This window comes from Ursus arctos, unplaced genomic scaffold (assembly GCF_023065955.2).
Source record: "Ursus arctos isolate Adak ecotype North America unplaced genomic scaffold, UrsArc2.0 scaffold_15, whole genome shotgun sequence".
In the NCBI taxonomy this organism is placed as follows: Eukaryota; Metazoa; Chordata; class Mammalia; order Carnivora; family Ursidae; genus Ursus; species Ursus arctos.
This window is the reverse complement of record NW_026622819.1, coordinates 23,687,226-23,759,314: the sequence shown is the minus strand read 5'-3', so window position 1 is coordinate 23,759,314 and position 72,089 is coordinate 23,687,226. Positions and strand designations below refer to the sequence as shown.

General features: G+C 37.1%; 1 long non-coding RNA gene across 1 annotated transcript; it reads right to left on the bottom strand.

Moving 5' to 3' along the window:
* Positions 1 to 43,797: 43,797 nt before the first annotated feature.
* LOC130543737 (uncharacterized) lies at positions 43,798 to 58,126 on the bottom strand. The gene is made up of 4 exons (XR_008959295.1): positions 58,075 to 58,126; positions 57,836 to 57,925; positions 46,238 to 46,476; positions 43,798 to 45,997 (listed from the first exon to the last, which is right to left on the bottom strand). It is a non-coding gene; the product is annotated as an uncharacterized LOC130543737 (long non-coding RNA).
* Positions 58,127 to 72,089: the final 13,963 nt, after the last annotated feature.

Here is a 72,089-nt window from a genome sequence, read left to right as displayed (position 1 = left end):
ATTCATCCATTTAGGTTTTAAATTAACAGAAGCAGGGGTTCCTAGGTGGTTCATTCAGTTAAGCATCTGACTTTGGCTCAGGTCATGATCTCAGGGTCCTGGGATCGAGCCCCACGTCTGGCCTTTTGCTGAATGGGGAGTCTGCTTGTTCCTCTACCTTTGCCCCTCACCCTGCTCCTGCTCTCTCTCTCAAATAAATAAATAAAATCTTAAAAAAAAAAATTAACAGAAACATATTATTGTAACCCTGCAAGAGTAGAAAAATTGTGTTACAACAAAAAGCCCAAGGTAGTGAAAAGGCTGTTCAGCTTAGGATGTTGCTCCCATTTATTTTCTAAAACTCTGAAGACAATGCATGGGGAACTTTCTAATAAAATCTCCAGAACTACTTTATTGCTATATTTAATGGCACTGATGTTCATTCATTCAATCAATCAGTAAACTTAAATACAGTGCCTGGTATGTGCATACTGCATTAGACAGTTGGGAGTGGTGTAAAAATGAGTAAGATATGGTGCCTGCTGTCAAGGAGTTTATAGCATAATAGAACTGTAGAACCCAGTCCAGTGTTGGGGATTCAGTAAATACTCATCCAACAAAATTTGTGCAATAAAAGAGAGCCTCCCAAAATATTGTGAACAAACTGCATGGAAGATTTGGGTAAGGGTTTAAAGAGTTGATCTTGAAGGATGAGTGTAAGCTTGCCAAGATTTTAAGGAAATTGTGCGTTTTAGAAACAAGAACAGACTTGCCATGATACAAACTTACACAATGTTTGTGTACTTGGAGAAGGAATGGAGATGAATTTATGATGTTGAACTTAGACTGTGAGTGGGAACAATCATAGATGATGCTGGTAAATACGGTAAATCTAGATTGTGTGGATCATGTTTGGCTCTATTTAAAGGAGCTTAGGAACTATTCTTTGGAATGTGGAAATCGAGAGTGGGCTTTAAAAATGAGAATGATAGAAGCAGATTTGTGAACTTCAGAATCAGTATGGATATGGGTTAGAGGGGGAAGATTGGTGTCAGGAGGAAAGAGAATTTTTTCAGGATATTAGGAGGAATATACTAAAGCAGTGACACGGTAAAGTTGGGGAGAAAAACAGACAGTTTTGAGTGGCATAACTTGGTGGCTGATTATATATGTGTGGGAGAGGGGACTTGAATACATGCCTATAGTTTTTCTACACATGCATTCTTGAGCTTAACTACATAAAATAAATTGGATTAGATGGAAACTGTTTTATAATTCAACCTCATGTTTGCTGTTGTTAAAAAATGAATTTGACAGGGCACTTTCAACTAAGGACTGATGAGTCATAAATCATCAAGCAATAACCTTAGGACCTTGGTGAATTTCTCACGATTCTTTAGCACCTACCAGAATTCCAGGCTAACATCAAAAGCTTCTTAAGCTTAAAGAAGAAGCAATGCTTTGTATGCTGTAAACATTACGTAAGTGCAAGAGTACCTCACACAGTAATTGTATTGAAATCACATTTTTTCTTCTATGTAGGGTAGTTAGCCTCTCCCTCCATAATTTAGCACATAGTAGGGGTTCAAAAAATATTTGTTGAATTTGTGCATATTGATGATATCTTTGACAATCAATAGCAGAAGCTCCTTTAAATGATCTCTTATTAACTAATCTACTGGTTAAATAACACTTAATTCCTTCTTAAAGCATGCTGACTGTTGCCTAAAGCACTCTGAGTGCCTTGGCTAAGACTACTCTCTAGTCCACTTGCTTACATGGAATCCTTGTGAAAAACTAGTTGGGCTTGGTCCTAAACCTGATAAGGTCATTTGAACTGGTTGTAGTGGGTTTGAAAATTAATTACATTGTATTAATAAAATACAAATATAAAATGTAGGGGAGATGATTTCTTTGAAAATCATGTCAAATGCTTTTGAAAGACTCAGTGGATGTGAGTTGCTAAAAATTACTATCCCAACAGATGTGAATAAAACATATGTAAAATAAATAGTAAAATCTAGAAGATTTACTTCAAAATCTGTACTTTGTTAGTGTTTTTATGTTTTTGGTCTGCTTTAAAGAAAACTAAACCAGAAATCATAAATAATGCATTATGGATGAATTTGTTGATGACAGACAACAGGGGAATCGAACATTAGTCTTATACACACCAAAAATTGTCTTGGCCTTACATTAAAATAATAGTGAAAAAAATGTACCTTTTTGGATTAAATAAAATGTTTGTGGAAAAATATGCATTATTTAGAAAATTTCTGATTTAACTTCTATTTTTGAACAATACATCAGCTGATCGTTTCAATGTCTTGGACAAGAGATCCATTGAGAGCAACACATATTAAGGAAGTGTACATTAGCAATTAAACAGAGGCATGGACATTCCTTAATAACTGTTCAAGCACACCACTGGGTTTTAGCCTTTACCATCCTGGCCCTGGATAGAGACATTAGGTTTCTCGTAAGATTGTTTAATTGCATGTTTACAGCTCTGTTCACATAATGAACCATTCCTATCAGAGAAAGGAAACATTAGGGAGACATTTTGTGTATATCTCAGAATAATATCAAACAGCAGTAATTTGGAAACATAGTTATCACCTAAGTTCACACCATTGTTTAGTAATGTTATGCCTTGGTGAACAGCTACATTCCACTGAATACTAGAATATTTCTCATTTTGTTTTGAGAAGTGGTCAGAACCAGAAATACGTATTTTTGTTGGACTGATTTGACCTTTAAATGGGAGGTTGCTTGCTAGGAAAAGACTCCTTAGACATGTAGGAATCTTCTCTGGAGTATGAGCTTGTGGAAAATTCTTTTCACAGATGTGGCAGACAGACCCTGGAAATGCCATGTATAATCCCCTCCCCTTGAGTATGGGCAGGACCTGTGACTTGCTTCTAACCAACAGAATATGACAAAAGTGAGGAGATGTTACTCCTTTAACTGGGTTTATATATCTGTCTTCTGTCTCTGTCTATCCATCTTTCTATCCACATACACGTAGCTGTGTCTTGTTGGCATGCACTGGAGAGACTACTGATGATCTTGAAGAAAGAAGCTGGAACTGCCTATGGAGAGGGTCTGCTATAGACTGAATGTTCCTCTTCAAATCTGTATGTTGAAATCCTAACCCCCAGGATGATGGTATTCAGAGGTAGAGCCTTTAGGAGTTGATTAGATAGTATTAGTGCCCTTATAAAAGAGACCTCAGGGAGATCCACTTGTCTCTTCCACCAGGTGAGGCATAGGAAAAAGATGGTGGTTATTTATGAACCAGGAAGCTGGCTCTCAGCAGACAGTGAATCTACTGGCACCTTGATCTCAGACTTCCCAACCTCCAGAACTGTAATACATTGTTTATAAGCCAGCCAGTGTGATATTTTGTTACAGCAGCCCAAACAGACTGAAACAGAGTCACATAGCAGTAAAACATGATCTCTAAAAGCTGAAGGATGCAAATTATGTTACTTTGAAGTTTCCTAGGTTCTGTCCTTCCAAAATATTTTTTAAATGTATTATCCAGATTTTCTCTCTATTCTATTATCAATAAAAAGATATTTCTAAGTGTCTTCTGTTTCTTAGTTGTCTGGTAGGTTTTTTACCCTCATTTCTTACTATTGATACACACACACACACACACACACACACATACATACATACGTACATACATACATATTTCTTTAAGGAATAAAAAAAGGAATCAAATTTTTAGGCAAATAAAAATGTGTGTTCTCACTGGATTTATTATACTGAGAGAGAAAGCTTTGTAGATGTTTTAGAAAAACAGATGACATCACTATCATGAGTGACCATGTTCTGTTGGTTCCTTTAGAAATAGAAAATATATCCAGTACCCTTCTGCTCACAGTACTCTCTCCCTCCATTATCTTTTGCGCCTTTCATTTTTTTCCTCATTCCCAGTCTACCATATTCCATTTCATCACCCAGAGTTGGCAGATCCATCCTATACAAGTTATATAAAGGATATTTTCTTATAAGATACAGTCTACAAAGTTAAAGTTGTCCTTGATTGCTCATACCAGTGTCTGTGTTTTCCATCTTTTCAGAAAGTTTCAGAATCTTTGGAGATGGAGGAAAGCAAAGGAAGACCACTTTTGTTTGAGGATTCTATTCATTACAATATTACAGTCAATTTTGAGTCTTTCTATAGAGTTACCACTGATCTTGGGAAAATCTTCAGATGGAATAGATAACTATCTTGCCCTTAATGCCTGTAATGCTTCCCAAATATACAACCTGAGTTTGTGGCATCATGTTATGCTTTTACTTTTGCTCTGGAAAAACAACCCAATACTGGTTATTAATTTGATTCTGAATGAATCATACTCTTATGTATGTGGATTTGCCCACATGGCCTTCTTTAATGTTAATGAGAGTGTAAAAGATTGTGTGTATTGAGCTGGAAGGTTTTCACTTTCCAGCTGCCTTGGAAAGAGCCAAGGAGAGCCCTATGTTATTGTCATGCCAACCAAAAGTAGAATGTTTTTTACTTAATGATGAGAAATAATTTCCAGCTCTACCTACCTGGAGGGGAGTGAAAAATGGCTGATTCACTTTTAATCATCAAGTTCTTTGTTTGTCAGTAATGCAACAGATCCTTTAAACAACCACAATAACAGAAAACTAGGACAATGTTTTGATTTCTGTGTTGAGAACCCATGAAAAATTATCTCTTGGATCAAACAAAAGCAGTGAACAAGGAGATTTAAAACAAGATACAGTGGGAGATACAGTGGGAGGTTCTTCTGTCTGTAAATAAAGAGCAAGTGTCATAGAAGACATACATTAATCAAGCAATTAACCTTTAAATAGTGTTATTTATTTTGGAGAGCAATTTTGCCACCCCAAGAATTATGGAGAGATTAAAAAAATATGTTAACCCTTTAATGGTTTAAAGAGTTCTTGTCATCTAAATGGGTGACAGATTGCTGTGTAACTAGAGCCAAGGAACTGATGTGCAGGAATAGGCTGTCAGTCAAGCAGGTGTCATCTTTGCAAAAGTCCAGAACATGTCTTTTTTATTATTGAAGAACATTGTCATGTTGGCAGATTCATGGACAGAGTCTGAAATAAAAAATATTCATGCAAGTAGAAGTATCTCATTCCCCAGATCTGCTTAATGCTTTTCCTTCCGAGGCTGAAAGCCTTCTAGGTCATTTCTGGTCATTAGACTCAATTAAAAATTAGAAACATAAAATTGATCTTCACCCACCTCTAAATGCATCCACATTAGGTGGTACATGGATGTTAAACTTGTTAATAATTCAAGACTTGCATAGACATATTTCTTTGAAACTTAACAGTTTGGAGAAAAAGAACATATCCAGGTTACCCCAGAGGAGAAAACAAATTACCTTTTGCCTTTCTGACATCTTATTCTCCTTCAATGCACCTGGCCAATCTCCACCTGGCAGTGCTCTCAATCACCCAGATGGAAAGGGAGTTTAGGTGGCCCCTCTAAAAACTGATGAGGTTCAGCCTCACCACTGTCTAATAGAATGTGCTCTATAGTGGAACAGTCTACATTATATGCATCTGTCTTTCAGGGACCAATAGGCTGCATATATTCTTGTTTTGCCCCATAAAGCAAAGAAATATTTTCCTGACTGTTTCCACATTTACTTACCCATGATATTATCAGTAGATTGCTTTTATCATTATGTCTAGTTTCACGAATAATACTTTAGTGTTGTAGCTTGCTTAATACAGCAGTTAAATAAGATTTTTTTTAATCTTCTAATATATGTGGACCAGAAATAACACTTCTTTTAATGATGTGAGTGTTTATTTTACTTCCAAGATGTTCAGTGTTTTAAAATCAAGATAATATGGGAGAGTAATATGATGGATGCTGCTGTGTATGTGCACAAAATGGTAAACTAAATCCGTTAGCTCATTTTTTCTGCATAAAATCCTTGCAATTGATTATTAAAACTTGTTTAGAACTGTTGATTGAAATTCATCAAGAGGGGGAATAGAATATTTGAAGCTGTGAAAATATCTTGAGATCTATTTCTGCCCACTGACCAGAGAGCGGAATAATGCACAATTTGAAGCGATTCAGTTACTAAACAGAAGTCTCTAGAGAATAACTGTAAGAGCTTTCATTCACATCACAGTCCTTGTGCATGTTAAGAAGGAAGGACCACAAAGTTAAGAGTCTATTTCTATTTGAATAATTTCAATACATTACCAGAGCTAATTTTCTGTAATGTCCCTAAGACGGTAAGCAGAAACTTTATACTCCCTAGTCTCTTGTGATCAAAAACTTCCAAATCAGACTTGCAAATCACCTTCTCATCACATCACTGGAGCTGCCAGATAAGAAAGGGAACAACCAGAGTGCATTCATTAGTGTCATTGTACTCTAATTGAAGAAGTGACTTCTTTTGTATCTTAAGATGGAAAATCAGTAAGCTTGTGACTGGGCTCCCTATATGTAACTCCTGCCTGAATGGTAGAACAGTAATTACACATTCAGGAATACCTATGATGACAGAAAATACTATAAAATATGGAATCTACTCTTTGAAGTTTACTTTAAGATGGTGATTGCACTTGAGATACCATTTATTTCCTGTCGCTTTAAAAATTATTGTGAAGAGCCTCCCAAAAGGGCATTTTTTATCATTCGGCTTACTGTTTTGCCTGTAGCATCTTTACTTGTGAAGACACGATAAGTCATTCATATGTTTCTTTGTGGATTTTAAATACACATGCCAAATCCATATTGGTCTCTGTAGAAAGAGCTCTTCTGGTACCTGCTTGTTCCAGTGGTAGCAATTACACCCCCTCAACTCTGCAAATAGAAGGATATGCTGATTCTGGAGCCCCATCAAGATTAAAATAAACGATAATTGCCTCAAGCCAGGGGTGCATTTTGTGGGGAATGAAGGCAGATCCCAAAGGTGTACATTTATCAGATCTGTAAACTTTTATTACATAGCTTAAAATTTGAAAGTTAGGCCATTCTATTATTTTATATTGTTATGTTTTTGAGCTTCAATTTTGTTATCTGGAAAATAAGATTAATAGTTTCTGCATGGCATTAGTGACATAATGATAGAACGGGATGATAGATACAAAAACATTTTGTAAACTTCATAAAGTGCAGTAGAAGTGGAAGTTATTTTTATAAGGCTTTCTTTTCCATCTCTCCTGCTGTTTAGTAACGGAGTAGGCTATCTTGCTGGCTACTAAACTTCCTATATACGGGGAAATTAAAGCAGAAACTGTTAGATACACTATATAGAGATGGATACAGTGGAAGCGATGATTGGCAAGATGATTACATGGTATCTACCAACTATAAACCTCTGTTACCCTTTGATTTCATTTACAATTGCATTTAATTATAAAACGTTTTTGGAGGGAGTGATGGGTTTGCCAAATATGTATATCAAGGAGTATATATCAAAACAGTGTTTTAAAAATTATACACATGGTAAAGATATTTGATTTGTGTACTATTAAGAGATGAATTGTGACAGGTAACTCCTTTAAGGTCATATTTGGCCAATACATCTGTGTCTTTAAGAAATTGTTACCTATTCAGGGAGACCTGAGAACCTTAAATCAATCTGCAATCTCAAAGGCAAAATGAAAGTGTATTACCTCATTTTATCATGTTATTTTCTTCATAGAGCATGGATTCACTAAATACAAATGAATATTTAGTGGTTAGGCTAGAATAAATGCTGAAAGCACTAACCCTAATTTTTGCCTTTAGTTTGATAACATTTCCCATGGCTTGGACATGTTTGGGTTTATTCAGTGTAAGGCCCTTTGCCCTATTTTTCTCCCATAGTTGGCGATATCCATCAGATAATGACCTGCCAACCTAACCTGACTTACTATGCAGAATAATCAAAGTAGGTGAATACCAGCCTCTAGGAGAATCATATTTCCTGCTTCTCAGTTTAATGTATGTGTGTCATAGGAACTCCCTGCAAAATTGTGCCTAGGGCCTTTAGGATCCAAGTCAAAGCAGTTCATAAAATGGATGCATTATAAATCTAGCTGTGGAAGATTGATGTTAAGGCTCCTTAAATGCTTGCTAAGTCCATTCACGAGCAGGGATGGTACAGTTATCTCCTTTTTAGTAGCCTGCCGTTTTATTGCTCTTTAAAGAAATCATTAAAGATATTTGAAGTTGTCAGATTCAGAGAGCTCAAGTTTTGGAGGAATTCCAGGAAGGAAATGCCTTATACCGAAACGCTCTCAAGATGATTTAGATATAGCAGAAGTCTATCCAGTACAATAGACTAATTCAGGGTTTTAAAAATCACAAATACAATCACATCAGTTTAACTCACTCTTTCATTCGTTTATTTATTCATGTATATATTTATCGTGCCTTATGTGAGTCAAGTACAATTCTGGGTGCTTTGTTCTTGACAAGGAATAAGGCACACACAGTGCCTGCTTTCATGAAGCTGATGGTACAATCAATTTATATCCTGTGGGAAAAGATGGTGATGATATACGTGATCTCATGTCATTGGCAGCACATTAGCATGTTGAAGTTTGGTGCATATTAGCAGTGTTAAAATGCACCTCCAAAAATGGCTGGCATCTCTGAAAAAAAATCACCAAAGAGCAAAAACTGGTTGTAAGAGAACTGCAAAATGATAAGATAGATTTATTCAGAGAATTCAAGAAGTTCATACATATCCTGACACTGCAGCAGACCGGATTATTTCAGCGAGGAGTTAATTAAGATTATTGTTAATGTATTTACTGATTAAAAAAAAAAATCCATTCCAGTACAGTAGAGTGAAACAACATATTGTCAGAATAATGGGGAATCCAGACCTGAAGGAAACTAGGGGTGTTGATGTGGGTGCCCATCTGCTTTCACTTCCACAATCCCCATGCCACCCGCTTGCTGTGTCTGTCTCTTTAAGATCCAAAATTGTGCTTCAGCAAGCCAGGTGGGTAACTAGTGGCTTTTAGGCTTTTAAGGGAGAATATATCCTCACCTTTAAGTTTTCCTGCTTAAATGTTTCCGTCTCACCATTAATCCACTATGCAAACTCTCAAATGCCACCAGCAAATCACATGGTCATATGCTGATTGAAATTGTCCTAATGAAAAGCCATTGAGCTAGGTTTTGAAGGGAAAGAAAACAAAGATGCATTAGTCCCTTACTCTTGAGATTCATATATTCCCAACTCTTGAGATAAGAGCAACTATCAGGTTAACTGCTGTTAAAAGATTGAAGTAGCATTTTATGATTATAGATGCTTTTTCATAGGATAGTAGGTGATGAATTGCCAAATGAATTGCCCAGCGAGTCCTTTGGCCCATTTTATTGGCCACAGGAGGATGAATGCCATCATCCTTGTTGCTTAAGAGAACCCCTCTTTGTGAGTTTAAAGAGCTAAGCTTCCTCTACTCACGTTAGGGATTTGGTTTCCAATGAACACAGCCCAGAGAAGGAAGAGCATTTTACTTGTTCTCTCCATTTCTCCTTTACAGCATGCCTGTTTACAAGGCAGGTATGACTCTTCGGTGAAAGCTCCTTCCCACAGTTTGACAATTCATCACCTATCTCTGAGTGCTTCTCTCCTTTTCGTTTTTAAGCTCGATGTTCAGATATTTATCTTCACAGAGGTGAACAGAGAGAACATATTTAAATATGGCATCAATGTGTCCCAACCCAGATGAAAGCCTCTTAAGTCAGTTCCCCTCAATCCTGTTACTACATATTAACTCTGAGCAGGATTATCTACCAGCCTGCCAGTCAAGATGTTCAGGGGGAAGAGGGAAAAAAAAGGAGAGCAGAGAGCCTTTTTGCTCATCAGTCTGCCATGGGACCAATGGGATGAAAACGTGTTCTGATCTTACTTTATTCACATGGCTATAAGTTACAGTTCCTTCTGTGCTGCAGGAAAAGAAAATTGATCAGACACACACACACACACACACTCACAATATATCTGAATTTCCAAAAAGTTAGAGACTTGATCTTTATTTATCTGCATATGTAATTCATAGCATATTTTTAATCAGTAGTTTAAAGAAGAATTTCAGCAGTTGAGCTCTAAAGAAGTAACTGGTTAGATTGGGTTGGTTTGGAGTTAATGAAATAATTAGTACCATTTCAGTGTATATTCTCAGTTACTTTAAGAAATTTGAGCTCCCCAAGTGCTGGCTCAAGAAGGGATGTGGCTCAGCAGTGGCAAGGTGTGATTGAAATTTAAGTCCTCAGAGTCACTGCAGTCAGCTATCTCCGTATCTCCATCCCAGCAACAGTGACCCTAGGGAATGGCTTCTGGAGGAAACTACATTAGCAAACCTCGGAAGACCAAAGGGGTTCAGTGTGTAGTAACTGGATGTGGAGCAGCAGAGCAGGTGAGAGAGAGCTGTTCAGGATATGATTCGTGAATATCCTCTAGACCAACAGAAAGGGCAAGATCTTTAGGGGCTTTTGAGTTACATGTTACAGGGATAAAATGTCATAGCCATTTCTAAAGCCCTTCAAGTTTGTCTTATATAATTGAAGTAAAAACGCCCCCTCATGACCTTAATATATGTGGTGATTCTGTTTTACTTTTTTGCCGAATAGACTTTCTGACCGCTATGACTTTGCTCCTTCTTTGTACTTTGTTTATTTTTAAAGTGCTCAAGTATAGTTTTAAACTTCTCAATTGCATCTCATTCAAAAATTTACAAGTTTGACATTTTTAGATTATAATTTCCTAGAGAACAAGAACATATTTTCAACTCAACCGTGGATAGCACCTATCTGAAACTGGGAAAGGTCTGAGATTTTACCATCCTTGCAAGCTTATTTGTTAGCCTGACAGTTTCATGGATGCTGACAGAAGGCGGGAGACTCCTGGGCTAGAGATAAAGGACTTTATTACTAAAAGCAATAGTAGCACCCAAAACAGCAGGTTTTTTGGCACCTTCCCCAGGCCCTAGTTCCCACAGGACAATGCAAGGAGGGCCAGGTAACATCTGTACTTACAGTGTGTTGCTTTACAGGAGAGGAACGCTAAGGTTAGGGGACCAAGTTTTTTAAAAATGGGTAGTAAGGATGTCTGCCTTTTGTTCTGGAGGGAGTCATTGTTTCTATCTTCTAAAATTCTTCAATATACAAACATTATGGAAAAAATAGTCTGGAATAGCTATAGCAAATGCCTCTGCTTGCAAGATGTGCAGAAATGTGAGAGAATCACAGACAACTGTCTCCCAATAGTACTCAGCAAAATGTTTTGTGGAGGAACTAACACTGTTCTCTATAAAGAAGCAGACTGAGGAGAATCTGATGTCTGTCTTCATGCAACCAAATGGAATTTCATCTGTGCTTCCTGGAGCTCTTATTAGGTAAAACAAGGATAAATGAGTGGGAAGTAAATTAAGTCAGATTTTGAATCACTCATTTTGAGTTGCAAGCTAATATATTGTCCTTCTGAAAAATTCAATTAATATAGAAGTGAAAGCCCTATTCATCGCTCTCCCCCATCCCACCTCCCTAGGGGTAACTACAGTTAGCATTCTGGTTCAAGGAAAGAACTTGTAGTGATTAAAACTGTCCAGTGATAGGATCGACTTTTCTGGGAACTTTGTCCTACCATAGACAAGCTGAACCACAACTTGTTGAAGTTTTTATGTGGACAAGATGAACTTTGCAGCCCCTTTCAATATTTAAATTCCACATCTCTGGTAAAAATTAAGGTTTTGTGCTATTACTCAGTCTATTAATTGCTTCCATTGTTATTTTAGGAAAAAAACTAAGAGTGTGGTATACATCAGCCTCGCTGTAAGCAAGGAATCGTTATTTCCAGTGGTGCTGGAACATCTAGGCAACAGAAAAGTCTCCAGTGGAGGGATTTCAATATCCTTTCCTCATTAACTTTCTTATATCGGGGTAGAGACCACTTGTTTAATGGTAAAGAGAAATTAGAACCCTTTCTCAGTTTGTTCTATCATGTAGATGGAATATGACATTTCCACTTTCGTTAATGTTCCACACTTGACAAAGACTGGTGGCTAGTGTCATGAAACAGAGGGCATTATCATATTCTTTTCTCTGAAAGGAGATTGTATATTGATTCTTTTTCTATGGCACTTTTCCCAGGAAGGAGAATGGAAGATTTTGAATATAAGCTGTGGTTGCTCATGAGCGTAAGGAACGCCAGATAAGCAAAATAGGAATGAATTTGTTAAATACCAGTTTTCCAAAATTAGTTAAAGCCATGGAGTTTTCTGGCAAAGTTAACATGCTAGCTAACAAAAAAATACTGTCTGTGAAAAGTGGCCCCATCTTATTTTGTAGAATAGTTTGTTTTCCTAAGAGCTAGAATCACTGTGGGGCATGGGGGATGTAAGGATGGACTTCCCTGCAGGTGGGTGGGGCCCGTGTTGACCGTGCTGAGCACTGAGTCTGATGCATGGAAATCACACAGTAGACACTTGTTGAAAGGTGGTGAAGTGAGTGGAACTGGGGAGTGGTTCTTCTCTCTGTGGGCTTCACCTTCCTCCCACTGGTGAATGTGAGACTAAGGAATTTGATATGCTCCGCTGGTCACTTAGTAAAGCTCTAGGTTTTAACAGTGTATCCCAGTCTGTGAAACTGAATACACCTGATACTAAAACAGTACGGAATCATAACATAATGTGACCTTGATAATTAGGGAGGCACAGCTTTAAGACCCTTATGATCCTACTTTTAATTTGACCTTTAAAATGGTATTTGGGGGCTTTGGCTATTTTGATTAAATTTTGAAAGGGGCCATGCTACTGTAACTGAGTCTGAACATGGACTTAGTGACATCGATTCCAGGAATTTCTGTGGCGTAAGCTGGATGTAGCTGTCTTGGATGCTGTGGAGTGGGCCACTTGAACCTTGTAATTTGTTTAATCATTATATCTGAGATCCTTATGTTTCTCTCTCTCAGCATCCCACCATATATCTCCCAATATAAGTATATAAAACTCTGATATATATGTATGTGTATACATACACTATATATATATGTATGTGTATATAAATATATCTTTATATATACATAATGTTTTTCATTTCTTTCCATTATTTTTTTCATGCCCTGGGATAAAAAACATTTCTCTTCAACAGATACATTTAAGATTTACTCATGAATCTATATTCGTATGTAACCCAGAGAGGCAGGTGCAGATGATGTGAATTCCTCTTGAGTCTACTCCTTAATTTCCTTTAGCTCTCTGTCCTGTGCTGTAGGCTCTGCACATGAATTGTTGTTTGCTTTCTTTGCTGCTTTAACATTGGATTTAGATGTTCAGTGTATTGACATTGGTACCCAGTATCCTGCTGGTGAGCTCTGTTTTCCTTAACTCTTGCTCATAATATAACAACAACAAAAAAGTTTGAGGCTTGATAAATAATTAGTTCAAAGAGAAATTGTTTTAACAACATAAAAGTTAAAACAGGATATAGGAAAATTATATTTATTTTAAAAGTTCACTGTCTATCCAGATTTATTTTTCTTTTTAACATAAATTCTGGTTAATATGCTGCAATCTGTATGAAGTCTTATTCGAGTATAATTTGGAACATAAATGTGCTACATTCAGCTTTTTCTTTTCTGGTTTTTTTTTGGAGGGGGTAAGGTTTTATTTAAATTTCAGTTAGTTAACATACAGTGTTATATTAGTTTCGGATGTACAGCATAGTGATTCAGCACTTCCATACATCATCTGTGCTCATCACAAGTGCACTCCTTGATCCCCACCACCTGTTTAACACCCCCCCCGCAATCTCCCCTCTGTAACCACCAGTTTGTTCTCTATAGTTAAGGGTCAGTTTCTTGGTTTGCCTCTCTCGCTTTTAACCTTTGCTTGTTTGTTTTGTTTCTTAAATTCTACATATGAGTGAATTCATACAGTATTTGTCTTTCTCTGACTTAATTCTTTGTATAATACTTTGTATACTTATTTCTTAGTATAATACTCTTTAGTTCCATTCATGTCATTGCAAATGACAAGATTTCATTCTTTTTTTTTTATCGTTGAGTAATAGTCCATTATATATATGCATACACCACAACTTCTTTATCCACTCATCAACCTGTGGACACAGGCTATTTCCATAATTTGGCTATTGTAGATAATGCTGCTATAAGCATTGGGGTGCATATATTCCTTTGAATTAGTATTTTCATATTCTTTGGGTAAACACTTAGTAGTGCAATTGCTGGATTGTAGGGTAGCTCTTTTTTTAAATTTTTGAGTTAACTCCATACTGTTTTCCAGAGTGGCTGTACCAGTTTGCATTCCCACCAATAGTGCAAGAGGGTTCCCCTTTTTCCACGTGCATGCCAACACCTGTTGTTTCTTGTGTTGTTGATTTTAGCTATTCTGACAGGTCTGAGGGGATATGTCATTGTAGTTTTGATTTGCATTTGCCTGATGATAGGTGATGTTGCCTGATGATGGGTGATGTTGAGAATCTTTTCATGTCTCTCTTGGCCATCTGTATGTCTTCTTTGGAAAAATGTCTATTCATGTCTTCTGACCATTTTTAAATTGGATTATTTGGTTTATGGGTGCTGAGTTTTAGAAGTTCTTAATATATTTTGGATACTAACCCTTTATTGGCTATGTCATTTACAAATATATTCTCCCATTCTATAGGTTGCCTTTTAGTTTCATTGATTATTTCCTTTGCTGTGCAGAGGCTTTGTGATGAAGTCCAAATAGTTTATTTTTGTTTTTTGTTTCCCTTGCCTCAGGAGGCATATCTAGAAAGAAGCTGCTGTGGCTGATGGCTGATGTCAAAGAAGGTATTGCCTGTGTTCTCTTCTAGAATTTTTGTGGTTTCAGGTCTCACATATAGGTCATTTAGGTTTTCAGTCCATTTTGAATTTATTTTGTGTTTGCTGTAAGAAAGTGGTCTAGTTTCATTCTTTCACATGTTGCTGTCCAGTTTTCCCAACACCATTTGTGAGGAGTGTCTTTTTCCTATTGGATATTCTTTCCTGCTTTGTCAAACATTAGTTGACCATATAGTTGTGGGTTCATTTCAGGGTTTTCTGTTTTGTTCTATTGACCAATGTGTCTGTTTTTGTGCCAGTACCATACTGTTTTAATGTTTATAGCTTTGTAATATAACTTGAAGTCTGGAATTGTGATATCTCCAGCTTTGCTTTTCTTTTTCAAGATTCCTTTGGTATTCAGGGTCTTCTGTGGTTCCATATAAATTTTAAGATTGTTTATTCTAGTTCTGTGAACAATGCTGTGGTATTTTGATAGGGATTGTGTTAAACGTGTAGATTGCTTCGGGTCGTAAAGACATGTTAATGGTATTTGTTCTTCTAACCCATGAGCATGGACTGTCTTTCCATTTCCTTGTGTCATCTTCAATTTCTTTCATCAGTGTTTTGTAGTTTTCAGAGTACAGGTCTTTCACCTCTTTGGTTAGGTTAATTCCTAGGTATGTTATTGTTTTTGGTGCAGTTGTAAATGGGACTGATTCCTTATTTTCTCTTTCTACTACTTCATTATTGGTGTATAGAAATGCAAGATTTCTGTGTGTTGATTTTGTATCGTGTGACTTTACTGAATTCGTTTGTCAGTTCTAGCAGTTTTTTGGTGGAGTCTTTAGAGCTTTCTATATATGGTATCATGCCATCTGCAAGTAGTGAACGTTTTACTTCTTCCATGCCAAATTGGATGCCTTTTATTTCTTTTTGTTGTCTGATAGCTGTGGCTAGGACTTCCAGTACTATGTTGAATAGAAGTGGTCTGAGTGGACATTCTTGTCTTGATCCTGACCATAGAGGAAAAGCTCTCAGTTTAGCTGTGGGTTTTCATATATGGCATTACTATTATGTTGAGGTATGTTCTCTCTAGACCTGCTTGTTGAAAGTTTTTATCATGAATGGATGTTGTACTTTGTCAGAGCTTTTCCTGCATCTATTGAAATGATCATATTGTTCTTATCCTTCCTTTTATTAATGTGATGTATCATGTTGATTGATTTGCAAATATTGAACCACCCTTGTAACCCAGGAATAAATTCCACTTGATCATAGTGAATGTTTTTTTAATGTATTGCTGGATTTGGTTTGCTAGTATTTTATTGAGGATTTTTATTTTTTTATTTTTTATTTTATTTTTTTAAGATTTTGTTTATTTATTTGACAGAGACAGCCAGCGAGAGAGGGAACACAAGCAGGGGGAGTGGGAAAGGAAGAAGCAGGCTCCTAGCGGAGGAGCCTGATGTGGGGCTTGATCCCATAACGCTGGGATCACGCCCTGAGCCAAAGGCAGATGCTTAACAACTGTGCCACCCAGGTGCCCCTGAGGATTTTTGTATCTGTGTTCATCAGAGATATTGGCCTGTAATTCTCTGTTGTGTCTTTATCAGGTTTTAGTATCAGGGTAATGCTGTCCTCATAGAATGAATTTGGATGTTTTCTTTCCTTTTTACGTTTTGGAATAGTTTGAGGAGAATAGGTATTAACTCCTCTTTAAATGTTTGATGGAATTCACCTGTGAAGCCAGCTGGTCCTAGACTTCTGTGTTTTGGGAGTTTTCTGATTACTGATTTAATTTTTTTTCTGGCTTTTGGTCTGTTCAAGTTTTCTATTTCTTCCTGTTTCAGTTTTGGTAATTTATATGTTTCTAGGAATTTATCAATTTCTTATAGGTTGTTCAATTTGTTGGCATATAGTATTTCATTATATTCTCTTAGAATTGTTGTATTTCTGTGGTTTTGGTTGTTATTTCTCCTCTTTCATTTGTGATTTTTATATATTTGGGTCCTTTCTCTTTTCTTTTTATAAGTCTGACTAGAGGTTTGTCAATTTTATGCTATATTCAGCTTTTTGACAGGTATTATAGATGATATCTTTTAATATCTTTTATTCACATGATGTAATATATATATATATTCCTATTCAAATGTGGGTGTGTGACTTTCTATAATGCAGCTTAAGTGAAAAATACTTACGATCATAGAATGTTCAGGTCTTAGTGAGGCACCTGGATGGCATAGTTGGTTGGGTATCGTATTCTTGGTGTCGGCTGGGGTTGTGATGTTAGGGTCGTGAGGTTGAGCCCCACGTTGGGCTCTGTACTCAGTGTGGAGTCTCCTTGAGACTCTCTCCCTCTCCTTCTGCCCCTCCCCCCTGTAAAACCTCTCTTTCTCTGTAAAATAGATAAATAAATCTCAAGAAAATGTTTACCTCTTAGTAATTTGACATAAAAGTGTAGTGAGTCAAAGGTGACTGGTGTAAAATTATGCTTTGGTATTTTCCTAGCTGATGAATGAGGCTGTTTGATCCGTTGACACAAACAGAGGTGAATGCAGTGGTCTCCGTTGTTTTAGTCTGTTCCTTCTCTCACCATCCTAGTAGAGGTTTGACTAGCCTCTCTTTCTGTCTCCTGAGCTGACACTGCTTTTTATCCAGCTTGCTGTACTTCACATTTATATAGACATATCCCATGATGTCAGAGATTTAGAGTTCACAGTGCCTTGCCACGTGTATGGAATGGTTCATAGGTGTTCCATGGTATTTATCAAGCACCCATAATATGCTGGGTGCTGTAATACTGCCTCATGATGGTGTCTAGCTGTGAGCACAGTATGGCGGGGCAGGTTGACAGATTGGATTTTCTTCTAATTTTAATTTCTTAGCCCAAGATGGGAATGTTGGCCCATTTTTTCCCTTCTCCATGAAGAGCATTTAACTTTATTCTAAGTTGTGTTCTCTGCATACCTACTGACATTCTGAAGATAATATCACTTGGTGCTTGAAGCTAGAAATCCTTATTTGTTCTGATATTATATAATTTATGTTTGCAATTTTAGGCAGGTACAAATTTCTCAGAGTGTATGGTTTTTCTTGTAAGGACATTTAGCAAATTCGTCTCAGCTTCTTTAAGACTAGAACTTAAAAACTCAACTGACTACATTTGGCTCAATAACCACAGACAGTAATGACACCTCTAAGTAGCTAATGCAGGCGTGTAATATCCTCATAGCCCTGATTTAACTTTATTTACAGATTAAAATTGAATTGCAGTTGATTTATTGATATAATAGGCAGAAAGTGATTATCAAGCATCCATCACTGATGGAGGAAAAACCAATCAAATTATGCTCCAAGGTTTGCTTTAACCTAACCTAACTCATCACCTTATAAAACTCTGAGGATTTGAGTCATACGCTCTCACTAAAGTCAATGAGCCACAACTCCCACTAAACTCCTATCTGCTCCTTTCAAGACATACAGGAGTTATACTAATTTGCACAACCGCAAGTTGTTATAAAAGGAAATGGCAGTGGGCTGGAGATTTAGCGTCTGCACTTTCTCACCGTGCTTGCAGCCTTGGTAATATAATTCTGTAATGTTTGTTGCAAATCCATAAGGGCTCTGGTACTGGGCTATCCGTGAAATGGTTTCAACCTGTGCTGGAAAGATGTGGGGAGTAGAGGATGGTGATGCCTTCAACAACGACAAGCAAATTAGGAAAGATGTGTCCTTTTTAAGGGAGAACCGGGGTCAGTCTATGTTTCAGAAAGCAGTGAAACACCTTGATTAGAAACAGGCAACATGCTCACTTTGGCCTTAGACATTTGTAACTCTCCTCTTCAGAGCTGGAAAAGGTATGGGTTGGAAGAGAATACAGTGGGGATAGATCCACCATCCCGAGCCAGCAGTCAAGCTCAGGTGCCCAATGGTTTCTGGTCTAAGAGTGGCCTAGTATGGATTTCCTTCCATTTGGACCACTAAAAGCTGGTAAAATAAAGTTGAAAAATCCAGTGCCATCATATTTCAGAGGGTTGCTAATGTCATGGGGAGTACATAATTGACACCAGCACTCATTCTTACCACGTAGAGAATTCTTAAGCTGAAAGTTTTATGTTTATTTGCTTGGGTATTGTATACACTGAGATACTTTTTTTTAAAAAGTTATCCATCTGAAATATCATGTAAAGTTATCCTTCTATGAAGTATAATGTGACACTTTTAAATATAATTTTTATATTTATTCTCAACTATGTTGCTGCTGTTATTTCATATGTCTGATGGAAAATAATACTGTTGTCAATAAAGACTGTTTATATTATACCTGAGTGCTAAGAAGATTTGGAGAAGGCATAATCATTAAAAATCCAGGGCTATATAATGGCATATTCAAGTTTGTTTTTATTACCTTGTTCATTTTTACCTTTGGTGTTGTGTATGTTGTTAATTTCTTAAGTCATTCGTCTGTACTTTAGAAAATGAAACTGCTTTTGCATTGTTCTTAATATCATGTCCTCCAAATATGGTAGAGGACACTCACTGACTTCAAAGAATATTCCTTAAGTGCCAAAAGGAATAGAGAAAAGTGAAATACTTCCTCTTGTTATATATGTAGGTACACATTCATTTTACTGTCCCATCTAATATTGCTGATCCTACGTGGTAAACTTTTTTCCTAATGAATATATTTTACTCAAGTATAGCCTTGTTCATCCTCTGCCACGTATATATATATATATATATTTACTTTCCATATTATCCAAATATGCATAATTTAAAGGAAAGAAAAGTTGTGGTATGACCCAGATATCCATCTCTGCATTGGAAGTGGGTGAGGCAGAGAAACACGGATTGGCTTCTTTCTTCTATATCAGCATGCTTTTCAAACAGGAGGATACAGATTTGTTTTAGTCAGTTTGGGCTGCTATAACAAAATCTAGATTAGATGGCTTAAACAACAGACATTTATTTGTCACAGTTCTAGAAGTTGGGATATCCAAGGTCAGGTGTCAGGGTGATTGAGCTCTTGGTAAGAGCCTTTTATTGCCTTGCAGATGGTCACCTTCTCTCTGTGGGCCCACATCCCAGAGAGAGAGTTCTGATCTCTTCCTTTCCTTAAAGGGCACAAATCCCATCATGGAGGCTCCACCCTCATAACCTCATTAAGTAAAACACCTCCCAAAGGCCCCACCCCCAAATGCCATCATAATGGGGACTAGAACATCAATATATGAATTTTGAGGAAACACATTCAGTCCATAACAAAATTTATTAGAGAGGAAGTTGCTGTTCTCAAAGTAAATATTTTCATTTAAAAAATGGAGCCTGTGTGTTGAGCACCCAGTCTATGTCGAGCACAGAACTGCAGCATCATTGTTCTTGCTTCCCAACCCCCTTCATCTTTTTTTACTTCAATGTGTTTCCCATTATTGCATATGATATGCCCCATATTACATATAATATTCTCTCCTAAGATAACCTGTGGGTTTCCTTTGTTTCATGCTCCTCATCTTGCCACAAATCTCTCTTTTCATTCTTTTTCATGGAAAATCTCCTCTATCATTTTAGCGTCTGCCCTTAACAGCTTGTCCTACAACTTCTCATCACACATTTCACTGTGGCCCCTTCAGGACCTGGAGTCCTCTGTGAACTATCATGTTTCTCACTGTAACACTGTCACTAACATCCGGTAATACCTACCCATTGAACAAACACAGGGAGCATTTAATCTCGGAAATTTAGGAAACACAACTATTGCAGGGTATAAGATTCTCAATGTTAACTTGCATGAAAGATACTGGTTCTCAGTTTTACTTTGAGATTCTGTGCAACAATTTGTTTGTTTAGAGGTGGCTACATTTCATAGTTTGCAGAATATCTGAAGTAATCATATGAACTTGAACAGATACTCTGTTTTACTGTGAGAATGTGGTAGTCGGGTTATTCTAACAGAAAGGCGAAGGTCTAGCTTTAAATGCCATTATCTGTGTGCGCTTGCTAGAATTTTAACTTTGGTGCAGTGCTTTCACAAATTACCATGCCTCAGGGGACCTAGGGAGCATTAAGCACAGGCCATTGATGGAATAAACCATGCATGCTTTGTAGGCATGCACACCAAATACTCTTATGAAAAAGCACTTGGTTTTCAGTGATTGAGTTGTAAGCACTAGCTCCTTGACTGCTTCATGAGAAACTCATTTCATATTCTATTTCATTCAACTAATATTTTATTTAGCCCCTAGTATAATTCATTCATTGCTCTAAGTTCTGGAAATATAAAGATGAATATGGTTTAGCTCTTGCCCTCAAGAAGTTTATGGTTTGGGGATGAGAAAAGTATCCTTTTAGTAGATACAATGTAGTGAGATAAGAATTAGCCAATTTAAAAATGTGAATGTATGAATGGATGTATTATGCTGCCAATGAAGAGTGAGTTAAATTATGTTAGTAGGAAAGAAAAAAAGAACCTTCCATAAAGAGACCAGCATGGTGACCCACATGATCCAGAGGTAGGGGTTAGATAGCATGGGATTTTATTTTATTTTATTTTTATTTTTATATTTTTTTTAAAAGATTTTTTTATTTATTTATTTATTCGACAGAGATAGAGACAGCCAGCGAGAGAGGGAACACAAGCAGGGGGAGTGGGAGAGGAAGAAGCAGGCTCATAGCGGAGGAGCCTGATGTGGGGCTCGATCCCAGAACGCAGGGATCACGCCCTGAGCCGAAGGCAGACGCTTAACCGCTGTGCCACCCAGGCGCCCCTATTTTATTTTTATTTTTATTTTATTTTATTTTATTTTATTTTACTTTATTTTATTTTATTATCTCATTTTATTTTTTTTAGGCAGCATGGGATTTTTAGACTCATGAGTCTAGGACTCTGGGGGGTAGTCAGAGTGGGAAATACAGATTTGGGGATTTACTAGCTTTTTGGTACTTTCCAAGCTATAGGAAGACATCTTTGAAAGAAAGAATGTAGAGAAAATGTGTAAACCCCCAATAAAACGAGTAGTTGGAGGAAGAGAAGATAGTGAGAGACTACCAAAGCAAAGTCTAGAGACTATCAAGGCTGGACATGCTGAAGCTAAGAGAAGAGCTTTAAGAAAAAAAGCAGTCGATATGTATATTTTGTGTAGATATGCCCAAACCAGTATCTTAAAACCTTGGTTATCCAGTACCTGGAAGGATTTTTATGTTCTGTTGCTGTTATTGTTTTAGAATATCTTGAGACATCTTAAAAATCCTGTAAGAGATTTTATCCCATGTGGAAATGCTGAGTGTCTAATTAGTTTTTCCTCTCAAATGTTCAAGCCATGCCATAATTATAACTTTATAAGAATGCTGATATTTGAACTTCTTTTTCTTTCTTTCTTTCTCTTTCTTTCTTTCTTTCTTTCTTTCTTTCTTTCTTTCTTTCTTTCTTTCTTTTCTTTTTCCTTTCCTTTCCTTTCCTTTCCTTTCCTTTCCTTTCCTTTCCTTTCCTTTCCTTTCCTTTCCTTTTCAAATAGGCCCAGGGTTAGCCCTGACTACGTTGAGAAGTGTATGAAATCAGTTTTGGCACCCTTCCTTTATCCCCAGCCAAATTCTAGAAAGATAGTCTACTGGTACTTAAAAGAGAAAGTGCTAATAACTCACAGCCAAAGTGAAATTGCTCAGAATGGTCTTGCCAAATCCCTCTTTTGGATTTGATAGGGTTGCTACCCCGAAGCTCAAGAATTTCAGGGAGCTGCTTTCACATAGAGGACAGTACAATTAGGTGAGCTGCAGGTGATTCAGCAGTGAATGTTGACCAAGTGATCATTGCATATCTGGGGGAGGCCACGGACCCAGCCCTGTTCAATACTTTCATCAACAATTTGGATGAAGTCCACGGAATAAACCAATGGAGAGTAGCCACAGGGAGGCAGATATTTGTTCTGTAATGTTACACTTTCTCATAGTTAAAATCGTCCAAAAATGGTTTGGGTCTGTCAATGGCAGAGGGCTCTTCATCACTGGGGGGTGGTAAGTGCTATAAATCCTGGATGTTTTAGGGTCATTTTCAGCTCATGGGGTGGGATTGGTTCAGGTGACCACTGCTTTCTTTTCCAATTCTAAATTTTTTAATTCTAAAGAAATTCTCTATGTCTGCGTACTCTAGCTGCTTTCCTTGCAGTAAGAGTGAAATAAGAAACTTGCCATAAGAATGGCATTCCCTTTGACCTCTTCTCCCTGAGTGTAACCCTCACACTTTTTCTCCTGTGAGTTTAACTCTATGAAGCAATTGTAAACCACACAGCACATTCCTGAAGAATTGTGTGAAAGAGTCTATACGTATTTAGCCCTGTTTTCACTTATGAACTGTAGCAGGTTACATCTCTGTGGCTCAGCCTTTCTCTATCATTGAAGGAAAAAAAATCCTATTTCTTAAACTCTGTAAAGCAGGCAATATTAAGTGAATCATGTATGCAGAGGGCTGAAACAGTGAACTGGAAGTGATTCTTCTTAAGGTCGGGGACACACGCTTGTTTTATATCTAACATCTTTCCAGAGTGTGCATCTAGGGCACAGCTACTGTTATATAGCATCAGATCATAACCTGTGTGCTCCCATATCATCAGGCCTTGAACTGTCTGCGTTAGGGCCACTAATTTACTTCACTCCACACCAATTAGTTAAAGCAACTAGGGATCTAAATATATGCCTGCTCCTTTTGCAAAAAAATCCCTACTTCCTGACAATCCCCATACTTCTCACTTGATACATTTAGGGAATACACCCATGCCAAGATTCTGCACAAGAACTTCATTTTAGAATTTCAGACATTCTTGGATTCAGCAAATCAGAATTCACTTCTTTCCTTTTCAGTTACATATTCAGGAAACCATATTAAGCTAACTAATCATGTGATTATTGTGACAATTTAGAATGACTAAATACAGAATTTCACAGTTGGCTGATTGCCAGGGTTGTCTCTATCTCTTTTCTGACATAAATTTTCTGCAGAAGAGAATCAGTGTAAGAGACAGATAATTGTTGTAGGAATTCCATGGCTATCTTCTATTTCCATATCCCTTATTTTACTTCCAGGAGCACATAAAATAGTCCAATTAGTCTGTTACCCCTTTCATCTGCGTGCTGTTTCTGGTAACTAGTTGGCGTTGGCATTTGTGACAGGTATTCACAAAATTGGTGGCAAAACAACTTTCTTGAAAGGCAGAATGAAAAAATGAGGAGGTTTAGAGGTCAGGCATTTTTACATATCTTATATAATTGACAGTGGTTTGTCCCTGTCATGGTTCTTCTCCGACCTATTAGTGAAGGGCAACGTTCTTAAAAAGTGTTTAATTAATATGTACATTTAGTATAACAAAAGCTCTTGCCTTAAAGTGCAGGCTACATGGAGAGACTCCATGAAATAAAAAAAAGTATGTACCTCCCTCTATAATTACTGTGGCTTTTTGTACTAGCATCCTTCATCTCATTAACATCACAGTAGGATGGTATCTTTAACTGGTCCTGGCAGGCGCCTATCTGCCTTGCTCCTGGGGAGACTTTTCAAAGAGGTCCAGGGCTTCAAATACCATTTGCTCCTTGTGAACTTTGCAATGCTCTATCCTTAAAAAAAAAAAAAAAAAAAAAAAAGCAAGCAAGCAAGCTCAAATTTTTACAAAACAGAATTGTTTCATTGATTGAGTCCTGAATTTGTTTCTTTTAAAACCAGTTGGGTTTTACTATAATAAATATAAAGCTTGTGTAGAAAATTTTTCATTTATTGATGTTTTATAAAAATCCTCATCAAATGATGTTTTATGTCAGCTTGGACACCAGAACTTAGACTCTATCTGTGACCCCCATGTTCTCCCATAAGAAGAATTTTTTTTTCTAAAGATTTTATTTATTTATTCAACAGAGATAGAGACAGCCAGCGAAAGAGGAAACACAAGCAGGGGGAGTGGGAGAGGAAGAAGCAGGCTCACAGTGGAGGAGCCTGATGTGGGGCTCGATCCCGTAACGCCAGGATCACGCCCTGAGCCGAAGGCAGACGCTTAACCGCTGTGCCACCCAGGTGCCCCAAGAAGAATTTTTTAAATATGCAAACCATTTGTTTTTGTTTGCTTTTTATGAAAGCTGTGAATCTCTTTAAGTTGGTATGTCATCAATGTATCTGTAAATGAAATGATCCTTTAACTATTTGAATGGTATGAAATTTAAGAAAAGAAGTTGATACTATCAAAGAAGTTTTTTTTTGTTTGGTTGGTTTTGTTTTTTTATTGCTTTGAAATATGGTCAGTGGAGTTTAGAAATTTTCTTGCTGTGAAAATTGGCTAAGTCAAACTCCAGCAGAACTGAGACAGTTATACTATAAGTTAGATAAAAATCATACTGTTGAGTGAAGGGAGGGAGCTTGGGCCTGAGTTATGTTTGATTATTTGCATTAATTGAACAACTAGAGCACTTGAAAATTTAGCAATTTTATAGCTAAATATGAAGTTTTTATTGCATTATTATATTTCCCTGCTTCGCAGTAAGGTTTAGCCTGGGTTTTACTCACAGTTTAATTGATTAAGGATATTAACCTTGACAGGTGAGTTTCTGGCTATGAATACTTACACAAGAACCAACTAATATGTGATTTGAGCACAGTGAGATAGTGCAATAAAAGTGATCTATTAAAAAAAACTTTTTGTTTTTGCATTATGAAATATATATTTTTGAAGGACATAGACAAATGTCTTTTATCACACTATGAGACACAATATGCACATTTCCATTTGTCCTTAAAATTAAAGCTTTTCCAGAAATCAAAGAATTAAATTACTCAGTTCACAATAGTCCCCTTTTCCCTGGAAGGCTTTTCAATTTAAACATTTTCTACGGACCTCTGAGAACATAGTACAAGGTAGAAGGCACTATGATAGAAGCAAAAGAATCACCCTATTTCAAGAAAGACTCAGAGTATCTTCTTATGCATGAAAATGTTGGAGCTCCTTATGGGCACGTGGAGGGCATTTGAGCCATAGAAAAGGTTAAGGGAGTTCTAATAAGGGATTATTGCATTCTCTGCATGCTGATGCTTTCCTTACTCTGTTTGTTAGTAGATTATCCTTTAATTTATCCTCTGCTCAGATAGCTTCTCTAGTCTTTATTTTCCGATTATGTGTATTTGTTCCATTTGGCAGTCACTAAGGAGATAGAGAAGCAACTAGGTCATGAGATCCAATATTGTTACCAGCAGTAGTTAATTGAACCTGACAGAACAGAATTGAAAACGTAGACATTTGAAGACAAACTCATCAGCTGTAAAAAGGTGAGAGATGTTGTGAAAAATGGCACACACTGATACAGCAGCCATGTAGCAAACTCTGTAATAATTATGGCTTGAGGAAACCTGGTTATGCAAAAGGAGCGAGAAGGATAGCATATGTAGGATTAGGAAGAGCTCATTTCAGAAAGCATGGCAAGGTGCAAATGCATTGCTGAATTCTTAATTCACTCCTTAATTAATTTTTCTTAACATCTCTCTTTTATAAAGCTCATGTGTAAGAAATATTAAGAGCCAAAGTTTAAAATTTTAGAAAATGTTGCACTCCATTGAAGATACTTTACATTTTGACATTTTTTATTCATATCATAATACGTTCTTCTTTTGATAATTATAATTCAAGGGAAGATTGTATTGCAGTGCCGTGTATTTGATACCTCCAAAGATCATAGCGTAGTCTGACATACAAAGCAGGTGATCTGTATATGTTGAGTGAATTAAACTTCAAAATTTTAGAGTTTCTGGGTTATTATTATCTAATCAATTAACAGTGTACAGTATTATAGAAAGCATTTGATTTTATTGTTTTTTGAATCTAGTTGAATTATACTTGTAGATTCAGAATGCTGCAAAGTGTAGTTTTAATATAGTCTTGGAACAAAACTCACAAATAGTAAGTAATATTAGAGCTATATTTCCCCTATGTTACAGTAAAACGTGAATGTTAAAACGAATTTTACATTAACTAATTGAAATTCCTGGCATTTAGTTTTGGTTTACTTTCTTAGTTTAATGCACACTCACAGCTGCCATGGTGCTTGATGCTGCTTTGTTATGACATGGACTGTATAGTGAGCTTTGTAGTAGTTTTTGGTTGGAGTTTTTATTTATTTCTATAGTTTGGCACTTGTTCCACTCAGTGGGGATAATGAGCTGTGGTGCATGCTAGGAACAAAGTGAATTTGGCCTTAGGGAATTATCAGGAAACAAAAAGATGCCAAAACTTCAGTCCCTTAGGGAAGGGCTTCTAACTTGGTGTTGCAGACCCAGTTCAATTGTAAACTAGACATTAAGACCTTGGAAATATTCAATTTGAAAAGAAGAGGGTATAGGCTCTACTCTGGAGTGCTAGAATAAAGAGACTTACGTGCTAGATAAAGAAGTAGATTCTGTCAGGAATTTTGTCTGAAATAAAGCAATGATACAGGTGAAGAGTCCTGCAGTGGTAAAACAAATTCCAGATATTTGGAGTCACCTCCAGATAACTGACTGTGATCTAGGGTAAGGCTCTCCATATGTTTTTTTTTTCCTCCCCCACCAAAGATTATTTATTTATTTATTTATTTGAGAGAGAGAGAGAGAAGGAGAGAGCACAGGTGCGGTGGTGAGGAGGGGCAGAGGGAGAAGGAGAAGCTGACTCCTTGCTGAGCAGGGAGCCGAATGCCAAGGATCCCAGGACCTCAAGACCATGACCTGAGCTGAAGGTAGATGCTTAACCGACTGAACCACCCAGGCATCCCTCTCTCGTATGTTTTAATAAATTCCTGGGTGTGTGGGGAAACCCTAAATGCTCAGAAATTCCAGGCAGAATAGAATCATACAGGGGATCCAGGCACTTGGAATTATTTGAGAAGAGGTTACTACTTCATACCACCATGGTGACTTCAACATACGTAGCAGAGTAAATTCATACCTATTTTAAAAATTCTTTCGGATTAGCCAATTTGGTTCCTTTTTTCCCAGTCCAGTTCACTTATGCATAATATAGATTGCCAGATTAAATATAGGGCACTCAGTCAGATTTGAATTTCAGATAAACAATGGATTTTATTTTATATAAATATATCCCAAATACTGCACGGGACATAGTTAAACTAAAAAATTATGATTTCTACAGGAAAATAATGCAGTGATAAATATTCTCAATCTTTCATATTCTACAGTATATTTCAGTTATCTTTTTGATGTGAAATGTAGTTTAGCTAGCCTGAAATTATTCAGTGAAGTTCTTGTTTTGAAAATGAAGGTTTTTAAACATATAATTACATTCAGGCATTTGTTCTTAGGGAGGAGAAGGGTGGGACTAATATTATTATTATTTTTTTCTTATAGGATGCTTCTTGGAATACTTATTTATCCTCCAAATTTAAGTTCTTATTGGGATATTTCTTGTTGATATGTTTTTAAATACGTGTAGGCAAAATTTCAGGTTTTAAAATTTTGTTCTGATCTGGAATATTTCTGTCTCTATCTTTGACTATCACTTCTGAATTGTTTACTGTTGTAACTTCTCCAAGGACGGATGCTGTTTTCAGTTTGCATCTCTGTTTTCTTCCCTCTCTGTGCTTGCTATCTCCCTCCTCATTTTTTCATTCCATTCAGTTTTCTCCTCCTAATTCTTGGTTTGTTTTTCTCATACTGTTCATTTAATATATTTTTTTGCAGTTTTATGTCTGCTCTTATTGTTTCTAAAAGTGATTTCTTGTGTTTATTTTATTTTTTATTATTGAATACAATTTTATGTATATTCTTATATAACGTAAGTTATTTTGTGTGTGTGTGTTGGGAGCCTCTGCTTTTTATTTCTTTAATATTGTGAAATTTATTTCAAGCAAAAAGATCTTCCTTTAAGTTCCTTTATTTTCCTTTGTTTAGTGTTTATTTTGCAAATGCTTTTTTTTTTTTTAAGATTTTATTTATTTATTTGACAGAGATAGAGACAGCTAGCAAGAGAGGGAACACAAGCAGGGGGAGTGGGAGAAGAAGAAGCAGGCTCATAGTGGAGGAGCCTGATGTGGGGCTCGATCCCACAATGCCGGGACCACGCCCTGAGCCGAAGGCAGACGCCCAACTGCTGTGCCACCCAGGTGCCCCTGCAAATGCTTTTCTATTTGGTTACTATGACTCAGAAGATATTTCAAAGAATGGTGATATTAAATTGACTTAATTTACATTTTTGGCTAAACCCTTCAGACAGTTCAGATGGTTATTTAAAGCAGTTTTGATTTTAGTTCTGTTGACTTATGTGTTAAAGATATGTTGGGGAGGGGGTTTAAAGTCACAGTTCTCTGCTTAAATAAAACCTGAAAACAAAGATACTATTTGAGATTTTTCCTCAATGCATATTTCCATCACAAATCAATGACTAAAATTAAAACAAAAAAACCTGAGTGGATGATTACAAATTACACTTCTTTTATCAGATCGTAAGATCATGAGAAAAAAATTCTTATTTTAAGACTGAATTCTCTATGATATCTTCTTCTTCTTCTTTTTTTTTTTTTTAAAGATTTTATTTATTTATTTGACACAGAGACAGACAGCCAGCGAGAGAGGGAACACAAGCAGGGGGAGTGGGAGAGGAAGAAGCAGGCTCATAGCGGAGGAGCCTGATGTGGGGCTCGATCCCATAACGCCGGGATCATGCCCTGAGCCGAAGGCAGACGCTTAACTGCTGTGCCACCCAGGCGCCCCTCTATGATATCTTCTTATTTGCCATATTCTTTTTTATACAGACTTACTGAATTACATCCATCATTATATTTCTATTGTGTCTTTACTTATGGATTTTTCAATAAGGGTAAACTAGATAAATGCGTTTATTGCCATTATTCTCCTTTTCTTCATGTTTTAAATTCTGCTAGATTTCATAAAATCTCCCTTTAGCTTCAGAAGTTGAACTAAAAGACTTTCTGAGCTGGAAAGGGTCTCTGACCCTCTTAGCGTTTTCTCCAATGAATTTCTGGCTTCCTGTTCTCCACACTGAACTTTGTCTCAATTGAAGTCACTGCATTATTTATTTACTTATTAGAGCCCTGTTCTCCAAAATCTCATGGCAGAGAGTAAATAAGTGAAACAAGGATGCTCAAGTATGAAATTTAAAAGGGGTTCTAGAGAGGAAAGCAGGTGTGTACCGGGTGACACATGCCATATTGTAATCCTTACTCCTTTTCACTCTGAGCTCCCATTCTGTGAACTGTCTTTCAGAACCCCGTTGTTTATCCAGAGAACTTCTTTTGCCCAGAATCCCAGTAAGCTCCCTGTGACTGTGACTGAATGACTTATTTGGACTCTGGTAGTATCTCCAGTTTCCATCAGAATTTTACTTTATCTTTAAGATGTGTTGTCACCTATCAACTAGTAGCTCTGCCAGAGGCAGTGACACTTTAATGTCCCCAAAAGGGCTTGTCTTTTACCTGCTGCTCTTATGTCTAGTTCTTTAAGAATGACATTCTATCTATAGTCTTTTTGGGATTTATTTTTTGAAAACCTGGTAATGATTTATTACGATGGGTTCATTGATCTATTTATGGCAGTAACATCCTTTGGAAAGTGGGTTACACCACAAAAATAGAATGTGAGAAGCCATTCTGTGAATAAAAACAAAGGAATCTGACTTTCAGGACTTAATCATTCTATATGTCACATATCTAGCAAACTGATCATGATCCTTTATAGATAGAAACATAATTACCCAACTTAAAATCTGAAACATGATGTCATAGGAAATATAGTGGAAAAAAATCTTTTTTTTTCAATGCTAATCTACCTCTTCCTTAGAAGCTCTTAGTTACTTTGAATGTCTTTTCCCATATCATTTCATAGATATTTAAAAATCTTTGTTAAGAGGAGGCAGTATGATATTGTGGAAATGTTCACTAACCAAAAGTCAGAGTCCTGAGTTTTCATCTCAGCTATAGGACTAAATAACATAGCTGTGTGACATTAAACTGCATATCTAATTTCTGGTCCTCAGTTTTCTCATATGTAAAATAGATTAAATTCTGAGATAACATCAGCCTCTTTTTTTATTGAGATATAATTGACATGTGGCATTGTATTAGTTTCAGGTATACATCATAGTGATTTGATACATATATTGCAAAATGATCACCACAATAAGTCTAGTTTAACATGCATCACCACACATAGTTACAAATTTGTTTTCTTGTGATGAGAATTTTTGGGGGGGAGAGAGAGGAGATGGGAGGGGAAGGGGAAGAGGGAGAGAGAGAATCTTAAGCAGGCTCCATGCCCAGCACGGAGCCCGATGTGGGGCTCGAACTCACAACCCTGAGATCATGACCTGAGCTGAAATTAAGAGTTGGTTGCTTAACTGACTAAGTCACCCAGCGCCCCTTGTGATGAGAATTTTAAGATGTGTTCTCTTAGCAACTTTCAAATATGCAATACACCACTATTAACTAGAGTCACCATGCTGTACATTACATCCTTAGGACTTATTTATTTTATAACTAGAAGTTTTTACCTTTTGGCTGTCTTCACCCATTTTGCTCAATCCCCACCTCCCACCTCTGGCAACCACCAATCTTTTTTCTGTATCTATGAGTTTGTTTTAAGATTCCACATATACATCTAGACTCACTCTTAATGTTCTTAATGGTGGGTATGTATGGATAACTTGGGCTATCTGCTGTTACTGAATTTTCCTCTATCCCCTAGCACATGAAAGTTCACCTAAAGTAAATCATAATAGCTGTTAGATAAGACAAAGAAAGTAATTTTGATTACTGATGAGAACCCTTTAAAATAATTCAACTTATATCTTTGAGAACATAATTTCTATTTTACCATATTAAAGGAAGTAAACAACTCTCAGAGAAACAACAGTAACTGTTTTAACCATATACATGGCATGAAACAAGCTGAAAAACACACAAAAAATTTTAAATTATACTAGCATGATGGAGTTAATGCAAGACTAATTTTATTCTATACCAATGTTCCAGACATGACAAATTTTATCTAATTGGTCTTTCTCAGATGTCAGCACAATTAAAAATGTATGATTGTGGGTGAAGGAGGGAATATTTCAGTACTAGATTAGAATGGGTTTTCTGAAAGTCTTGAATTTTCTTAGAGACTTTCATGTTTTAGGTTCAGGAAAGACTATCATTTTCACCATTGAAGAATTCATTTTTTCTCATGAAACATGATATTGGCAAAGCAGGGTGAGTGTTTTTGGTAATTTTTTTTCTCTTTAAGGCGTATTCAGATATATCAAAGAAAAGACTTTCTTCTTTTTCCATTGGCCAACCTCCAGTTTTGCTCAGGTCATCCTCTGTTTATCCTGTTTTCACAGAGCACATGTTGACCCAGAGGAAAGAGTAATTTTGTCATTTCCTCATTCCTCTGAAACAACAGATACAAATTATATGTTTGCTTAAATACATCATAATTTTCTGGGAACATGACCAAAGGAAGATGAAAGTATGGCTTTAGCAATTTAAACAAAATAATGAGATCAAACTCTCTTGACTAGAAGGTACTTAGAAGTACTGCTTGGTTCATTCTCTACCAGTAATGTTATCTCTTGAAAATTAGATGCTGCCCAGACTTTCTACTCATTATTAAGGAATACTAGCAATTAGTCTGCTATGCTTCTTTGACTAAAGAAAAAAAAAAAAAACACTCCCCCCTCAAACCTCTGAACAACTCAAAAAACCAAATTCTGAAGAGTTCTAAATTAAAAAAAAAACAAAAAACAAACAAACAAAAAAAACCCAAACTACCCCCTTCCCCCATCTTCTCTGTTTGCAGATACTTGACTGACCCAATTTCCATGGTGGTGTAATACAAGGTGTTAAGTTTCTTAAGTTAACAGCTTGATATTAGTCATTTCATTGATTTATAATACCTCTGAATGGTACAATATTTGACAGATAGGCTTTTAAGAATTTTGCTGATTTTTAACCTGTTAACTATTAATATATGTTCTTTTACATGGATTGTATTAGTCCTTTTATTAGAAACTATGGTGCTAAATTATATTATGTGGACCATGTTCAAAATTAAGAGAAGCTCCATGCTTAAAGTATAAATATATTGGTTCTTTCTTTTTAGGAAACATTTTCAAGTAATATCAAATCAAAATGGTTCAAGTTACGAAATAAGAATGGAGGTTTCAAATCTCTGTTTCTAATGCTGATTCATTGTAAGATGTTGAGAAATTTTTTTCCCTTATCTGTTGTAATTATAGTAATGAGGCACCTTGAAAATGTAAGCTGTTAATTAATAAGGCTATGTCTAATTGTAGCTGCTTTATACCAGTGTCTGGCATTTTGAACGGTAATCAGATATTAATGTACCCTCACATACACAGAGTTCTAACCACCATCTCCCCATAATTTATTCTCAATCCACCCTCTCTGTTTAGCTCTCTCTATATCTAGAGTCAATCAAGTGTCTCCCGTCTCTTGCAGTAATTGCTTTATTGTAAAATTTTATCTTTAGGAAAGATATAGTTTATTTTCTCCCCCAGATCAGTTTAACTTGTGTCATTGTCTTTTATTGGTCACATTTCTTCTTTGCCTGTTTCTAAAATGAGATATCTCATTTATGAGTTCTTGGAGTCTGTCTATACTTAACTTTTAAACTTTTTTCAACATGATAAATCTGTTTCGATCACAGCCATAACTAGATCCCATTCCCGGACTGAAATGGAAATTATTTTGATAGGGATTTTGTAGCAATTATAATACTTAAATGTTAAATGGGCACTCATTTAAGGCCAAGTGTTATGCCAGTTAACATGAAAATTCATCAGGCAGTTGGAGGTTCAAGACCCTGACTTGAGCATGTCCATCTATTTTCCTTCCTGCCAAAGATCTCATTGTAATGATAGACATTTTATTTTTAAAAGAATAAAACCAACATGGTATTGGAAAACAAAATCTCATTTCGAAGAATTCCATGAAGATAAAAACCAAATGGCATTGGAATGTTGGAAAAATCTGAAGTGAGAGGATGGTAGCCAGTGGAATCAAGGATAAGTATTGTTTTTCCCAGAAGAGGCCAGAGAAGCTCTAAGAACAGAGCTCTGCAATAAAAAGAGTGGCGTATACAAATAGGCTTGGTTAAGGACTATTAGGAGAATCAGTTAGTAACTGCATTGGAAATAGTGTTTCCCCTGCATGTTCTACCATTCATGACTGCTGCCTTCTCTAAAGATGTGTACCTTCAAGTTGACCTGGCATGAACTCCTATTGTGGAGGCCTGAGAGAGGAGCATGGTGGAGCTCCGGGTAACTCTGGAACTTCACCAGTTGACATACGTGAAGATATAGCTCCACAGACCCCCCCCCCCCCGCCCAATCCTGCCCACACCCAGTATACTGAAACTGAGCTGATGTTGACTTTTGAGCTATTGCACCCACAGTTATGGGAATTCTCCACCTAATTGCTTGTTCATGGCCCTCATTTCCCCACCAAGCTTGCTTTTGGACATAGACTACCTACTTCCACAGAACATGTAACCAAGTCTTATTTCAAAGAAGTTGGGGTTGGGGAGAGGGAAGAGTTTATATAAACACAGAGGAAATTCCTGCCAACTATTAAACTCAGTCAATTAGAAGTTCATTCATAAATGCACAGGCTTCAGGAGCACCAGCATTATAGGGAAAACAAATAACATGAAGAGGGGCACAGAGATGAAAACTATAACAAATGGAACTATCTCAAAGGAAATAGAGATAATATCCAACACAAAGTTTTTAAAAAATGCTAATTGTTAACTTCAGAGTGATTTCAAAAAATACCACTTGTCAAAAAGAATAGGGAAACATAGAAATAGGGAAACACTTTGGGTAGTTAAACAATATGAATGCTAAAGTAAAAAATTTAGTGAAGAGGATGGAAAATAGAATGAACATGGCTGAAAGGAAAATTGGCATATGGAAGATAAAGTTGAAAAAAATCTCCCAAATGTAGGATAAAACTTTGAGATGAGAAATATACAAGTATATTGAGCAAGTCTTAATAGAGATTCCATAAGAAGAGGAAATCATTATAAAAGTTAAAAAGAGAAAATTTCCTGAAGTTGTCGAAAGTTCAGGTCTCAGGAGACCTTGAGGGTGAACTGAATATTAAGAGAAATTAATGAAAAAAAGAATAGAAAGTGTGGAAATATCTTGTTTCAGTTTAAAAATTCTAAGAGAAAAAAAATTCTTAAAAGCTTCCAGAAACATGAAGATAATTCATTTATAGGAGGAAAGAGCAGTAATCTTAGCAACTCTAGATACTTTGATGCAGTGACTTGAAAATTATACCAAGATGACAGTCAGTTTGTAATTCTCAATGATAATTCAAGCTTTCCATTACATGTTATCCAAAAATTCATATTTTAAACATGTAGAAACCCAGAACATTATACATGGTACCCAATATTAAGAAAAATTACCCAGTAATACTTAGGAGAAAAGAAAAAGTAAAGAGGATGAGTTGACACGTAAAACAGAGTGACATCACAGTATGACTGGAAGAATCTTTAAAGGGAGTTGGGAGTCTTGTTATTGTTGACAAAGCAAGAATTTAAGGTATTGGTATTTTACTTAAAGCTACATTAGTAGCCACCAGTAGAACTAAAAAGAATTACTCCTACTAGTAGATTGACTCTTGGAAGTGATTCTAGGGATGCAGAATTTGAGGGATTTTTACTTTTCTTTCTGTATTTCTTGAAATGTATTTTACTATGTAAGTATATGATTTTATAATGATAACAATGGCAAAAATAACTCATCTTGAAAAGAAAAAGTTCCATGTTCTTTGACATAGGATCAAAGAGTTCTCTCTTTTTAAAATTTTATAGATGTTTCAGATTTTTCTTAAACAGTGGAAAGGGATCAAGGCAAATGGTCAGAAGCAGCATTATTAGGGAATGGCAATGGATGAAGACAAGGAGGGCTGGAGATTGAAATGGTTATTGTAGGTCAGGAGGAGTTAGAAATAAAATGGATTACGATCAGACATCTAGCTCTTGGAGCAAGGAAAAGTAACAGGCAGAGTGGGCTTCATGCTTGTGACCAGTGTAGTTGTTCAGGGCCTGTGCTCAGTAGTATTCCTTGCTAGGGTTTCATGCTCTGTGGTCGCAGTCTTGAAATTCTTACTCGTTTTATCTTTGAATTTGTTTTTTGTAAGAGAATCCAATGCAGTGCTAGAGTATGCACCTGGGGCTCTGAACCTTGGAGCCTTAGAGCCTTGGCTCAGGTGTGGTCCCCCCACCTCTACCTTCCCACCTCTTTAGTATTGTTTCTCAGCCTCCTGGTCCCAGCCAGTTGGTTCTCTGTGTTCTGGTTGGCCCATGCCCCCCTCACCAAGACTATAACCCTACTGGTCACAGTCACATTGGTGGGAGATATGTATATTCTGATACTGCCCTGATTCTGGGGGGACTTGGGCATTGGCACCGGGAAGGTAGGGGTTAGTCAAATATTTCATGGTGTCTTAGGGTGGGATAAAGCTGTGACCATCTCCTTTCCAGGCTGGCAGTGCCATGGTGCAATCTGCAGGCAACTTGGCAAGGGGCCTGCAATGGAGTGAATGTTAGTTGAAACCTCTCAAAATTCCTATGATCAAACCCTAATGTGATGGCATTTAAACATAGGGCTTTGGGGAAGAAATTAGGTCTTAAAGGTAGAGCCTTCATGAATGGGATTAGTGCCCTTATAAGAAGAGACAAGAGAGCTTTCTAGTTCTCTTTCTACCATGTGAGAATGTAGCAAGAAGACAACCCTCTGTAATCGAGAAAGAGGGCACTCACCAGGAACTCAACCATGCTGACTTCCTGATCTCAGACTTCTAGTCTCCAGAACTGTGAGAAATAAATGTCTAAGCCACTTAGTCTATGGTAATTTATTATAGAAGCCCAAACTAAGAGCATTTCCCATTGCCTGTTCAGGTAGCAAGCATAACACAGCATGGACATTGCAATACATTAGAGTATACCTATTTGCTTTGGGGTGGTGCTGCAGGCCCAGGGGAAGGAAAGATTGACTTCTCTGCTTCCAGCAAGGACCATAGATTCTAGCCATTCCTAGAAGTCATTCCATGTAAAACAATGGCCATGCCATCATTGGGCACTATCCTGATGTTTCCGTGAAGCGGTGGGGGTCACGATTCTGTCTTCCTATTGCCAAGAGATAATGGAATGTCAGGAATTCTTGTTGATCTTCATGCCGGCATGCCTGGCACAGCCATAGCCACTTCCTGAGATGAATGGCTCCTTTTCATTCTCAGTAATATCTTCTCTTGGAACAGTGACCATGCTGCTGCAAGCTTCAAAAAGTCTCCCCTACTTTTGTTGCCAGCCCCAGTTCCAAATCACCTTTTTCTACCTAACTGACATCTTTTGACATTTTTATTTCCATGCATTTTGCTTTCTGTTGTAGGCTGCCCTTATTTGTACTTTTCTGTCTCTCAGGCTTTTCTTCTTTGTTCCTAATCTAGTGGTAAGATTTAATTTATCTCTTACAAGACCTAAAAGTAGGTGAAATTTTAGATTCTTACTAGTATTTATTCTCTCTGAAGCTATTTTTCATTTTGGAAATTGCATTTTTCAACCTGTCATTATTTGTTCTTTGAGCTTATGTTGAATGCTTTGTCTAAATCAAGATACAATTCTCCTGAAATTTGGGAATACATCTATGCTTTTAATTAACTTTATTTCTGCTGATCTTCATTTAAGTTCCATTTGAAATAATTTCTGAGAACCAAAAGTCTCTAAGGCTCCGTACTGGGGCTTGGCAACTAACACATAAAATTCTCCCTTAGAATTTTTCAGGAGGGCTTTTGTAACCAAACAAATCGAGAGTTCATCCACCCAATGCATAGCAAGCCAGTAAAAACTGACAACCAAGCTTTTGTAGTGAAGAAAGATTGGTATTTATTGTCGTGGTACCACCTGGGAGAATGGGAAGCTAATGGTCAAAAGTCCTGAACTCCCCAATGGTTTGCAAGTGAGGGTTTTTAAAGGCAATATTTGGGGCAGGGGTCTTCTGAGAAGATGGATGCCATTGATTGGAGGCCCATGAGGTCATGCTAGCAGGTGTTACCTGCTTTGTTTGGTTCCCTGGAGGTCTACTCCATCTCAGGAGACTTGGAGTCTGAGAAATATCTTTGTTCTGTATGTCAGAGATTTCATTAGTGCTGATTAACTACTAGTTCTACAAGTCCTTTTGAATGATAAGCAGTCCTGTCCCTTGAGGCTAGGCCTATGTGTTCCTTGGCCAGTCCAGCCATGCCTGGGGGTCATAGGACCTCTAGTGTTCATTTTTCCATCTGACCTGAGAAGATGGACCCTAGCTTCACCGCTTCTATTTGAAGTAGAAGGAAAATATATAAATTATGAGTATTTTTCATCCAGTTTATATTTCATTCTGGTGTTCAGTTGATCATTAGGCATATTTCATATAAAATTAATATCAATGCTTCAAATATTACCATCAATATTTCTTTATTCTTTCATACTTTCTTACCCAGCCACTAGAATGGCCCAGATCTCCTACTTTAGAAATAGCAAATGGGAAAGGTAGAAACAGCGATGAAGGTGAAGTGGGAAGAAGAAAGTGTGTTAGAAATCTTTGCCAGGTCACTGTGGCCTCCTAAGGCAGAGCTTGGAGAACACCTTGACAAACTTTAAAGTCATCTGGCTTTCATATTTTTCAATTAATATTAGTCTATAGTAGACCATGCTATAAATAGACTCATGATAAAGGCAGAAAGAAAGAAATAAAACTGTACCATTTGCTGTATCTTCTGTGTGCCAGGCATTATACTAAATGCTATACATATGGTGTATTATTTTGTCTTCACAATCCCTCTGGGAGTTGGATATTATCCCATTTTTGTAAGAGAGAGCAAAGGCTCAAAAATAATAGCTTTCCATAGTCTGACAATTGAAGACTGATAGAGCTCAGTTTCATTCATAAGTCTGTCTGATTTTTGAGTACTCCACTGCACTACTCTGAGAATTCTATTCTTCCTTATTTGTATTTGCTTCGTTTTCCTTATAAACTCAGTGGACTAATGTTCAACTTTAATTTTAACGAGACAGCCTGCTGCCTGACCTGTAAAAACCTCACCTTTTCTCTTAGGAGCCATCTTAATTTAAAGAGCTGCCAGTCTAGAAAGGGTCAGTAATCTCCTTCCTGTTGAATTATCATGCCTCATACACTTTGTTTTATGGCTTCAGATTAGAGCTAAAGTCCTCCCTTGTTATTCATTGCCTTGTTTCAATAAGGACAGAGTTGGTTAATGTTTTACTGGGAAGATCCCCAGTGGTCACATTCTGGCATGTGAGAAAAATTGGATTTATTTATCAATATATAACCAGCTGTGTGGGAGATATCTTCCGCACCCATTTTCTTCCTTGTTAGTTACTTGATTTGCGAAGAATGTGAATAGTGAAAGGAGATACAAATTTTGAGGTTTTGGTTCTTCAAAAAGAAGAGTCAGTTCTGGGCCTAGTTTCCCAATCCTGCCCTTCATAACCCCAATTTTTAAACTCTTAATTCAGAAGATCATGGATAAAAGCTATACCAAAATCAAGGTGAGAGAAAAAATTGTTAGCCATGTCAGCTGCAGGGACAGTCATTCTTTGCAGTATTCCACTGACCTTGTAAATTTAGCAACTACATGGTCCTAGGTGAGGGTAGTTCAGAAGCAGCAAAATGAGAAGGATGATGGCCTAACACTGCCAGCTACAGCTGTGTACGCAGTGTTTGGGGCATGGTACTTGAGAGGCCTCCTCAGAAATTACTTTTCTAGACTTTTCTTTGAAGCTCTTTGTAGTCCCAGGACTTTTTGTGTCCACTCATTTTCTTCTCCTAGTTCAAAAATTTTACTCAAGACATTTACGTAATGTTTATTATAATAGAAAAAATTAATCCTATGAACAAAATTCATCAAAAGCAAGAAAATAATCATAATAAAATCCTTTGCTATTCTTTTGTATAGTTAGACAGTATGCTCCATCTCTGTAGTATAATCACTGTTTCTTTTAGAGAATTTTAACTAAAGAAAACAATGGAAAGAAAGCCATTTTCTGAACTCAAATTCACCCTGTCAGTTTTAGAGTAATGAAAATGGTACCTGGACAGTTTCACCTTTTTGTGTCTTTACTGAATTGCTCCCTGAATTAATTTAGGACCGCCATACCAAAGTAAAACAGACTGGGTGGCTTAAAACAGTTCTGGAGGCTAGAAATCTAAGGCCAAGGTGTTGGCAGGGTTGGTGTCTTCTGAGACCGTTCTCCTTGCCCTGCAGGTGGTCATTCTTCTCCCTGTGTCTCCTTCCCATGCGATTTCGTCTGTGTGTGTCTGTGTCCTAATCTCCTCTTCTAATAAAGACACCAGTCAATGGCTTAAGGCACACCCATATGACTTCATTTTATCTTAATTCCCTCTTTAAAGATCCTGTCTTCAAATACAGTCACATTCTGAGGTACACATTCTGGTATAGGGGAGAAAAAATAATTTTCCCTTTACCTTCTAGATTCTTGTCTTGAGAACCCCTGCCCCTAATCATAAAACACAAATTTGCAGGAGAAAAACAAAGAGAAGTTTAATAATATGTGTACTTCCTATATACCTGGATGATGCCCAGGACAATTGAGTAACCCCCAGAATGGCCTGAGGCATCACCTTAAATACCATCTTCAGCTAAAGACAAAAAATGTTTGGGGGTGGGGAGGTCAGTGATGCGAGGTCACTAGGAAAAACATAGTCAACAAGTAACAGAGATGTGGTTGTTATGATGCCTTCTTTATTGGTAAGAATTTCTAAAGATTTAGTCATGGTGCAGAGAGGGAGACACCCTTACAAATGGAAATTTCCCTAATAAATAAAAGTTTCTCATATAAAAGGATAACTCCTACCTGGATTTCAGAGCTTCTTTTGTGTCTACACTTCCTTAAAAATAATTAGCCCCAAATAATCAATATACCAAAAAGTATATTTGGGATGGCAAATTCTACATTCCTTCAGGGGATTAGGACGTTGACATATGAATTTAAGGGGACACAATTCAGCTCATAGTACTCTCTAAAATCTATTTGTAAGCTGGCAAGCAGAGTGATCCTTGCTTAACAGAAGTTAGACTGAGTCACTTCTCAGCTCACAGTTGCCTTCTTGCACGTTCCCATCAGGTGCATGGCATAGAGGAAGCACTCAATTCATATTTTTTGAATGAATGTATGTTTTACATGTGCTTTTAAAACTTCAAATTGGTGTTAACACCTTTAATACAATGTAGCTCTGTCTACTTTTCCCAAAAAATTTGTGTAATAACCATGTGTTTTGGTGTTCCAGACTTTTGGGTTACCTTGATTCAGGTATATTCTGTATGTTTTATGCATCCTAAAGAGAATTTGAAAGGTACAGAAAGGTCAAAGATCAAAACTTTCACGACCGTGTCCTTTAGTCGTATACAAGTTATCTTACATCTTGTGGGCAGCATATTTCTCAAAACCACATGTAACTGATGCAACATTTCATTCTAAGTATCCATACAAAGTAGAGCAAGCCTTCTATCTGATGTAATTCTCTTGGTATCAGAGGAAATGTGCATCAAACTTTCTATTCATAAAGTATAGCTTAGTGCTTTTAACAGCAGGCTCGGTAATTAGTTGGGCAATTAAGGGACCGTAAATTATAATTTTAACTCAGATAGACATCCTCTCTAACACCTTGGGAAGTCCATTTACCATTACTTTCTCTATTTTCCCATCTATAAAATAAGTCTAAATATAGATGCTCCGTAAACTTGCTGATGAACTAAAGAAAGATAGATTTAGAAATGGAGGGAGTTTTGCAAGGTTATCTGGGTAGGTCCCCAGCTTCCAGGCACATTCATTTTGGGAGGATAGAGAGTTACCTTCTCTATTTTATTCTTGAAAATTATATATATATATATATATATATATATATATATACACACACATACATATATGATGTGTTTTAATGTTATTTTTATAGAATTTTATGTGAAAAACACTACAAAGTGATTTTCATGTATTGTAAGTATGCATCATATGGAAAGCTAAATACTAGCTCATGTCTGCTACAGAGGTGAATGTATTTACCAGCTGCAGCTTGGTTGCATCTTAAATTTCAAGGTCAATCATTAATGTATTTAAACTAAGGTAATCTACTTTCATTAAAGGTGTTAGTACCTGCAGATCCTGATTCATAGCCTCCTCTGCACAGATCCCATTCCGGATTTGGAACTGAGGTATAATACTCCTTTCCCTTTCTGAAATCGCATTCTCTTAAAAGTTCTGGCTTGTATTCTTTTTCTTATTTTGTCGCCCCTCTTTTTCTCTCTCAATAATATGGACTGTGTTACTACCAAGACCTTCAATCAAACCCTTTATACATTTTTACAGTTCTGCATTTCTGTTATCTGAAAGGGATTTTATTCCTATAATACCGTTGAGCCACATTTATTCATCTTATTTTTTGGGGAAACGCCCCCCCACACTTTTTTTTTTAAGATTTTATTTATTTATTTGACAGAGAGAGACACAGCCAAGGAGCGAGAGAGGGAACAAAGGAAGGGGGAGTGGGAGAGGAAGAAGCAGGGTCCCAGCGGGACAGAAAGCCCGATGTGGAGCTCAATCCCAGGACCCTGGATTCACTTCCTGCGCCAAAGGCAGACGCTTAATGACTGAGCCACCTAGGCGCCCCATACCCTTTCTTTATACATACAGTTTTCTACTGCACTCTTCCCTTGGGACCCTGCCCTGATGGAGTTGAAGTTCCTAATACTTAAGAGGTAGCACATTTTAGAATGGTGTCACATGGGTGGCCTGTGGGAGTGGTTCCCAATTTGGGTATAGGAAGTAGAAGTCTACCAATATCCTGGCCTCATAAGGTCACGTGTTAAGGAAAAAATAATTCTGATGCTTATTAAATTCTTGATACCTATTCAGCTATTTCCATAGATGTTTAGACTATGGTAAAAGGGGAGAGAGAGATGAAGCTCAATTCCAAATATAAGAACAAGTGGGGATATTTATCTAGGGAGTGGAGGGGGTGGGGGTTGGTGGATGAAAAATAATCAAGAGGACACATCAGGGGCAGGGGAAATTCTTGCTAAATTGATCTAACAATTGCTGCAGGCAGGCCAGGGTGAGGAGATAGCAGGTGTGAGATGGTAGAGCATGAGGAATTTGATAGATTTCAAGAGTGATCAGGTAGGGATCTGCTTTTCACAGATCCTTTCCTTTTCTTTTTTTCTGTAAACAGCTATAAAACAAATTACTATTAATAAATTATGTTTCCATAATACCTTTCTTCTGCCAGAGCTCCCAGGGGACACTACATACAGAAATAAAAAAACCACACAGTTATTTTCTATACCTCTTAACTCTGCCTGTTGTCTGAAGCAGTCTTTGTTAATCTCAAGAATTTTCCAACTATTTTGAGTTAAATTCTATAAAATCATCTAATCTTGGAGGATGGCAGCCTATCAGGATGAAATATTTGGGGGATGAAGAGCTTTAAACTTTAAAAACAACTAAGAGATGTATGAAATCTGACTTTCTGGACAGAAAGAGCCTTGAAGAAAGTGAAGAAATCTGTAAATGTTATGTATTTGGGGGAAGATTTTTACAAATATCTAGCCATATCTTGACCAGAAGAACTTTCTCTAAGTAACTAGTCACTTTAAAATTTAAAGTGTTTTTATTTTTATTTATTTATTTATTTATTTATTTATTTATTTATTTATTTTAAACATTTTTTTTTAAAAGATTATTTATTTATTTATTCGACAGAGATAGAGACAGCCAGCGAGAGAGGGAACACAAGCAGGGGGAGTGGGAGAGGAAGGAGCAGGCTCATAGTGGAGGAGCCTGATGTGGGGCTCGATCCCATAACGCCGGGATCACGCCCTGAGCTGAAGGCAGATGCTTAACCGCTGTGCCACCCAGGCGCCCCTAAAGTGTTTTTAAAGTCTAGATTAGAATCTTAGTCAAAGAATATGATTAACTGTAAATTTTTGTAAAGTTTGAGTAACTGTCATAAAAATGGCTAGGTTTTGTGCATATAGCAGTTATCTTTCATCAATTTGTCTTAATCCTCAGTGCAAAAAGCAAAGAATGGGTAATCAGTTGAAAACAAAGTATACAGCATATAGCACCAAAGCATCGTGTGTGAAGGTATAACAAACATATGGGATTATTTCAAAGACAGATACATATTGGATACATGTTGGATATAGAAATAATGATAAACTTCTCATACAGTATAACTGAACTCTTAGAATCCTATAAACATAAAATGTGGTTTTTTTTTTCTTAGACCTTACTACATTTAAAATAAGTTCCATTTTCTTTTTTGTTTATACATGATAAGTTCTCATGTCTGCATTACTTAGATTATAAACAAGAATCAGTGTCTGAGGTCAGGCACTTTGTATAGACTTTTTAGAATTAACTCTTCTCTCTGGAGATTACCTAAAGTTTAGACATTTCCTTGATTCTGGTCACCCTGGGAATCAGGCTGTAGCTCATGGTAACTGAGTCCTCCAAGGTCACTTGTTAGAGTTAATACCTTTTAAAAAATCAATAATTAGGACCACAACTTGTCTGAAACCAGTTGATAATGTGTAAGTCTATTTGTTTTCAGAGAATCCTGCACACTGACATGGTTCTTGAAATCAGGGGGGCAATGATGAAGTGGTTAATCATTTGTTCTCTAGCCTTACACATACCTGAGCTTGTCATTAATCATCAGTGTCTGTGGGTGTGCTTGCATCTTTTTTTTTTTGGCAGGGGGAGGAAGACTGGTGAGTTTTAAAAAAATATGTAACTGGTGAATAATGATTAACAGAAAGTGTATGGAGAAATGTCTGTGCTGTCAGTTCATTGTTTTGTGCTTAACTTTTGCCAGTACAGGAGAATATTTGAATGACTTCATGTCAACACTATGACAAGCAGTTCAATCCTTCAGAAATATTCATAAAATACTTTGAAGCCAGGAAAATTTTCACTGTGACATATAATGATAAATCATCTCTCTCTGTTGCTCTTTGTGTATATGCCTAGGTTCAGACTTGGAAGAGTATGCCCCTCCAAAACTGAAGTATATTTTATGTACGGTTTATTTCAGGGTCCTGGTTAATTTTCTCCCTAGCAGTGTATTTCCACATGGTTTAAAAATTATTTAGATTCCATTTCTAACTGTATTCTTTCAAATTTAGATATGTCTTAGTTACATTTCAGGGAAATTCTTAGACCTGAGGGGGTTTGAATTCTCCATATACTTTCTGGCATCGGACACTAAACCTTCTGGGGTTTGCTCTGGTGTTCAGGCCAAACATTACCCACATGGGAGTCTCAGTAAGCAGAGCTGCTTAGTCGCCTTTGGTTGGGTGAATATGAATTTCTATGAATTTTCTATGAGTTTTATCATAACTGGATCCGTCTTTCCAAGGACAGATTTTTTAGCTGCTAGAATGTGAGGCACACAAGCCATGGCTCTTGGCATTTACTTTTATGTCTCTGGTCAGTTATCCAGTCGTACCTCTAGCATTCAGCTTTGACCAATTAGTGGGAAAATACATGAACAAAATTCCACACTGGTCAGATCTGGCTTTCATAAGCAAAACTGTAGCCATTTGTGAGTTTATGAGTACATGCTCCTAATCAGTGAGAATCTCAGACAAGTGTCTTTGACAAACATAGTCTCTGCCTTCCTTGTGTCATGTGTTTGGTTCTTGAATCTCCAGTGCCTTACTAATTCTTTTGTTTTTGAGTACACAGTGTTTAATCCCTGCTGGTTCCACCTCTTGAGTCCCACAGTCTCAGAATGTTTACAAGAAATACTTAGAGCATCCCATTTTGGATAGAGAAATCAGAATTCGGAGGATTGACTTGACTTTAATGATTTGAAACAGCAATAATTCAGGCATTTGGCCCATGATTCACCTTTTTAAACCTTGTCTGGTATGCAGGAGACACTCAATAAATATTTCTTAAGTGAATGATTGCACATTGAATTAATCTTTAACGGTGCCAACCAACCTCGCACCTTATCATGCACTTTCATTTGCTGGTTAAACATTTCAGGGTTTTTTCTTTTACTCTGATACAGTCTGAAATTCAAACTCCTTATCTTGTCAGTCAGTCAAGTTTTAAAATCATTTGCATCATACGTATTTTCAGTCTTAACTTGCATTGTGTCCTAGCAAAAGAGAAAATCAAAAAATCATTAATGCTAATACTAAGTCATATACTTATTATATATGAATAGTATACATATAGTACATTCTTTTTTTAATGATGACTTAGGTATTTGAACATCCTATATTAGGTATTTGAATATTATCTCTTCCCAGACTACAACATTTAATGTTGAGAGCCAACTGGATGAGATTTTTGTTCTCACTGGTTTTCCTATTCATTCATTTTTAGTCATACTAACCATAAAATCACTATGATGATGTAGTGAATATATCTGTGGGTTGTTTTTTTAGTTAAATTTCTTTGGTGAGGGGCGCCTGGGTGGCTCAGTGGTTAAGCATCTGCCTTTGGCTCTGGGCGTGATCAGGGCGTCATCCCGGCGTTCTGGGATCGAGCTCCACATCAGGCTCCTCCGCTGGGAGCCTGCTTCTTCCTCTCCCACTCCGCCTGCTTGTGTTCCCTCTCTTGCTGGCTGTCTCTCTGTCAAATAAATTAAAAAAAAAAATTCTTTGGTGAAAACTGCTGACTGAAATACATTTAGAATTGTTTCCCCTGTGTTTTTTCCTGTGATTTTAATTGTTCAAATGGAAAGAAAAAGTCAAACGAATATAACTTTCAAAAAAATATCACCATATCAAATGAATACATAGTGTAAAATGTTAGGATGAAATTAATTAAATAAAAGCCAAGTCTAGGAAATCCAGGAAACAGGACTATATATATATAAAATTGTAGTACATATTGAATGTGAATACTTCCCACCTGTTTTTGTTGAAACATTTTAAAAAGATGAATAAAATTATATTTTGACATTGATGAAAACAATAGGAATTTGTGACATACAACATAGTTTTTCCCCTAGATTTTGTATGTACTTAGTATGAGCAACGTTAAAAAAATAAGACTGGGATGATACATCTATGCTTGATATTAGTAAGACTTTTGCCTAAATTTCTCTAGCTATACATTCTGATGCTTCTCAGCATCTAAACATGTTTAAATATCTTTTTCTTTGAAGATAAAACACCAAACCAAATCAAACCAAAACAACTCTCAATTTCTTATCTAGCTTCTACCTTTTCCAATTTTGTACTCAGATCCAAGATTCTCACAAGACTTGTCTACCTAAGTGGCAACATTTCATTGCTCTCCATTCACTCCTCACTCCACTCTAGTCTGGCCTTTTCCTTCTTTATTTCAGCAAGCTGGTTTTCTCTGAGACCATGAGTGAAATCCTAATCTCTAAATCCATTTTGATATACTTTGCTTCTCCTTCTCAGTAGCAGCTGACACTCTTGACCACTCTCCCTCAGATACTTCTGTTGACTTGAGGTATATGGCTTTCATGGTACACCTTTCCTTTACAGGCTCTTTTTTCTCTATTTGGCTGTTAAATATTAAAATTCCTTACGACCCCACCGTACTCCCTTCTTTTTGTGTGTGTATTTTCCCTAGGGTGTCTTCTTTACATCCATAGTTTAATTTACCATCTGTATGATAAGGACTCTGAAATTAATATTTTGATCTCAGACTTCTCTTGGATCCAGATTTGCATGTATGTATTGTACCTACTTTAAAATCTCTTTTTAGATGTTTCTAAGATGCCTTAAACTCAACACACCTAAAACTACACCCATGGCCTCTGTCCCAAAGTCCATCCTCCTCCTGTGTTTCCTGTTGAAGTGAACAATGCTATACCTCTGATCGCATCTCATTCAACCTTCTGTGCTGTGCTCCAGCTGCACTGGCTTGCCTGCCATTCTTTGAATAAACCAAGAAAATTTCCATCAAAAGACCTCTGTACTTGCCTTTCCTTTTGCCTGGAATGTTCTGCCTCTAAATCTTTCCAGGGCTATTCCTGGAAAGTCTTTATTCACTTCTCATCTCAAACATGACTTCCTCAAAGAAACTTTCCCCTGAACACCTTATCTAAAGGAGTGGCTCGCCTACCCCTGCTGTTCTCTACATATTGCTGTTTTTTTTAATGCTTATAAATATCTGTTGTGATGTTATTTTTATATAGGTATTGCATTTTCCCAAACTAGAATCTAAGCTCCTTAAAGAAAGTTACCTTTTTGTGTTGTTCATAACTGTCAAAAATAGTGTCTATCAAATACTACAAGTCAGTTTTACTTATCGGTTGTCAAATTCATTCCTCTTTATCCTCATTGCCACTACCCTAGTTTTAGCTACCATCTTGTTTTGTGTGCAATAGCTTTCCTTAATTACATTCATTTAGTTACTTTTCAGTACACATATTTTCCACCCAGCAGCTAGAGTGGGGTTTTTACAGAAGCAAGTCTGATAATGCTTCTCTACTTCTTGAAAACATTCGGGCATTTCCCCATTATTCTTTAGGTAATGATAAAAATCTTTAACATGGGTTATAAAGCCCTGAGTGATCTCCTTCATCTCTTACTGCTTTTCCTCTGGGTCTCTTTCTTCTTATTACTTTGTGTTCTGAAGGTTCCTCAAATGCACCATTTTCTTCCCATCTTGAAATCTTTCATATTTTTCTTTGGCTTGGAAGTTTCTTCAGCTGCACTCACTCACAGCTCTGACTTTATCTGGCTAATTCTTACTTACTTCTCAAATTTCAGTCCAGAGTCCAATATACTATGTGTCTGGCATTGTGCTTCAATATAATGGTAATCTACTTTCTTACCCTTTCAATCTAGAACGGAAGACTGATATAAACTCACTGGGCTCCCAAAACTAACTCTTTCTAACCCCGTCAGCCCTTTCACAATTTGTAAATATATTTATTTATGCATTTATGGAATTGTTTTTTTTATCTCTGTCACTAAGCAGTAAGCTTCATATTTGCAATACAGATTTGTGGAATGAATGAATGCATCATGTCCATTCAATAAACATTTCTTGAATACTATGGCACATATTAGAACTCAAACTTGATTTCAGTAATTAATATGATAATATTTTACATATTTGTTAAATATCTGTAGTGAAGATAATTCCATGATTAAAATTTGAAGCATCTGCTATTACATACTTAGCTCAAGCTTTATATTTTGTAATATTTTTTTCTTTCTCTTATAGAATCTAAGTTTCATTTCTCTGAATATCTCTAATTATGTCTAATAGGAATCTTGCTTGTGCTCTTGTTTATAATATCCTTTGATGAAATTGCAACTATGGTCAAATATAATCCTGATTGAATGGGCTCAGTGGTCTTTGCCACAAGCATTTAAATTAATCTGTTGGCAACATGGAGAGAACACATTTCTTTCTATTTGGCAGGGTATTAACTCATTTCAGCCATGGAAGTTGTAATTTTCTGAATGGTATCCTAGTGGCTGGCAAAAGTCAATGCAGGTTTCCAGTCCCTTTCTCATGCCAGTGATATAATTTACACACTGAGAATCTGGCTAGATATACGTTGAATTAAACCAGTGTCTGATATAAAACATGATGAGTTCAGTTCAGCAAGTGTGTTTTGAATTCTACTCCATGAAAACTCTTCTTTTTTAGCACTAGTGGGGGATAGAATAAAAGGGATGAGAGAGTCAGGATTTTTAATAAGGTTGTAGTCTTACTGGGATAATAAAACTTACACATATTTCCCTGGGGACTTTATGCCATCATCCAATAGCATTATTTATTTTTGACTTCTTCCAAAAATGGATCCCCTGTTTCAGATTCCTTCTCTGTAAGAAGCCCACTATTCATGTGATTACTCAGTGTTGAAATCTTGGAATTCTATCAGGCTAATCTCTTTTCTTTTATAATGCATCTGGTAGGTCATCATGTGGTATTTTTTCCTCTTCAAAACTTACTCTATTTTTTAACCCCATCATTTGCATTCCTGTGACCCACTGTTACTTTCTTTCTTCTTCAATGAAAACATAGATTTCTAAACCATTTCCTCGAGCTGGTTCTGTGAAATGTCATTCACACAGACAAAAATGTAAATGGTTTCCCAGAGTCCACAGTCTCTCATGGTTCATTCCGTCTGGGAAACAAACTGAGGGCCTCAGAGGGGAGGGGGGTGGGAGATTGGGATAGGCCGGTGATGGGTATTAAGGAGGGCACATATTGCATGGTGCACTGGGTGTTACATGCAAGTAATGAATCATGGAACATTGCATCAAGAACTGGGGATGTACTGTATGGTGACTAATCTAACAAAATAAATATTATTTTTAAAAAAATGTAAATGGTACCCCATGGGCTATGCAAGGAGGTGGATCTCCTAAAGAGTATCACCTAGCCAACCATTGTTAAGTTGGTTTTCAAGTGTTTGATCCCTTCAAATGAAAAAAGATTCACTACTTAATTAATTTTAAAGTTTGGTATCTCTAATGGTGCTAAGTTCTTCCTACAGTGTATGAAAATCCATCTTTTCTTTTTGGTTCTTATTATTTCTTCCGTTTAATAATCTAAATATTTAGAGAAACAGCAGTGCTCTGCAAGATCCGAACATCATCAGATATGTTCATCTTTTCTCTAATTGTTTCTCATAAGGTAGACTGTCTAGACACCCTCAAAGCTGCCTTGAGCTGGGATAGTGGTGGAATACACTTATATAGATTTTAATATTTTTTTTCTACAAAATTTTTTGTTTTCTCACAACTGGATTTAGTTTTACCTGGGGGAGTACTAAATTCAGTTGAATTTAATATTGTAAAGATACTATCATATTTCGAGATATTTGTTTCTAAATGTGATAAAGGAAAAAACCATTGTGGGTAGAAGGGTACTTTAAGAGCCTAAACCCAACAGATTGTACATTCCTTAAAACAATTAGTTGATAAAATTTTCATTTTAATTATCATACAAGGCTAAAGAAACCAATGTTCTACATTTGATAAAGTTTAACAGACTCAAAATCGGAGGAGATATTTGAGCCTCTGTCCTGAAGAGACTTTATTTTTATCTCTAACATGAATCTTTATTAATATTTCTAGGTGTAAAATATACTTGAAGTGACCAGTTTGACTTTGAATAATTGGTTAATGTAGCAAGTATTCTGTGCCTTGGAAGTTGGGACACTTTATACAGGATAACTTCAAGAAAATCAATATAATATTTCAAATATCCTCCTTGTTAAAAGATTGCTCATTTTCCAACAAAAGAGACGTAAAAATCTCAAAAGCCAATTTTTTTCCAGTATGCTTTCAGGAGATAAGAATGATATTGTCTTAATGCTTTTTCCTTTGCAATATGATAAATAATTATTTAGGATACAAATCATGAGAGCTAGTTAACATAGAGTGTACTTTGTAAAAGCAGCCTATCTGATTTGTTGAGCACCTGCCTTGCAATTATACCTGTTCATATTATTTCTATAATCCAGAGGAAAAGGAAGAGAACATAGCCACAGAATATGTAATTGCAGGAGAGACAGCCCTCTTCCCATTCTCTGTCATTGCAGTAGATGGTAATAGTACTTCGGGGACAGGACTTTTAGAGGAAATAGAGTCTTCTTGTTTTTTCATATCAACCCTGTAAAACAGGGACCATTTCAATTTTAGGTAGAGTAGCCCAGGGAGCATCACGTCAGGCTCTCCCTAGATGAACCAAAAAGTTATTTTCAGTACCCCCCCAGGATAAACTATGGCCCTGATCTCTTTGTACATCTTTGTATCAAGTATATTAATGCTGTTTATTTTAGTACCCACACTTTTGAACGCACTACAGTGTTTGAATTCTTCCCTTAACAGTATACTTCCATTTATATTCACACATCTCCAATGATGTACTGATTGCCATATGCAGTGGGTTTATTTCTGTCATTCTCTTATTGAAACTTGAAGCTGCATTTGATGCTTCTGTGACACCTTACTGTCCCCTACATCTCATAATGCACTTCTCTATGCCCTTCGTGTGTTCCTATCTCTTTATCCATCTCATAAATGCATGTGTTTCTCATGTGGCAGATCCTGCTAATTATTTACTCAATATCCATTCTTCCCTTTTTCTTTATCAATGGAATCCTGATTTTAATGGGAACAGACCATACTACAGATAAATATAGTCACTTCTCCAGACTCTTGAGAGCAGTACTGGACAGTGAAATGGAATAAAAAATTCTAGAATATGGGCATATGGGAAAACTGTTGCTTTCTTGATAGAAAGGGGTATATATCTTTTCTCTTTCCCCTTCTTCTTGCCAAGAATGCAAAGCATGCACGTCAGATGCCTGAAGATAGATAAGCCAGTTTGTGACCTTGAGGATGAGAGTCACTTGCTTAGGAAAGGAAGCCGATTTAGGAAAGCAAAGGTTGATGGATCCTGGGTCCTTTCTTTCTCTCTTAGTCTGCCTCCCCGCCGATTTCTCATTATATCATAAAAACATATTCTTCTTTGGTTAAGCCAGTAGGACTTTTGTTTACTTGCAGCCCAAAGCAAGTCATGCCAATCTCTGCTATTGTGTTTTTAAATGAAAAAAGAAAAATTTTTTTTAGTATTTTTGTATTTGTTTTTTCATTTTTTACTTTGTTTTTATATTGTTTTAACTATCAGTTATCACAGTGTCCTTCACTTTAAAGAAAACTCCTTAAATGGAGAAGTTGGGTTTTTCATCCATGTACTCAAACTACCTAGCACACATCTGGAGAAAAACAAGAAGTCATTTTTTGATTGTTTTATGTGAATAAGAAACAGAATAGGGAATCACAGAATCCATGAAAAGGACAGCCATTTTTTTTCAAGATTTATTCTATCTATCTATCTATCTATCTATCTATCTATCTAAAGAGAGCTCAAGCAGGGGGAGGGGCAGAGGGAGAGAGAGAATCTCAAGAAGACTCCATGCTTAGAATGGAGCCTTATGCTTGGCTTTATCCCACAAACCCAAGATCATGACTGGAGCCGAAATCAAATGTTGAATGCTTAACTAACTGAGCCACCCAGGTGCCCTAAGTCAGCCATTTTTATACTATTTGAACATTTGGTTTTGTTTTACTTTTTTTGGTAGAAAGTATAATAATTTTTAGTGGGGGCCCTAAGTCACAGTAATTTAGTGCAAGGTTCCTGACAACCAGAAGTGAAGAGAACCCAGTAAATATAGGGATATCAGCTTTAAACAGATTAACTTCCCTAATGTAATAGAAAGGAAGGAGAGAATGGCTGCTAGTTAGTAAAATGGGGATAATAATGCAGCTGACCTTGTGGGGCTGAAATGGGTTAACACCGGTAAAATACTTAGAGTGAATAAGCACAATATGTATTAGTGTGTAATTAGTCTCTAATATATTAGTTGTTATTATTGTTAAAGTAACTTCTCCAAACCTCCTCTAATAAATTTAAGTTAGATATATCTCCACTGTGTTCCCATTATACCATGTGCGTATTTCTATTTTTGACTTACTGACAGGCATTACAACATTGTGGAGTTCAAACCTAGAGTATGTGGGTTTGAATTTTAGTTCTGTTACTTACTGGCTATATGGTCCTGAGCATGTTAATAAAGTGGCTCCAACCCTCCCATCTCCCCATCACAGACCAGGGCAAACCTTGCTAACACTACACGCCCCACCCCCCGTTCTCTTGCTGTCTTGCCCTTGGCAGGAGTTCATCCAAAGCTGTGCCACAAGTGTGGTAATGTGCAAGCAGCTCCAAAAGGTGGTCTGTTATGGGGGGACCCAGAGCCACTTTAGAAAAGTCCTTTTCCAGGACTTGGGGGGGAGTAGACAGGAGAGCACAGGGATGGGGCTGTGGTGCCAGCAAAGTCCATGGTAGTTCCTTGGGGATAGGATCTGCAACTGCCAGAGAAGACTCCTGCCCCTCCAGCACATGCTTTCAGATGAGTAAACAAATCTCCCTTATAATCCCAGACATTTTTTAAACCTTTTTAAACTTCTGCTTCTATGCTGTATCTCATAGGGGCTGTTTTGCTGTCTCTTTAAGGATAGAGTCTCAGTTTCCTCTTGCCCTCTGGGCTCTTCCAGAATAGCCTACTGATTTGTGAAGTTCCAGGTGCTAAGCCCTGCTGATTATAAGAACTGGAAAAGGATGTTAGGCCCCTCTGGTTTTCAAAGCTATATGTTCTGGGCATTTGTCTCCCCAGTGTAGGTGTCTCATGCCTGGAATACCTGGTGTGAGGTCTGATCTTCTCCCTTCTCTGTACCCTCAGCATCTCTGTTTGGCTCCTGACTGGGTCTCTGCCCTTCCAACCCTCTTCGTTGTGGCCTCTTCTCTTCATTTAGTTGTGGAGAGTCTGTTCTGCCAGTTTTTGAGTTGTTTTCTGGGTTATTTGTACTGATGTGGATATTATGTAATTGTATCCAAGGAATAAGGTGAGCCTAGGGTCCTCCTACTCCGCCATCTTCCCTGGAAGGTATTTTTATCTATTCATTTATCAGTGGACACTCAGGTTGTTTTCCTGTCTTGGCTATTATAAACAGTGCTGGAGTAAACATGGGTGTGCAGATATCTCTCTGAGATATAGTGATTTCATTTCTTTCTATATACCCATAAGTGGAATTGCTGGATCATACTGTAGTTCTGTTTTTAATTTTGGGGGGAACCTCTATAGTAGTTGTATGAATTTACATTCCCACCAATAGTGCACAAGTGTACCTTTATCTCCACATCTTGGCCAGTACTTGTTTTATCTTGCCTTTTTGATAACGGCCATTGTAACAGATGTGAGGTGATAACTTCATTGTGGTTTTGATTTGTATTTCCCTGATGATTAACAAAGTTGACACCTTTTTTAAAAAAAAATATTTATTTTTTTAAAAGGGGGGGGGAAATCCCAGCAGACCCTGAGATCATGACCTGAGCTGAAATAAAAAATCGGATGCTTAACTAACTGAGCCACCCAGGCACCCCACAATGTTACACCTTTCAAAGTACTTCTTGGCCCTTTGAATATCTTCTTTGGAAAATTGTGTATTCATGCCTTTTGCCCTTTTAAAGAATCAGGTTTTATTTTTTTCCAATTGAATTGTAGTTATTGCTATAAATGTTCCTCTTAAAACTGTTTTTGCTGCATCCCATATTTTTTTAAAAAGATTTATTTATTTATTTATTTATTTGAGAGAGAGTGCACGCGTGCACATGTGAATGGCGGGGGGGGGGGCAGAGGGAGACAGAAAGGGAGAGAGAATCTCCAGCAGACTCCCCACTGAGCGAGGAACCCAAGACATCCGTCTCAAAACCTTGAGATCATGACCTGAGCCAAAAACCAAGAGTTAAACACTTAACTGAGCCACCCAGGCACCCCTGCATCCCATAAATTTTGATATGTTGTGTTTCCATTTACAATTTCAAGATTTTTAAAAATTTCTCCTTTGATCTCTTTTTTTAATCATTAATTGTTCAGGAACATGTGATTTAATTTCTGTATGTCAGTTTCCAGCTTTTCTCCTTTTATCGATTTCTAGTTTCATACCACTGTGGTCAGAAAAGATACTTAATATGATTTCTGTCTTCCTGAATTTGTTGAGATCTGTTTTGTGTCCTAACATATGATCTATTCTGGTGAACATTCTGTGTACACCAGAGAAGAACATATGTTCTGCTGCTCTTGGGTGAAATATTCTGAACGTCTGTTAGGTCCATTTGGTCTGTAATGTTGTTCCAATTCACTGTTACCTTATTGGTTCTGTCTGGATGATCTGTCCATTAATCTTTTTTTAAAATATTTTATTTATTTATTTGACAGAGAGAGAGACAGGGAGTGAGAGAGGGAACACAAGCAGGGGGAGTGGGAGAGGAAGAAGCAGGCTCCCAGCAGAGGAGCCCGATGCAGGGCTTGATCCCAGAACGCTGGGATCACGCCCTGAGCCAAAGGTAGATGCTTAACAACTGAGCCACCCAGGCACCCCTCCATTAATCTTTTAAAGGCAGGACTATGGGCTGGTCTCTACAACCACTACTGGTTAGTGGAGTCTCAGGCTGTGCTCTGAGTTCATGCAGGGCCACAAGCTGTTCCTCCAAGTTGGGTGGGACCCCTTGCCATACTTCATGATTAGGTTCCTGGCTGTACTCCTTTGTTTGGCAGAGTAGCTGGTTATGCTCTTTGGTTGGGAGGCATCCTCAGCTGTATCCTGTAAGTGAGTGGAGCTACTGACTGTGCTCTATGGTCAGGTGGGGTTGCTGTGTGAGCCCCCTTGTTGGGTAGAGTTGCAGGCTGTGCTATGTGATTGGGTATGGTAACTAGCTTTGTTCCCTGTCTGGGATGGTTGTAGGCTGTGTTCAGCAATTGAGGGCATTCACTGGGCTCTGTTGCAGGGAGAGTGGTGTATGCTGGGCTCTGTGGTTGGGTGGTATCATCCTGGTCCCAGAGCTGCCCAGTGTCACTGTTTAGGCTCCTGTCAGCTGTGTTCCAGTTTCCTGTGTTCTCCTTCTAGGCTTCTTGGTCAGGAGGGGCAGTGAGCTGTTTCCAGGTGGGTGGACCTTCAGATTTGCTTTCATTCCTGGGAGAGGCTGTAGAACAAGCTCCACTGCTGATATGGTTCATTGGCTGGGGACCCAAGTCATGCCAGACTGCCAACTACACTCCCTGGTCAGAACGGATCACTGACTCGACTCTGTTGATGGGCAGAGCCTCTAGCAAGGATCTGTGCTCAGGCATTGCTACAAGAAGGAATGAGATCTGCCAAAATCTGAATGTTGGTTGCTGTAAGCCCTTCCCCCTTCTCCATCTCTGTCTGATCGCCAGGGTCAATCCCACAGATTTCCTCCAGTGATCCCTGAATAGTGAGACCTGGGTGAGTCTCTCAGGAAGTGTCCCACAACACAGGGAGCTAGATATCCACCTTGGAGTCTCTTCCTGCTGAAGAAACTATAGGTCCAAGGCGGCTTCCTCAGAGCAGCACCGTGCTGGCCTTGGAGATGGGTGATGTGGTCAGAGTATCGTCGTTGCTCTTAACCGTTCTAATGTGATTTTATTCTTGATCTCTGTGGTTCAGTGTGGGTGCCTCAACCTCAGCCTCACCCCCAGGGATTCTAGAATTTTCACAATGGTGTCTTTACTAAGAACTGTTTGCTAGTTGGTCTTCTTGCGAGGGGGGCTGAAGTCAGGAATCACTGATATCATCCTGATGGCTGAAAGTGAGCTTTCTGCAGGCAGGGGTTGTGACATTCATTTTATAAATTTCTAGTAACTAATGCTGCAGCAAGCATATAGTTGACATTCATCAAATCTTTCTTGAATGACTAGATCATTTTTTTTTAATTTTACAAAGGAATTTTAAAGTAAAAATAGATGAAGCTTTATTTAAATATTCTAAAGTTTACTGTTCAGAAAGAATCAGATCGTTGGCACACAATGGATTTCACCATTCCTCTGCTAGTATTTCTTTATTCCTGTCAGATTTGATAAGGACTATAATGAAACTTAGAGAAAACATTGAACTGCTGACACTTGAAATATCCTGTTAGAAAATCTGATGTTCCCACTATTTTCACTCCCATGGTTCCTGACTGTATTAAGCAGGTTTATTTAAGGGCAACTTAGGTCGTGAGAGAACTTATTCTGGGTGACAGATTATACTGAGCCTGTGCTTTGTATGTTTCGATCACACTGCACTGTAATGGATGAAGCATCTGTTGAGTTTCTTTCTGTTTTACCATTGGGGTACCTACCAGATAAGGTGGGTCACATGAGTTCCTCTTACTGTCATATACTTGCTGCCGGAAATTGGGCCCTCCGGAAACAATCTTCCCAATCAGTTTGAAGATTTTACACAAGAATGTAAGATAATCAAGTTTGTATTTGGAGAAGAGCAATCTGGAGCCCATGGGAAGAAAAACTGGGGAGGGTGAGAGATCAGTGAAGAGACACACAATAGCCCAGGCCAGGAACCTAGACAAACAGTCACGGGGTAGAGACATTGACACACAAGTTTTATGAAACAACACTCACCCTTATTTCTCACGATGTCCTCATTTTTTTTCTTCCACTTTATTCTCTTTATTTCATTTCATTCTGTTCCTTCTTTTCCATTCTGTTCCACTGTAAAAATAAATACATTCTGATTCAACAAACCACCAAATTGAAGTTTACATACTATTAAGAGGTCACAATCCACAGTTTGAAAAACTCTGCTTTAAAAAATTCTCCTGAACCTTGTATAGTTTAAAGGTGAATTCTGCAAGTAATACCTTCATTGAAGGTTGGCTAGTGTAAAAGAGTTTCTAGGAGACTAATGAGGGCCCTTGTGGATCTTCATGCAGGAATCTTGCTGAGGAGCTCTAAACCAGTGAGTTAATCATTTATTCATTTCCCATTCAGCCAGTGGGTATTTATGGACTGCCTACTCTACAGCACTGTGCTAGTTGTGAGGATAAAGTGCTCAGCACAGGGCAGATCTGGAGTTTGTGGGGCTTGACATCTACGTAATTTGGCAACTCATTTTAAGACACATGATGTAAAATTGCAAGTATAAAATTAGGGGCTAAAGTCATTATTTATTTAGGATGAAAAAAGATACCACACCATATTCTTAAGGCCTCAGGTCCCTTTTGTCTAAGATCTCTTCATTGAATTTGCCAGAAGTGTTTATACAGTAATGCTTACTTACTGAAGCCTTGTTCCCCTCCTCACCTGGAACACCATGCTCCTATAGCTTCTACCACTCACAGGGGCCTGGGTAAGCAAATGCATCACAGCCTGATACTCACCGGCTTCAGAGTAAATCCGTTTGTGTTTAGTTCTGTGTAAATAATATCAACATGGGCAAGGCAGACACAATTAAAGGACTAGTCCTGTAATACATTCATTATTCAAGTATTTTGTGAGACAGAGAAGTACAGAGAACTGGGAGGACTACAGAGAACTGGTAGGAGAACATACAATAGGGAAATTTCAGACTTAGCCTTCAGCAGAGGGAAGACTTTCCTAAGGAAACGCCAGCTAGAGAGAAAGAGTCTCAGCTGTAATCAGATCCAGGGACTGGTGCTGGTTTGCAAACGGTCAGCACTAGACTACAACAAGACATATCCAGAAACTTAGAGCAAGTGTCCAGAACCTTTCAAAACAACTCGAAGAAGTAATTCTATGTCTATTACATCTAACAATATGATTTAAGCTTGCATTTTGCATGCCTTCTTAAAGTTTTGTTTTCTCAGAAATTCATTTTTCTTAGATTTACAAAAGTATGAATCTGCACAGATTTCAGGAAAAAAAAACTGGTTCTTCTTCATTGGTAGATTGGGAAACTCTGTCAGGGACTCCCCTTACAGCTGAACCTCATTTTTCTCTGCTTTCTGCATGGCGTTCTTAAGAGTAAATAAAATTAAAGAGAAAATAAAACAAGTTTTGGAATAAGGACCTGACATCAAGAAGTATTATCTTTACCTTAAAATAGGAAACTTCAGTAAATAAGAATGATATTTTAAAAATAGGTATGAGATGAGAGTTTAGGAAACCTCAAAAAAGGGCATGAAAAATTAGGATGCGGTAACTTTTTAAAAATGTATCAAATCATTAAAAGGTTAAATCACTACACAGTGACTTAGCACAGAATGAGTTGAAATGACAATGAAATTTTTCGTTTAGGAGCTAAAAACCAAATGGATGCACATGTACTCACAACACCAGGTTTGTTTTCTGGCTGAGAGCCAGTGGGTTGAGATGGATTCCTTGGTCTTGTACTAGGTGCTTGACAGTCTTCACATCCATATTACTTTAAAATGCCAAGGAGGGAGGAGGCAGGAGACACTGAATTCTTTCAGTGCAGGGTATGTCTATCTCCGTGTCTCCAGTGTGCAATCCAACAGCAACTCCATTGGATTGTCAGATTTTCCTTGGAAGTTGATCAAATGGTGACATGGTAATCACATTCACAAGTGAGTCAACAGAACATCTGTTAGAAATACAAGGACAATATATTCCATTTTAAGAAGTCCACAGCAGCTTTAACTTTTTGATATTTATGAACTAAGATTTTGCTTCTAAACATTTAATTTCATTTCACAGAGGTTAGTAAAAGAATGTTTAGGTGTTAAAGGAGGAGATACGCATTTTACCTTAAACATCAGCCTTTAACTCACTTTTAACATAATTTCCAAGTGTTCAGGAGAATTAAACCTTTTGATTAATTTTTATTAGATTCATGGACAGAAGAAGAAACTGCTGTCACATGTATGTTGAGAATTTCCCACTTGTTTTCTCAGTCTCCTGTTCTAAACTCATCACGTTTTCTACTTAAAAAAAAAACATTGTTTTAACATGAGCCCTGATTTCTCCAGTAAAATTTATATAATTCCTTTCACCAATAAAATAGTGAAAATTTGGTCATCTTAAGAGATGCTTTATTAATGTAGTACAAAGCACACTATTTTTAATAAGTTGCTTGTCATAAAAAATATTTAAAGTATTATTTTTTTCAGGTGAGCTAAACTAGCAGATTATTTAATCATGTGCTTACCTCTGTAAGCTCCTGATTCTTGCAGGGTATCTATATCTTCAACATTCTTCTAAAATTAATTCATAATTTTGTCAATTATTTTTCTTGACAAATTTAGAACATTGTTTATTGGGTGCATTTAAAAGTGTTCCTATATTTACAAAATAGCAGAAATGCATGATTTTTTTTATTGTAGCATTCTTCAGCCATTATGCCATAATTGCTTAATTTAGACAAAGTGTCACAGTGGTAATTTAGCAAAGATAAATCACATTTTTGTTAGGTTGTTTTCCCTTTGTGTAGTTAGAATTATTCACTTATATGGAGCTGGTGAAATTTATAAATGGGGTCTACTTTGAACTGAATTTGAAGGAAGAAAAATTTTAACTGAGATTAATGCAGGAAAGGTTTGTGTTTACCTGCACTTTCTGTTTTGTTATTAATATTTGTGTAAGTTACTTAAGTTTCAGAAAATTGGGAAAATTTTAGAGAAATGTCCTATACCAAAACTGGGGCACATGGATTGCAGATAATTTATGTGAATCATTGAAAATACACCTGTCAACAGGAAAGGAAACACACAAAGAGGACTTGGGTCTCTGTTGGATGGATTTTTTTTTTTTTTACAAGAGTTTTCTCTGTTTTGTACCATGACACAGAAATGTAAACGTCTCTTGGATAAATTGATGTTGATGGCATTTTCATAGATTGTGCTTTCATGAATGCTGTCTGATCACAGTATTTGGAAGGTGGGATAACTATAGACAGCTTTGTGTTGGTTAGAATACTGCATAATGATTTTTCTAATAGCATCAAGAATGAATGAATGAATGAATGATACTGGGGGATACTTGGAACATTGATTAGAAGTCACTAAACCCTTTGAAATATTTAAGATTTGCTAGAAATTCAGTTTTTCCATGCACTTAATTTGGATAGTGGATAATTTGGTCAAGTCTATTTCCCAGACTCCTGGAGGATTTTTTTCAAAGCAACAGCAACACATGCTTGTATACTTTTTCTAATTTTCAATGTATTATTTATTCTTCTGAAGATACATTTCAAAGGGGAGAGCACTTGTTGCAGATGCTGTGGATATAATTACAGAAACACACAGATGTCATAACAAATATACCTTCAGGGCCCAGGATATAAGTTCAGGGTTTAAAGCCCAGGCCTCCGTTGAGGTAAGATCCAGGGTTCTGTAGCAAACAAACATTAAGCATTCTGAAAATGAGAGGCATGATGGCAACTAGTAGTGCTTTCCTCCCATTTAATTGATATAGTTCACCTGGGCCCAGCTGTGCAAAATAGAAACTCAGTCTTATTTTGGTTGGCTTCATTTGGGCTAGTTTTGATATACAGTTGTCAAATTAGATGTGTATAAGAAAAATACAGTTAATTGACAGAGTGTGAGTGGAATTAAATTGTTCATGAACAAGAGAATTATGAGAAGGGGAGTAATTTGTTGGAGTGAAAAAAAGTGTATTTTGAATATATGTCAGTATTAAAATAGTATTACTGGATCATGCTTCTAAAATGTCTTGTAAAATCTAGATAAAGAAGGTGTCCATTTACTCCCTTAAAAGTAATCATTTTACATGGGTGTGAGAACTTAGCTTTTCTTCAGTTCAAACACATTATTACACAGCAAAGAAGAAAAGAAGGAAGAGATTAGGGGGAAAAGCTACTTAGTAGAGGCCAGAAGCCTCTCCAAACTGAATTTTAAGTGCTGCCTCTGATGTAGGTTTCTTCTTTTCATTAAAAAGGGGTATTAAGGAAGTAACACAAGCATAATAACTGTTCACACAGCCCCTTTCACAAGTTATTCTTAGTGGCTTGCATTTTTCCGGGCCTCGTGTCGGATCGTGGAACGGAGCTGGTGCAGATGGTGGAGAAACAAATTCTGTGGAAGTGGCCGCAGTGAGCAATATGGTATAATCTCAGACACAGTGTTTTCATTGTGTTTGATGCATTCATTCATTCATTTGCAGATGAATTCATTTGCAAATTACCCACAGTTCATAACCCTTTCAAACTAAGAATATGTCATTCCAAGAAGGCCAGCACAACCATGACCCACTAGATTCTTTAAAAGCCTGTCCTGGTTCTGGTTTTCCCAGCCCTCTTTTATTTCCTTTGCAAGGCTGGGAGAGTCTCAAGTGGAGAAAGCATGGGCTCATGCGGAATATGAAGGAGTTCCCCAACTAAACATGCCTGGACAGTTTCCCTACAGATATTTCATTACAGGTCCATTTGAAGAGGAATTGAAATTGGTGAAATTAACCATAAACTGATGGAGTAATCTCGGGAGAGAAGGAATTACTTTCGTTAAATTTACTTTGTCATCATGGATGTGCAGTATGTAAATAGACATCTGTTTTATTTAGTGGGGGAAGATACCTTACATATTCTTGTATTGTCTACAATGCTTGGAAGAATAAAAGGAATAGAGAATGAAAATCTTAGAAGAGAGGAAGAATAAACCGCAAAAGGAACTTTTGGTAAGATAGGATGTAATTCTCCCGTAAACAAGAATCCGTGCTTGCCATTTTACCAGTGCCTCACAGCATCTCGGGATAAACTGGCCAGGATGAATCCGTGGCCTGTGTGCCAGTGCTTAGCCCCTGAGTTCAGACGCAGATGAAACCCCCTCCACCTACAGATTGCTCTCAGTTGACAAAGGCATCTGGGCAGAGTGGAGTCTGGTTCTGCAGGTAATCCATCCTTGATAACGAAACTGTGGAACTGAAACTTTGAAGAAATGATGACCTCAGAGTCAACTAAGTGCCTACAGACGGAAAGATCAAATTTTTTCCACACAGGGGACTTAGAAAAAGTGAGTGTGTGAGCTGAACAAGTAGCTTCAACATGGCCATATGATCTTCATTCCAGTGCTCCCGCCTCTCTCTCCCATTCTCTCGTCAAATTCTATTGAAGATTCATCTGTACATTAGCTTAGGTGTATAACAGACTTGGTTGTGTCCTCCTTCTGTTTTAAATATTAAATATTTAAGGTATTATTATTAATGATAAGAATAATTGAAATAAGTTTTGTTCCCTTTCCATAGGCTGTCCAATTTTTGACATCCATCTCAAGAAAGGTATTAGTACAGATCAGTAGAAAGAGTTTGTGAGGAACTATGAAAAGTGACATCGATCACTGGAAACTACTGTTGCTTGCACAGAATGAAAAACCTCACCCCCCCCCCTTTTTTTGGACATTAGATATTACTTCAAAATACGTAACCTATAATCATCTCATGATATTTTGTGGACAAATATTGTGGGGGATGCTAGATGGGTAAGTAAGTATTTGCAGAACTAGTTAGTGGCTCATTTACTGTTACTCTGAAGTAAAGTGTCTACTTAGTTACTTCCCTCTTGACTCTCTTCACTCCTGCACCATCAGCATTGAATTGAAAGATTAAAAATATGTTGCCAATGTTGTGGTGTTACAACACACTCCCCCACCCACCAATAATGACCAGAAATAGGCAGCATCTATTATATAGGTGGCAGTAACATACATTTTCTTTAATCTTCACAGTGTTCGTTCTATAGAGGCATATTATATTTTGTGCTTATAAATGAAAGAACTGAACCAAATAAAATAACCTACTTGAAAAAGTCACATAACCTATAACGTGGAGTGAAGATTCCAGAGATGACTCTTCTGGCTCCCAGACCTATGCTTTGCTCACTGTTTTCAATACCTGTGCAAAGTTTCCTTTGAATATTTATGTCATCAAAAATATTGCACATTATAAATCCTGCTATCGCAAGATTGCATCCCTTATGGAAGGAAACATCTCTGTTAAATAAGTAGAGGGGGTAAAAATCCTCCACCACTCTAATTAGAACAGATCATCTTTTGTATTGATAACTTCTGATATGATGAAAAGAGCATAAATACCATTATTACTTATTTTTAAATAAACTTTTTAAAAATTTGGAAAAAAATTTAGATTTGCCTTAAAGATAGTACAGAGAGTTCGTATACACTGGAGGACTACCACTGACCAATGGGCTGTGTTAAAACTTATCAAAGAATTCAAGGACAGGAATAAAAGTTTACTCATTTGCATTCCCTCAGAGAACACTGTACTTTTATAATGCACAGAGTCATGATCATTTTTTGTAATCCTTTGCTTAGCACAGTATTGAATGAGTGGATGCAATAAAAATGCGCTTAACTTAGCCTTTTTACATGAAATTCTCTGAAAACATTATGATTTAAGAGTAATTTGATTGAACTGGCAGGATAGTTTGGTTAAAGCACTTGAACCTCTAGCTATTTATAAGAGTTTAAACAAGACTTCCAATTCTTTTCTCTTCTAGAATGAAAGAAGGAATATCAGATTAAATCTATTTGTGTGTAAAAGCCCCCAAAGTAAGTTGTGGTTTAAACTGTGTTTCCCCACAGTAAACTGTGGTTTCATCTGTGTTTGAAAAAGCTAATACATTTTATTTTTCCTTGCCATTTCTTTCTTCCTTTCTTTTCTTGATTTCTTTTATTTACAAAAGAGGTCACTTTCTGTGGAACTGAGTGTATGTATATTTGCTTTGAGTACACATTAAGTTTGGCTATAAGAAGAAGGAAGAAACATGGGAAAGTTCATTTTGTTATCCTGTTTGCCGTTATAACACTTATTTTCTGAGATTCTTGAGCATTTCATTAAATTTACTTTAAAATTTAATTATGTAAAACCAGTGCATTAGAGCTTGTGAAATCATCATGGCTTGGAAGATGATCACTCAAGAGTTGCACACCCAGGGGAGCTGGGAGGTTGCATTACCAATTACCAAAATATGCTTAATGCAAGCCCATTCTTCCTCCTACACGATACAACATTTATTGGAAACATTCCAAAGCCTTATGAATATGTATGCCCAAAATTGTCCATTTAGCTTAGCAACAAAGAAGGGTTTCCTGTTACATTATACAATATTGGCCATCAATTACTTTTAAAAAGAGTGCTGCACAAGGTTTTGAGTAAGCAGGCAAATAGAAACTACACTATCCCACTTTTGTCATATAGTAGGAAAAGAAAAAGAAGATAGGTCCTCATACATACATATACAAACACATACACACAGAGTAATACATGTATATATGGGGATTCCTACATAAAAATGTGTATAATTAAAGCTGTTTTTATTTTACGTGTGGCATATAATGACCTTCCTGTTTTTATATGAACATAACCAGTTGCACCATTTTTATGAGTACATCTCTTTGACCATTACTCATCAGCTTAATCTCTAAATTATGTCAGTTAATTTGTTACGAGATAGTTTTAGGCAAGGAGGGAGTCTGGGAGAGTGAGGCAGAGACTGTGGTGATGATGCTCTCCGTCTGATATGCCAGAGGAAGAGAAAGTTTTTGCTGTAATTCCTTCTTATTGTGCAGTATCATGTGTCAGGAGGCTTCCTGGAGTGAGCGCATATAATATTCTCTGTGTTTGCTAAGTATGTATCCATTTTGTTTCTCAATAATTATTGGCAGTAACTGATTACTAAATGCGGCTTTAACAGCCACATCAGCCACACTTGGGGACATGAGGAGAAGACATGTAAGAATCCAGGGTCTGAAGCAGCTGATGTACCATGGCTCTGTGTGGTAAGCCACCCTCCATGGTGTTTTGTTTGTATTACACTTGGTTTGAGTTAGATTAATTGTGCAGGGAAAATTCCGAGTGCTTATTCAGTAAAATGCTTGTCATGTGTTGGTTATCACATAAAGATAGTTGGGCACCAAGGAGAAAACGCTCCTGCAGTTTTCTTAATTTCTTTTTCTTTTGTTTTTAAGATTTATTTATTTATTGAGAGAAAGAGAGAGTGCAGGGTGGAGGGGCAGAGGGAGAGGGAGAGAGAAAGAATCTCAAGAAGACTTCCTGCTGAGAGTGGAGTCTGATGTGGGGCTCCGAGATCATGACCTGAGCTGAAATCAGGAGTCAGATGCCTAACCAACTGAGCCACCCATGTACCCCCAGTTTTCTTAATTTCTTAAGGAAGAACAATTAGATGTTACCTTTTGATGAAAGTAGAGAAATCAGGTAGCAGAACTGACTGTGCCCCTCCAGGCAACAACAAAAAAATCAAACGTATTGAGAATAAATCAAGATTTAGGGGTGCCTGGGTGGCACAGCAGTTAAACGTCTGCCTTCGGCTCAGGATGTGATCCCGGCATTATGGGATCGAGCCCCACATCAGGCTCTTCTGCTTTGAGCCTGCTTCTTCCTCTCCCACTCCCCCTGCTTGTGTTCCCTCTCTCGCTGGCTGTCTCTATCTCTGTCGAATAAATAAAATCTTTAAAAAAAAAAAAAAGATTTATGAAAGCACTTATTTTAAAAAGTGTTTCTTTCTTTAGCAGTTTTAGCAGTTGGGCCCATTTGTTTAAAATTTCTGTCCTGAGGAATAAATTTTTAAAATCTATTAGGTATCAAACCATATTGTTACTGAGTCATCTATCATAAAAGTCTGGCTGCAGCAAGTTTGGACAGATTACTTGGAAACATGACATATATTTCTACATAATAAATAGGAGTAATGAAAAATGAGGAAAACAAAGCACAAGATAATCTTCCTTTAAACTGCCCCAAATTAAATTCCAAATATTTTCAAGTATTTGTAGTTCTCTAGGGAAGAAATCGCGTTACCTGCTTGAAATGATAATTTCCACAGTGCTACTTTGGAACATGCCAGGTACTTGCTTAGATTAGAATGGGATTTATTGGCAAATATATGAATATTTTAGAAAGTGACTTCTCATATTTTAAAGGGAGACCAGATTTCTCATTTTCCCTTTGGGCCATTTTATTAGGAATTCAACTTGATAAGGACTGGAAGACATTTCCTTCAAACCACTTGCTTTCCTGGCCCTAGTCCTCTACCAACCACGGAGCCTTCAGCCAGTTAAGCTATAGTTTTCAGGAACCAACAACTCTTTTTTTTTTTTTTTTTTTTTTACTTTATCTTGTAATATTTACCAGTTTTCTCCTGTTCTAGTAGCAAACCATCCCCAAACTCAGTGGGTATTAACAACAGTAGTAGGGACAGCAAATCTCCACTTCATGGTGTCTGGACCTCAGCTGGGAAGACTTAAAGGCTGGGGTTTAGAATCATCAGAAGGCAGCTTCACTCCCACATCTGGCAGTTGATGGTGTATCATGGCTGAGACCTCAGCTGGGTGGTTAGCTGGCATTTCTATGTGGCCTTCCCATGTAGTTTCTCTGTGTGGGCTTAGTTTGGGTTTCCTTACAGCTGTCTAGCTGGATTCCCAGAGCAAGGACCCTAAGAGGTCCAGGTGGAGTCTGCATCAGATTTTATGACCTAAGTTTAGAGAAGGCATAGTGTCCCTTCTGCTGTAATTGAAGGGGAAGGAATATTGACTCTACCTCTTGATGGGAGAAGTCTCCAAGTCACATTGGAACTTGGAGCTGTGGGATGGGAGTTGTGGCAGACACTTTTGGATGATATAATCTGCCACATTTTCCCTCCTCTCTTCACCTACATTCACTATTTTAGGTCCGTGTCTCATCATCTTTTGCTGGAACGTTCAGGCCAATGGCCTCTTGTCTATAGGTCTTTCTGCCAGCACTCTAATTCTCTTCAAATCTACACTCCATGTGGTTGTAAGAGTGACCTACCTAAAATGTGAATCTGTCTTTCTTTACATTGTTCCCAATCCCTAAAAGCTCCTTCTAAAAGATAGACCCTCAACATGACGTACAAGGTGTTCATGTTCTGTTTGCCAGACTCTCCAACTTAGTCACATGGCTCTCTCCAACAAGCTTCTTGTGGTTCTCTTTCGCCCCTGTCCCTTTGCCCCATACCATGCCTCTCATGCCTTTTCCAGGGGTGTCTCCTTTCTCTCAAGTATGTCCCCCATCTTCATCTTCCTTTAGCTGGTACATTCCAGTTCTCTCTGAAAAAGATATGGCGAGACCTCCTTTACCCAGTATGCAACACGATTTCAACCCATAAGTTGTAATTCTCATTTCTACTTGCTATATCTCCTTTACCCCATCTATTAAATGGAAATATAGTCCTCCATTCATATGGCTCTTTGAAAAATTAAATGAATTTAAGACATGTAAAGTGCTTATAAAATAATACCCAACAAATGGGAACTGGTCAACAGATGATAGGTATTATTATTAGCTACTTGTATCTTACATTTCTGGCAAACGAGAATAATTCTGGAAAATGTCTTGCCTCAGTATCTTTTCTTATGTTCCTCTTTGCATGGGATCCTCTACCTCAATCTCTGTCTACATCCATTCTCCCTGTTCCTCAAATTCTATTGTAAGTTCCACAAACTCTCAAAAGAAGGCATTTGCAATGGATTGAATGTTTGTGTACTCCCCAAGTTTATATGTTAAAACTGAATGTCCAAGGTGATGTATTAGGAGGTAGGAACTTTGAGAGGTGATTAGGTCACATGGGCAGAGCCTTCATAAACAGGATTGGTGCCCTTATAAAAGAGACCCCAGAGAGCTAGCTTGCCCCTTCTTGCCGAGTGAGGACTCAGTGAAAAGGCAGCCATCTAAGAACCAGAAAACATGCCTTACCAGATACAGAATCTGCCTGTGCCATGATCTTAGGCTTCCTAGCCTCCAGGACTGCGAGAAATAATGTTGTATATAAGTCACCCTATCTCTGTCTTTTGTTCTAGCAGCCCAAACAGACTAGACAGCATATTTCTTCTCCTGATTTTAGACCTTCATGTCTTTGTTGTATGCCCTCTTGGAATCTGTACATTTTATTTTTTATATTAGTTTGTTTGAATGTATCTTGTTTTTGGAATCCTTGAGGCTAAGGATTACATCATATATTTTTTTCACTTTAAGTCTTAACATTCAGCCTTGCTTGGAGTAAGCTGATATTCACTGCCTTAAATTAGACTTAAGACAAAAGAATTACTTTTTATTAGATATTTTGATATTATTAAACCAAGGCAAATATATATTAAATTTGGCATTTAGTTTTATTATATTATGTCATGTATTTATTAATGTATTTTATAGTATATACCCAATGCTTTGTTTTATATGTATTATATATAAAACATTAACTTTCATTTCCAGTGTTAATTTTGTTGATGTTTTGGTAATACTATTTTTTATCTTGTTTCTCTTCAATTATTCTTGTTTAAACTCTTTTCAAATTAATGCAAAGGGAAACTATTATACAGACTGTCTCGCAAAGCATCTTAAATAAAAAAATTTAAATACATATTTATACTTGTTAATTTATAATTTATTTTGAATCCAAGATTTATTTCATGACTACTCAGTTGGTGCCTAATATGGGATAGCACTGAGGCTACAAGAGTTAACAAGACATAATCTTCATCCTCAAGAAGTTTAGCATCTACTAGGTAGAGAGGGAGGAATCAGTGGGGGATACAGATAAAGAGATAGGAGAATTCAAAAGGGGTGATCTTATTTTTAGCCAAGAGGAACAGTAAAGGATTTATTGGAGGACATGGTGTTTGGGCTGTTTCTTGCAGGATAAGTTTGGTTTGATTTGGTAAACAGTCATTTTTCCAGAGTAAAGAAGAAAGCAGAAGAGTTGTCCAGGGAAGGTAACAATGTGAATATACCATTTGGTGGGAAAGCAGAGCTGTGTGCACATATGGGAAAGAGAGTTTGGTTGAAATGTACTGTGGGTATAAGGGAGGAATAAGAAAGGTAGTTGGAGCCTAGTGCCAAAGTCTTGAAATATTCCACTTTGTTCTGTAGGTGATGTGAAGCCATTAAAAGGTCTAGGTGTGATCAAACTGAGTTAAAGGAAATTGCATGGGGAAAGAACCACTGCAGTGAATGGATTAGTAAAAGCATCTGACCTCAAATACTTCTTCCGTAAACGGTTAAAGAAAACCTAATTTGGGTGTGGATATATTTGCTTTTACACTGGCAATCCTATTTCATAAGCTTGGGGTTGCTTTTTAGGTGAGGATTTTCAATCACTTCCAACCCAACCAGGAATTACTTTAGTGAGTGACCCTGGAGCGACAGCTCCATAAACCAATTATAATACTCAGGGGATTTCTGCACAGGGTCTGTATCACTCTAATTTCAATTAACATCTTTCTTAATTAGAAAGAAGTACAGAGGTACAGAGGCTAATACTTTTAATTCATTGACCCTTATTTAGCTTTCTGTCCATTTGATACATAAGATCCCATAGATGAAAATTTAGAGAGCCAAATTCATGGAGAATTTGATTAGGACAATAAAAAGATAGGTCAGATAAATTATATGCAATTTAAAGTTTATTGCAGCCTCCACATTTGTCTTGAAGTTGTGCGATTGTGCTTTAGAAGCTATTTCAGTGGACTCTATATGTCAAACTCTTATGGACAGTGCTCTAATTAAGCCAACATCATACATAAGAATTAGGTCCCTAATTCAGTTTCCAATAGAAAAATCTGCACTATAGTTACCTCAAAAACACCAAAACACCAAAATGAAATAAGTGTTCCTTCATCGTGCCAACTGTACTTTGAGACACTTAGCCATTGGATATATACGTTAATTTACTAATGGGAGGTACTTTGCAATATATATACTGAGAATATTACTTCGGCCAAAGAGAAGCCCCTGATTCACTACTACCATCCCAGCCTTCTGGTCTTTTCAGAAAGCTGGATAACCTGATCTGAACTATACAGCTCATGTGATAAAAGGTCAAAGGCAAATAATTGCTTCCTGAACTTAAAGCTATCTGTACTCAAATAAGAAGGGAAATGAATATTATAAAAACGGTAAGAGAAAAAGCAACTCGAAGGGCTTTTATACTGTAGTGAAGTCATCACTGTGTAATATTCAGTAGGGATGGTAACAGAGAAAATCCTACCAGAAGTATTTACAGGTATTAAACACAGCTGTCTGGAGGTAGGAGTCCCTAAGCTGGGGCTTTATGTCATCTCTCTTTAATTAAAGAGGAGGAACAGTTTTATTTAATTTTAACAGAACCTATGAAATGCTTTCATCATTTCATACACATTGTGATGAGACTAACATGATTAACAGAAACTGGGTTTTCCCCTTTTTAGGTCAATAAATAGCTTCCATTTGTTGAATGTTTACTTTATAAATGCTTCACATAAATTATCTTATTTATTCCCTAAGGTTAGGGGTTGATATAATTACATTCATTTTACAGGTGAGGAAGCTGTGGCTAAACATGTTCAAAGGTGTTTCCCAAATTATAAGCAATTAAATGAAAGTCAGTGTTTGGATCCACGTTAGTATGAATTCAAAATCTGAACAATTTCCCACATTGTAATGACTATCATGCAATATCTTAGGATCTTCTGTGGGATGATATTTTAAAGTATTCCTTAAATCGACATTGGCATTGGTTTTGGCTGCATCTTCCTCAGTATCCTATTAATTGGGACCTTTTAATACTAAATTTGTGAGGTTTATAAAGGCATAATATCTTGATGCAAACTGAATTAGGAAAGGTTCAGTTTGTAACCTTCAAGTTGCTTTTTCAGATCCCTAAGTTGGTGAATGTAACTGTCAGGTAGAAATGAAGCAAAACTATAATTTGAAAGAGTTCTACTTGCTCTTTAGTCTGGGTAACTTAGTCTTGGCTATGTTCCTTTCCTTATGCTACTCTTTTTCCTGTTCACAAAGTAGTGTGATTGTGAAGGTAATAACCCTTTATATTTAGGACAATCTTTATGTAGTGTGGTTCAGCCTTTTAGAACTCAAATGAAGCTTAGTACCATAGTTAAATAAATATTTTACT